This window comes from Eptesicus fuscus, chromosome 3 (assembly GCF_027574615.1).
Source record: "Eptesicus fuscus isolate TK198812 chromosome 3, DD_ASM_mEF_20220401, whole genome shotgun sequence".
Lineage (NCBI taxonomy): Eukaryota > Metazoa > Chordata > Mammalia > Chiroptera > Vespertilionidae > Eptesicus > Eptesicus fuscus.
In genome coordinates, this window is record NC_072475.1 from 5,475,899 (window position 1) to 5,546,734 (window position 70,836).

The 70,836-nt window shown below is 50.9% G+C and overlaps 1 protein-coding gene across 3 annotated transcripts; it reads left to right on the forward strand.

Annotated features, from left to right (window-relative positions):
- The first annotated feature begins 21,175 nt into the window (after nt 1-21,175).
- Nucleotides 21,176-56,697, forward strand: IGSF5 (immunoglobulin superfamily member 5). 3 transcript variants are annotated; one of them, XM_054710724.1, is made up of 9 exons: nt 21,176-21,408; nt 24,886-24,959; nt 30,038-30,355; nt 36,224-36,523; nt 46,388-46,528; nt 49,587-49,602; nt 50,880-50,962; nt 52,214-52,347; nt 56,255-56,697. In XM_054710724.1, exons 2-9 carry the CDS (start codon nt 24,902-24,904, stop codon nt 56,348-56,350), a joined length of 1,146 nt encoding a protein of 381 aa, XP_054566699.1. In that variant the 5' UTR covers nt 21,176-21,408; nt 24,886-24,901; the 3' UTR covers nt 56,351-56,697. The 3 variants fall into 3 exon arrangements, with proteins under 3 accessions (XP_054566699.1, XP_054566715.1, XP_054566709.1); XM_054710734.1 differs by lacking the exon at nt 21,176-21,408 and adding an exon at nt 24,481-24,533; XM_054710740.1 differs by lacking the exon at nt 46,388-46,528.
- The last annotated feature ends 14,139 nt before the right edge of the window (nt 56,698-70,836 follow it).

Here is a 70,836-nt window from a genome sequence, read left to right on the forward strand (position 1 = left end):
GTTCGGGTGAGACCATGTGTCCCTGGAACCGGGTGAGGCCTCCTGCACCTAGGCCCGGGTGAGCCCAAGTGGCCCTGGGTCTGGGAGAGGCCAAGCGTCCCTGGGTCCAGGTGAGACCATGTGTCCCTGGATCCGGGTGAGGCCTCGTGCACCTAGGCCCGGGTGAGCCCAAGTGGCCCTGGGTCGGGGAGAGGCCAAGCGTCCCTGGATCCGGGTGAGACCATGTGTCCCTGGATCCGGGTGAGGCCTCGTGCACCTAGGCCCGGGTGAGCCCAAGTGGCCCTGGGTCTGGGAGAGGCCAAGCGTCCCTGGGTCCGGGTGAGACCATGCGTCCCTGGATCCGGGTGAGGCCTCGTGCACCTAGGCCCGGGTGAGCCCAAGTGGCCCTGGGTCTGGGAGTGGCCAAACGTTCCTGGGTCTGGGTGGGACCATGCGTCCCTGGATCCGGGTGAGGCCTCGTGCACCTAGGCCCGGGTGAGCCCAAGTGGCCCTGGGTCTGGGAGAGGCCAAGCGTCCCTGGGTCCGGGTGAGACCATGTGTCCCTGGATCCGGGTGAGGCCTCGTGCACCTAGGCCCGGGTGAGCCCAAGTGGCCCTGGGTCTGGGAGAGGCCAAGCGTCCCTGGGTCCGGGTGAGACCATGTGTCCCTGGATCCGGGTGAGGCCTCGTGCACCTAGGCCCGGGTGAGCCCAAGTCGCCCTGGGTCTGGGAGAGGCCAAGCGTCCCTGGGTCCGGGTGAGACCATGTGTCCCTAGATCCGGGTGAGGCCTCGTGCACCTAGGCCCGGGTGAGCCCAAGTGGCCCTGGGTCTGGGAGTGGCCAAGCGTCCCTGGGTCTGGGTGAGACCATGCGTCCCTGGATCCGGGTGAGGCCTCGTGCACCTAGGCCCGGGTGAGCCCAAGTGGCCCTGGGTCGGGGAGAGGCCAAGCGTCCCTGGGTCCGGGTGAGACCATGTGTCCCTGGATCCGGATGAGGCCTCGTGCACCTAGGCCCGGGTGAGCCCAAGTGGCCCTGGGTCTGGGAGAGGCCAAACGTTCCTGGGTCTGGGTGATCCCATGTGTCCCTGGATCCGGGTGAGGCCTCGTGAACCTAGGCCCGGGTGAGGCCACGTGCCCCTGGGTCTGGGAGAGGCCAAGCGTCCCGGGGTCCGGGAGAGACCATGTGTCCCTGGATCCAGGTGAGGCCTTGTGAAACTACGCCCAGGTGAGGCCACGTGCCCCTGGGTCTGGGAGAGGCCAAGCGTCCCTGGGTACGGGTGAAGCCAGATCCTGGGTCCGGGTGAGGCCTTGCGCCCCTGGATCCATCCGGGTGAGGCTGGGTCCCAGGCCCGGGTGAGACTACGCGCCCCTTGGGTATGGGTGAGGCCACGTGCCCCTTAGTCCAGGTGACGCCGTGCCCCTGGGTTCGGCCGAGACCAAACCAGAGGGAGTCGGACCTCCATTACCACCATTTGTCCACCATCCAGAGCTGAGGGGTCAGTGCTGACATGTACACATAAGGAACTACTGGTCATCGAAATTGGGTCTCAAAAGAACTGTTGGTCCAGGGGGAAGCTCGCTACAGATTGATTCATTTGCCTGTCAGCATAACTATTATTGCTCATCTCACATTCAGTTCTTATTAGTATATATCTAGTGACATTTGATCTTGTTCATCTAGAGGAAATGATGAACAACATAGACTGAGGAACAAGAACAGAACCAGAAGTAAGGAGGCATCAATTGGACTATCGGGCCTCAGAGGGAGGATAGGGGAGGGTAGGGGGAGGGTGGGGGGAGGGGGAGAGTTCAACCAAAGGACCTGCATGCATGCATATAAGCCTATCCAACGGTTAAGTTCAACAGGGGATTGGGGCCTGCGTGGGGAGAGGGGTGGGATGGGAATGGGGGGATGAGGACAAATATGTGACACCTTGATCAATAAAGAAATTAAAAAAAAAAAAAAAAAAAGAAAAAAAAAATAAAGTCCTCTACTATGACTGTATTGCTGTCAATCTCTCCCTTAAACTCCTTCAGAAGTTTTCTTTATGTATTTAGGTGCTCCTATATTGGGTACATATATGTTTACCAGGGTTATATCCTCTTGTTGGATCAATCCCTTTAGTATTATGTAGTGACCTTCTGATGATGGCCTTCATTTTGAAGTCTATTTTGTCAGATATGAGTATTGCTACCCCAGCTTTTTGTTGTTTCCATTTGCATGGAAAATTTTCCCCATTCCTTCACTCTCTCCTGTGTGAGTCTTGTAGACAGCATATATTTGGGTCATGCTCTTTATTACTACTATATCATTCTTCATTTCTGACTGGTCAATTTTCATAATTTCTATATCTTTTCTCATGCTGTTGAGTATCCTGGAATAATGATACATTTCTTTATTTCATTTAGCTCTTCTTTTGGAGAATTCTCTTGTTCTTACATTTGAGGCTTGTTTTTTTTTTTTTTTTGTCCCCCTGTGTTGGCTGCCTGTTTGGGTTTGTTTCTACGTATTAGGTAGATCTGCTGTGACTCCCAGTCTTTTTGGAGGTTCTCTGGTGCAGGACAATGCTAGGTGCTGTTTGTGACTGGCCCTGAGCACCCCGTTCGAAGCCATCAGCAATCCACAGCTTGTGACTCGTCTGCTGGGGCTGGAGGCCTTTGGAAAGGACTGAGATGTGTATCAAGGTCTGCTTTTCCCAGTCCCAGGTCCAGAAGCAGATAAGGCAAAGACTCAAAGCCTCCAGAGATCCGCCTCTGCCTGCAGGCTGGTTGTTATTCTGAGCCTCTGAATGAGCCTCAGGCTGTAGACCACAGCAAGGCCTAGTCTCCGCAGGTGGGGAGGCCTAGTCTCCGCAGGTGGGGCGAGAGGTTTTCCAGAAGCTGCCTGGATGGTCAAGTTCTGCCCAAGAAAGAGTTCTGCAGTGTGGGGGAATGCCTCAGCACAGAATACTGAGCCCCGCCTTCTGAGCTCCAACCCCAGAGCCCTCAATCCTGGACTCTCCTCGCACAGCTCCAGTCCACTCTACCCTCCCTCTGCTGGAGCCCAAGGTGAGTGGCTGCACATGACATTTTGTGCGTTCGCCCTTTAAGAGAGTGCCCGCATTTCCAGCCATCTCTCCCTGGCAGACAGCAACCCTGCTGCTTTTCACAGCCAGCTGTTCTGTGGGCACCTTTCTTAGTTCTGGTGCTCTGGGCTGGGGAGCCCAGCTTGGGGTGTAGACCCCAGAGTTCTCAGTGGGAACCCCCCCCCAGCTGAAATCATCCCCCCAGAACTTCAGCTGCTGTCCGTGGGCGCCTGGCCAGCCCTCTTGCACCTTGGGACTTCCTACTAGTCTCTGTGCCGCCTCCACTTTCCGTCCTCGGTTATCAGGGTTCTCTCCAGCGAGTCTGCAGTTGATTATGTAGAATGGTTTTTCTATATTTTAGTTGTGACTCCAGTTTGGCCCTGGGAGAGTGTCAGTGTAGGTTCCACTTAATCGGCTGCCATTTTGGAACCCCACCGAGTCCTTTTTAAATAAATGCAAGTGATCATAAAAAGCCAAGCATCTGTCATTCTTCGTGGTCGATTATGGGATGCCCTTTTCTTAAGAGCAAGTAACAGGCAATCATATCCTTTCTCACCACTTCAATTCCACAAACTGCTGAGGTGCAACGTTCCAGTCTGGACAGAGACCCACAAGAGGAAACCACCCAGGGAATATGCTCCGAGGTAGGAAAATCTCAACTGCGGTTGACAAGTTGATGGAGGCTCAGTGTTCCCGGCCACACAGTGATAAGTGGTCCCACACAGTATTGTCTGTGGTCACAATATTTTCCCATTAAAGTTCCTCCTACTCCATCGGAATGAATATCTACCCATTTTCCCTTTGCTTCCTTTATGTTTGTAGCGATCACTAACTCTTCCCTCCTCATTCGACTGCTGGTCAGTTCTGTTTGTCACGTGGCCAAAGGTAGTGTGTCATTCTTCTGATGTAACTTCCAGTGGAGCCCCCTCTCCCGAGATCCTCAGGCCCTGGCCACCCGCCATGCTCGCTGCCCCACTGGCATTCTGGGTCTCATGCCTGGAATCAGTGTCTTCCTTCTGTTGGGTTTAGCCTCTTGTGTGGGCGGAGCACACCCTTCCGCATTTACAGAGAAAGGTGCACGAACGGTCAGATGTGTGATCTCTGGCTTGTGTGCTGTTGTTGCTTTGATATCTTCTTAGTTGGCCCACACTGGGGTTGATGGCTTGATTGGGTTTGGAAATGGCGTTGAGAATAGTTTTATTCCCAGTCCCTCTCTGGAAGCATACCCTGGGAACTGGGCAGAGTGGTTGGCCTTGCAGAGAAGCACTGGGGGTTAGGGATGGTATGGGGCTCCCTTGTTCACTATGCAACTTTTTGTGCTGTTTGATTTTTAAAAATTATGTGTAGACACTGTTTTGTAGAGTGATGTGGTACATACCTACAGTGGACTACTACTCAGCTATACGAAGATTGTCATTTGTGACAACATGGATGGATTTTGAGAGTATTAAGAGTATTGTGCTAAGTGAAATAAGTCAGATGGAAAAGGACAAGAACTGTATGATTTCACTCATATGTGCAACAAATGAGCAAACAAACGAAAAAACAAGCTCATCGATATAGACAACAGAATGATGGTTGCCAGAGGGTGGAAGATAAGAGGGTAAAAGGGGTCAAATATAAAGTGACAGAAGGGGACTAGACTTTGGGTGGTGAACACACAATAGTGTATACAGATGTCAGATTATAATGTTGTACACCCGAAACTTATATAACGCCATTTAACAATGTTACCCCAATACATTTAATACAAATTTAAAAAAAATTAAGACATTAGAAAACACGGTAAATACAAAGGACTTAAATTATCCCTCAATTTATCATGCATTACATTATATTTACCATTGTTTGAGCCATGTCAGCAATACATTCAGTGCAATGCAATGATTTTTAAGGGAGTTTTCTCTAGACTATGCCAATGTGTAAACCCAGATATAATGACCATAATTGCATGATATAATGTTATCTCAGATATTAAAAAAAAAAAACCTAATGAAGATTTGAAAATTTTAGGGAAAGGCTGTACAGCAAAAACAAATTTGGGCCACCACAGGTTGAATTACACTGGTTTCAGTCTTCCCACGTGGCTCAAAGCTGGCCTTAGTAACTACTTCCTTTGTTGTCTCTTTCATGCACCCAAACTATGAGGAGGAACTCCCTTCGCCAAGGAGATATTTAAAACTAGAACGTTAAAAAGGCTGGCCAAAATGTCCCCGTTAGTACACAGCAGAGCTCAGACGCAGATGCAGGACTAACTCCAAAGCCTGCTCTCTCACTCGGTGCGTCTGCCTTGGAGAAGCTCACGGTCTGAACCATCAGAGACCAGAGGGAGTGCAGCCACCTCAGGGTGATGCTGGCCTAGAACCAGGGAGGCATCCGGTGTCTCAGCAGATGGTGGCTCTGGTGGATGACACTTGACCCCCAGAATCTCCTACTTATTCAAGATGCTAAGACCCATGGGAATGAAATGCCACTCTGGGAGGCGGGAGGAGGGAATTCACCCCTGGTTAAAGTAGTTTTACCCAGATGTAACTGAGGTGACCCTAAATTATCAATGACTATTCTGCGAGGAGGGGTCAGGGAGAGCTTGAGATAGAAATGAAATTCAGACATAACAAACCAATAAAAATAAGGAACGATACCTCTGCAGCTCACCTAAGCTTTGTGGATTGAGACACTGGCGCTTTGAGGGCTCTAGCTAAATGCCAGGCTCTGTGCTGAATAATTTATACTGATTAGACCATTTAATAATAACAGCCGAATGGGTTGTCGACGATGATTGTTTTAGACGCGCTCAACTAGTAAATGGGGGAATCAGGTGTGTGGGGATTTCTAAGGTTCATTTCCCTTTATTTTGAATGACGAAGAAACAAAAAGTAGAGTCAGATACGCATCAAACTATTTTAGTTTATTCACTGGCTGCTGTGGTTGAGAGAATGTGTTTTGGGCCTGAGCCTGAACTTCCATCTTCATGCTCCTTCATCCATTACTTCTTCAAAGTCTAGCCTTCATCCACCTCTCCAAAGTCTAGACCTTGCCACAGGTTAGGATCCCCAGGAGATCCCTGAGATGGAGATTTCTGTGCAGGGGGTGACTGGGGGGGTGATAGGAAGCTGACTCATCTATGAACTAAACCTAGCCTTTTACCTCCTCTTGGGCAGATAATAAGGGGCAATTCTCACCCATGTGGCCACAGGAGTGAACTGAAGGAGAAATGCTGATATATTAGTAACAGAGGTCAATGACCTGAGAGTCTAGGCCACCTACTGGTGCAACTCACGTGTGCATTCTGGTCCTGTGGTGCCTCCTCGGCAGGTTCCACTTCTGTTGTAAGTTATTTGCTGATTGCTTGCCTGACCTTATGAGTTTACAGGTCTGGACAAGACCCAGGCCATGACGGGCGGTTACCGCTGGAGGGTCATGTGGTGTCCATGGTCAGCAACTCGGTCTCTATCAGGACCCAGGGCCAGACAAACACTGTATTTCAAGCAGTGTATATTTCTCGGCTGCTGTTGGCCTGCTCTTGCTCTAGAACCCCAGGGGTCGGCACTGGGCCTCTCCTGCTGGGGCTTGTCCCAGTGGCTCCTGGTGTAATTCCCACCGCAGATGTATGGAGGTCTACCAGCCAGTGCGGGCCAAGCAACCGGCCCACGGCCCCACAGCCTGGACCTACTGCAGCGCCCTTTCCTCTCTGGGCTTCACTGAGAGGTGGCACCTGCCGTGCCACACAGCAGATGTGGTGAGCAATGGTCCCAAGTTTGGAATGTGCTACCTCCAGAACCCTGAGTGGTCCCCCAGGCCTGTGCCTCCTTCTCAGAGGCAGGAGGCATAAGAGGCACTAATTCGTCAGACCGTTGGGCCCTTACAAATGTATTGATACCCTGGATCCCCATAGCTTTTGTCTCCCACCTTCTGAGCACATATGTCTTACAAAGACCTCCAACACACTTGCCACTTTTGTCCATTCACTCTGCTTAACGTGCCCTCTATAGAGCTAGTAGTCCACTGTGATGTTCTGAACAACATCCAGATGGTCCAGGTCTTCTCAGATTATATTATAACAGAGGGCGGGAGAACTAATACAGCCCTGGGAAGAGTATAAATAAATACCGTTATCCACCCCATCTATAATAATAAAAGCATAATATGCTAATTAGACCAGACGTCCTTCCGGATGACCTTCTGGATGAAGCTGGGGCTGTGAGGGAAGCCTGGGTTCCAGATGCTAGAGGGAAGCCGGTGCTGGCAGCCGGGGGAAGGAAGGCCTACTCTTGCACGAATTTCGTGCATCGGGCCTCTAGTTTATCAGAAGGATAAACTGCTTCTGATCCCCCTTCCTGATAAAGATGGACAACCATGCATCCATCAAACCAGCATGCCTCGTCTGTGCTAATCGGCTCTGGAAAAGAGACCGCATCTGCCGCAACAGCTGTATTTGGGGCTACGGCCTGGTTGAGTTTGCAGGAGTTCACCGTTCCCTTCCCAAACCACTATGAATTGGAAGGGGCCCCGTTAGTGAATGAAATGGGGGAGGTGATGGACTCTACCGCTCCCCTCAGTGGCCTTTAAAGGCCTGTCCTTTCTCCTAGGAAACGTGTTTTTTTGTAATTTATTGTCTAGACCGGAATTCAGTTTCATGTTTCACTTGGCCTTCCTTACTGTGATGGTTCTAGCCACAGGCCAAGGAACCCAGGTGTGATGGACCAGTGTCCTGGGCTGCCACACACAGAACCACAGCTGGGGCCTACCCAGCGGAAGTCTGTGGTCTCAGTCCTGGAGGCCGGAAGTCCATGATCAAGGTGTCAGGAGGGCTGGTTCCTCCTGAGGCTGTCAGGGAGAATCTGTCCCATCCACTCCCCCAGCTCCTGCTGGTTGCTGGCCGTCTCGGGGTTCCTTGGCTATAGAAGCATCACCCCATCTCTGCCTTCATCGTCACATGGCATTCTCCATGTGTGTCCCGGTGTCCAAATTTCTCTCTCTCTCTCTCTCTCTCTCTCTCTCTCTCTCTTAATAAGGACAACAGTCCTATTAAATTAGGGCCCATCCCAGTGACCCCATTCTAACTAATTCCATTTGCAGCACCCCATTGCCAAACAGGGTCACATTCTGAGACACTGGGGATTGGGACTTCAACACCGAATTTTGAAGGAAACACAATTCAACCGATACATGTGGGCTTTGTCATCCACCACGTCCGTCTGTTCCAGTTACGCCTGGAGGACAGGGACATGACCACGGGGAGAGTGTGGACCTGCTGGACCGGCGCCCCGCCTGCCTTTGTTATCAACCCGAGCCTGTCCTCGCTCCCACACGAGCACCTGATGGCGCTTGGATGCCTGGTCCTAACACCGGCAGGTGTCCCCTTTCCTCCCTGTGCAGCCACCCACTGAGTGGCTGGGCCTCCCGGTGGGGAAGGACCGGGAATAATTACCAGGCACATTTGCTGTCGTGTTGAGGTCCTTCCTCCTGAGAGCCCAGTGTCCCCTTCAGTCAATGGCTTCAGCCTGAGAACTGGCTCAGGTGCAGAAACTGGGCCTCCAGGGGGGACGGAGGGGGACAGAGCAACAGCAAAGTGCTGGGAGCAGAGGCCTCACCAACCCCCAGCTGGGGAGGTGGAGTGGCCCCTCAGGGGTGTCCTGAATTGAGGCCTGGGGTGGGGCCTTTGTCTCTCCTTGGGGGCATTGGTATGGCTGCCCTCGGGAGGGGAGCGAGGCAGCTCCCTTTGGCCGAGGGCCACTCCAGGGAACATGCTAAACTGCGAGTCACACAGGCAACACTCCTGGTGGCTGGGGGCCCCTGGGTGATCACTCCAGCCTCCACGGTGGGCCTCCTGGGAGAGGAGGCATGTGTACAGTGCAGCGCAGATCCCAACCAACCCCGGAAAGGAGCCCGCCCTGCCTGTGTCCTGACAGTCCCACAGCCCAGACCTACTTCCCAGGAAAGAGTTTAAGGTCCCAGGCCCAGCCCGAGCCCGAGCCCCGGTCCAGGTGCGCTTGCCCCAGAAGACAGGAATGTGCAGACCGCACAGATGTCCTGGGGCGAGGCCATCCCGAGAGTGTGCGTGAGGGGTCAGGGCCCCGCCGGGTGCCTCCCCCAGGGCTCTGCCTAGATCTCTGATCTCTCTGGATCAGCTGTGCTGGTGGGTTTGGTTATCCAGCATCCATCCTCCTCCCCCTCCTCACCTCCTCCTCCTCCTCCTCCTCCTCCTCCTCCTCCTCCTCCACCTCCTTCTCCTCCTCCTCCTCCTCCTCCTCCTCCTCCTCCTCCTCCTCCTTCTCCTCCTCCTCCTCCTCCTCCTCCTCCTCCTCGTCCTCCTCCTCCTCCTCCTCCTCCTCCTCCACCTCCTTCTCCTCCTCCTCCTCTTCCTCCTCCTCCTCCTTCTAAAATTCTTTATTGTTTAAATTCTTAAAAACAGAGACTCTCCTGGGAAAGTACTTCTCCGTGTGTGTGTGTGTGTGTGTGTGTGTGTGTGTGTGTGTGTGCGTGTGTGCGCGCGCGCGCGCCCAGGGAGTCAAGCTGTCTGCCATCCCTAGGCAGGGGCAGGCACACGACACACAGACGCTCCCTGAGACTTTAACCGTGAGGGGAATCGTCCACGGAGGGAAAAGGTGGCGGGGGCACGTTCATGCCACGGGTGGGGCCTGAGTCAAGGAGGAGAAGCCCTGCTGTGGAGACACCAGGGTCTGGTCCTGCTTCCAAGCCCAGTTCTCAGCTCCATTGTCCTTGGAGCTGCCCTGCACCCCCACATTTTGCTGGTGACCCAGGGGGAGGTGCTGTTTGCAGCCAAAGGACCTGACCTGGTCTGATGCGATGCAGCTGAGGTCTGGCCCCGAGCTGTGGGCTCCAACCAGGGCTCCGGGCACAGAACCTGAGCGAGCCAGCCGGTCCCTGAGCAGCACGTGGGCTGAGCGAGCCCCGTTCTGCGCTGCGTTGCTGTCCTGACCGCCCCGTGTTGCGTGTTCATTTAGGCTCCAGACCTGTGGTTGAGGACTTACTGCTGAGAGCGGGGTGGGTGGGGCGAGGCAAGCTTTCTGAAAAGGGACAGATTCAGATGGAGGAAGGAGTCCTTATGCCTAAATATTCCTTTCTTATGAAACTTCCTGTTTTGGTGATAAATCTAGATTTTCCTTTTCCTTTTTAAAAAAATCTTTATTGGATTTTCCTTTTTCTTATAAAGTCTGTGCTTTGGGAGTCAGTACCAGGGAGCATCGGTGTTGACCACGGACACTTAAAGTGGCTCTTCGTCTCCTTGCTGTTTCTCAGCCGCCCCTGGGACGTGATTGCGGATAATCCGGTAACGCTGGAGTCTTATTATGGCCACAACTTCATTTTGTACTAAACAATGCACACATTTGGCTAGCATGGCAAAGAGAAACATCAACTTGTTTTTCCACTTATTTATGCATTCCTTGGTTGATTCTTGTATGTGCCCCGGCTGGGGCTTGAACCCATAACCTTGCTTTATGAGGACAAAGCTCTAACCACCTGAGCAACCCGGCCAGGGTTTGTTAAGTTTCAACAAGCAAATAGGACGCCGTGTTTGAAATGCTTCTTTTCCTCTTCTGTTTTGCTGACGGACATTTTTTGAAGGGCTTTTTTATTTTTTTGGTGTGTCTTATTCAGGGAACTGAAAAATAAATGATTTAGTGTTTTTCTTGGTGCATTGGCCTGGAAAAATATTTTTGTCTTTGACCAGTTTGTTGCTTGGTGAATGCTATTTCCTGGACACAGGGTCTTAAAACCTCCTTTGAATGTGCTTTTTTCTTCACTAGAAGGGGAAAATAAAACCCTTTATTTTCATATTGAGGGTGGGATCAGCAAAAGCGGAGCTGGTAAAAATTTTAGCTTTTTATTCCAGCTGACCCCTTTTCCTCAAGAAGAGCATGTCATTCTCTCTTTTAAGACTTACAGTTGATGATTCCTGGTAAGGGCCTCTTTTTAAATGTAAACAATGATGTGCTTTTGTGTGTAACTGGGTTACATTATTCCAACTTCCATAAAGTTCTGTCTAAGCGGCTGGAGGTCCATATATTGACCTTTTTAATAAACTAGTCCATTCATGGATTCATTCATTCTCCATGGAGCGCTTACCTATGGGTGCTTTTGTTCTAGACACTAAAGATACATTGTAAGCAAATAAGAAAAGAGATCCCCGAACTTGTAGAGTATAAACAATGTTCTGGCTAATTTTAGCCTGAATTATGAAAGTAAAAAATAGTTTTATTCAAGAAGAAAATAAGGCTAAAGAATAATCACTCATAGATTTTATAATTAGTATGATCGTCTTTTTTGTGTGTTCCAGTTTTAGGGTGAACATTCATAGAATTACTGACTCATCCAATATCACATAATAAGATGGTGTGTGTGTGTGTGTGTGTGTGTGTGTGTGTGTGTGTGTGTGGACTGTGGGGAGGGAACCAACTTCATGTTATTAAAATAAAATTTTATGTGCAATTCTTACTCAGTTTATTGCCCTGCAGTGCCATCTGGTGGTCAATAAGAAGGAAACCATTTCAATTGTCACTCAGATAATTGGAATAGAAACGTTTCATCCATGTACCTGGGATGAAAATGTCATGTATTACCCAAACTTCAATAGTTTGGACGTAAAAAGGAAACCTATGAGGGACTTCCCAGGAGCAACAGGCATAAAGTTAGATTGTCAAAGAAAGGCAAACCTACACTCGATACAAGAGTAATAATTATACTGAGCATTTATATGATGCACCAGTGCTTTCCATGTTATTTCATAAAATCAACACAGTACACAAGTGAAAGGTACATGTGATTTATCCTCATTTTATTGGTGAAGACCTGGGGCATGAAAGTTTTCCAGGTAAACTATAGGGCGTTCGGTCAATTTCAGATAGTCAACACATATTTTTTCAGCACAGTAGGTCCTTGGGTTACGTCGGAGATCCGTTCCTACGGCGTGACTTAATGCGATTTTCTCCGTAAGTCGGAACCCACCTACATAAGCACCTACGTCACTCACATGGAGCACAGACACAGCAGTAATGACGTGAAACAGTGAAAACAATTTAAAAGAAAGATAACAATTCCTGACCTTTACTTGTGGTAAATAATAAAAAACATAAAGCACATATGTACATACGTCGAAATGACGGAACCTTTTTTTTATAAATAAATGGGAGATGGCGACGTAACCACGAAATGACGTACGTCGAGTCCCACGTAACCCGAGGACTGCCTGTCTGTCCCGAATATTCACATAAGCAATGAATAATTTGTAGCAGAAGTAGATCCCATGCGATATTTGAGACATTTTCATACCAGGTGGTCTGTTTTTGTTTGTTTCCTTCCCCCTCAGTCTGGCAACCCTCGCTCGGGAGGTGAGGTGCGATCACGTAGACAGTAAGGATGGAGCCGGCGTGGACAGCAGCTCTTGCTCAGAACGCAGCTCAGGCTCGCGCTGCAGGCTGAGCTTGGGGACCGGGGTCCCCTCCTGACGAGGCGCACCTTCGGGGGGGGGGGGGGGGCAGGAGCCGGGCTGTTGAACTGTGCTTCTGTTTTCCACGGTATCTGTGGCGTGGACTGTGCAGCGTGTGAAAGTGGGGACTGTCATTATGAACAGCACGTTTATGTCAAGTGAGTGAACCTCACAGAATTTTAGGGCAGAAAGTGCAGTTGGGCAAACAGGCAGAACAGAACCCAGGCCTGGAAGGTGCTGGAAGGTGCTGGAAGGGGCTGGAAAGTGCGGGAAGATTCTCCCATGGTAAAGCAGAAATGCCAGCCTGGAATCTGGGGTGCGGTGCAGTGGGTGTAACGCCTGGAGCGGCAACACGATGTGAGCCTGGGGAGCACCTGGGGACTCCTAAGGGGGCTCCATGCTCACCTCCCAACCGGCACCGAAACCGGGTGGCGCAGACGAGGGCGCACCCTGAGGCCCTCCGGCCAGGGCCCGGTGTCTGTGGCAGCCTGGCCTCGGCAGACTGGCAGCCGGTCTGAGGCTGTGAGCTGGGCCTGAGTTGGGCCCCCACTTCTAAGACCAAGTTTGGCCGGTTGCCCGCGTCAGAAATGCAGGGGGCGTGATTTTATCACAAAGGAGCAGTGCATTAGAAGGACGCTGGGTGACTCCCAGACGTCACGGACGGAGCTGGGGGCTCAGGCACAGCCAGAGCCCCACACCTGCCCCCCTCGCTGCCCCCCACGCCTCCCCGCCCCCCTGTGTGCTGCCCTTCTGTGCACATGCCACCAGGCCACGGCATGTCACGCCTCCAGCCCTGGACCAAGACTGACGTGTCCTTTGGGTCTCACGTCGGGGAATTCTCACCGGCCCCTCCCAGTCTGTGCCCACCTCTGGGCCAGCCCGCGGTGGCCTGACGAGCAAGGTGGTGAGAAGCAATGGCCGGTCCACAGCAGCCCAGGGCGGGGGGTGAGGGCGGCCCCCCCGGGGGGGGGGGGAGAGGTGCGGGGCCCCACCAATGCGCATGTCCCCTAGGGCCCGCCCTGTGGTTCTCACTGTGGCTTGTCAGCCGGCGGATGGAAGCCTCCTGTTGTGTGGCTTCCGACCGGCTTGTCTCCAGGGGCCTCTGACTCTGCAGGGGCCCGTGGGTGATGGCCCTTCACCTGGCTGGTCCCTGAGGAGGCCACAGGTTTCCCACGGGCCCCGCCTGGCCACTAGGTGGCGACAGACCTCGGAGGATGGGCTGGGTCATTCGGGTGTTCCATGCTCTGGGACATCAGAGCCCCGAGTCCCGCAGAGGGGACATCTGGGGGGACTGGAACGTCAGGCATGTCCCCAGGCAGGAATGCAGCAGACCCTTCAAGGCTGCAGGGGGGGGGGGGGGCTGCAGGAGCTGCCCGGAGGGGCTGGGGGGTGCAGGAAGCCTGCAGGGCTGGTGGGAGGGCGCTCCTTGGGGCTCTGCCGTATGGGGAGGTGGCAGCGTGGCTCCGAGGCCAAGACCCAGGCGGTCACTGTGGGGGAGGCGTCCTGGGGAAACGGTCTCCAAGGAAACCCTTTCTGGGTGAATTAATGATAACGTAGCTGTCTCCTCATTGAACATGAGCGGGGGGGGGGGGGGGGACCGGGGGTGGAGCCCTGATTCTGTGCCAGGCGCCGGTGTCATCCGGTGACAGCGCTGATGGTATCACTCAGACCAGAGGGCGAGGGCTGCGGAGCTGCCGGGAGCACATGGCGTTTCAGGGGCCAGAACTGGAACACAGTGCTCACCTGGACCGTGGGCTCCAGAGGGGGAGCTGGGGGGCAGCAGAAAGGCAGGCCTGGCTCCCGGTGCTGCGAGGCCACAGGATCCCTGCTGCTTTGTGGCTCTGTGTCCTTCTCTCTCCTCCCTTCTCCCCTTCCCCCCACCCTCCTCCTCCTCCTCTTCCTTCTAACTCCTGTGACGACCCCCCAGCTCCCAGGCTGTCACCTCCTCCTCAGGTGGCACCAGAGACTAACTAGAGTCCTGGGTTAAACCTAAGTCCGCGGGGAGTGGGCTCTGGTCAGCCATCTAGGTCCGGTCCCCGCTGCCAGCTGCCGTTCTGGGCAGAGGGCAGGCCACCAGGGTTAGAGATGGCGGCCAGGGACCAGAAAGGACGTGGACTTGGGATGCCCCTCTGGGGTGGAGAGTAGGTGGCATAAGGAGCGTGTGGTCCAGGAGATGCCTCCAAACGCGCATTCCGGAAGTTGGTGGCTCAAGCCCAGGCCCAGGTGAGCTCCTCCTTCTGGCCCCCTGACGCCTTTCCTCCAAAGGGAGCACGCTGCACAGAAGCACAGATGCCAGGAGGCAGGGGATCCTGGGAGTTCAGAGAGGTGAAGCCACTTGCCCGGGGACACGCAGCAGGCTTTTGGTTTCTCTTCTCTGCTCCTTGGAATTATCTCCCAGGCAAACTCCTTGCTCACGAATCCTTTGTTCCAGGCTCCTCCTCTTGAGAAACCCAGGCTCAGCAGCCACGGGGCAGATCTTAGCATCTCTGGTACAGGAGAGAAACCCAGTGGGCGGAGGTTAAGTAACACACCATTTGTGATGCCCGATCCACGTCCTTTCTCACTCCCTGGGACCCAGACTTTGCCCAGTAAATCTTGAATTCCCCTAATGGCATCTAGCTTTTATCTGTGAATCCGAATGTGATAGTTAGTGTTTGGTTTGGCTGCTATGGAGACCAAAACAACAGTGGCTTAGACAAAGGAGAAATTTATTTCCCTCCCCGAGAGCCTAGATGTGGGCTCCCCTCTTTGGAGAAGCTTCCAGGGCTCAATTGCTTCTGTCTTTCTCCTTGCTCTGCTGACTCTGGGTGTGCTTTACCCAGGACGAGCCATTCCCACCTCCACTCTCCAGCCGGCAGGAAGGTGGGGGAGGGGAGAAGAGAATACTGCTCTTTAAGGGCAGAATCTATTCATTTTGCCCCACAATTTGCCCCACGGCCATGCCTCGCTTCGGGGTTGTGGGGAGAGCCGGGAGATGCCGTCTGCATTGGTGCCCAGCTAAAGAGTAGGGTTCTGTGGCCACAGAAGATGGGAAAATGGATATTGGGGGACGCCAGCAGCTGTTCATGGGCACTGTTTGCACGGGGCACTGCATCAAGCTTTGCTGGGACTAGAAAGACAGACACGTGGTCGCCTCAGAATTCAGATGAGGGGGACCCCAATGGTAAAGTTTCATTCACAGGTAGAAGTCTCCAATGTGGTCCATGGAACAACTAGGGTACAGTAATGGGGGGGGGTGGATATCCCAGTATAGCCAGCCAGCAGGTTCTGGCCTGAAGAATCCACCAAATAAATACTTAAACGGAAGGGGGACGTGATGGTAATATGAAGCCAGCACAGGGCTTGAAATGCAGATCTCCATGGCTTGTGATAAAAAACCCAACAACCCACCGACTGACTGCAGTTTTGAAGGAGACGCGCCAGGCGAATGCAGGCGGAGTGGGCACACGAGAGACACTGAACCGGCAAAAGCTAACTGGGCAGCCGCGTTCTCAATGAGGGGGCGAGGCCGGCAAGCACCGGTGTCTTAGCGTCTGGGGCTGTGGAGCTAAGGACCACCCCGAGTGGCTTAGAGGGCACTGTCCCACAGTCCTGGGGCCAGCGGCAAGGCGTCAGGGTGTCGCAGGGCACGCGCCCTCTGAGGCCTGCGGGAGAGGGTGCGTCCTGCCTCGTCCAGCTCCTGGTGGCCCCAGGGGTCCCTGGTTGATGGCCTGATTTCAGTCTCTGCCTCCGCCTTCATGCGGCCTCCGCCGTGGTCTTTCCCCCTTGTCTTCCTCTATGTCTGTGGCTAGGTCCAAATTCCTCCTCTTTAAAACAAAATTTATTTTTATTGATGTCAGAGAGGAAGAGAGAGGGAGACAGAGATAGAAACATCAGTGATGAGAGAGAATCATTGATCGGCTGCCTTTTGCACGTCCCCCTACTGGGAATCGAGCCTGCAACCTGGGCATGACCCCTGACTGGGAATCGAACCGTGACCTCCTGGTTCATAGGTCGATGCTCAACCACTGAGCCACGCCGGCCGGGCTAAATTCCTCCTTTTTATAAGGCCGCCCGTCCTATTGGATTAGCGCCCACCCGAATGACAGCGTTTCAACCGGACTTCTCTGTGAAGACCTATCTCCAAACAAGGCCACACGCGGAGTCCTGAGGGGGTGGACCCCAGCATTCCTTTTTGGGGAGATACAGTTCAACCCAGAAGGGTTTGCTTGATGGATGTTCATCTCTGAAGTCAAAGCAAATTGCACTCGCATCCTAGAAACAAGCAAGGTGCCCTGCCAGGGCCGACACTGACATCCGCAGGCAGCCGAGCCCCGATTGCCAAAAAAGGGCCGAGCAGGCGCTCCTCGGCGCGCACCTGCGCTCCGTCAGGCCGGGTGACATGCCGACACAGTAAAAATAGACGAGAAGAAATTAGATGGTGATGTTCCAGCGGCACTTGATGCTTGTCTGTGCTTCGGAATTCATTGTCAGGAGACTTTTTATTGTCTTTTAAAATCCAAGTTCCCTTTCAGAGGGCGCCTTTACTTTGCTTTCTCTCCGGCCGTTCGTATGTGACCTGAATTAGGGTGTGAGCAGGACAGTAATGAAGTGAGGGCCGGGGCACCAACAGAGAGCCCCCACATTCAATGACGGCTTTCAAAAGCTTGGGCACATTTAAACGATATTTTTATTGATTTCAGAAAGGGAGAGGAAAGGGAGACGGAAAGAGAGAGAGAGAAATATCAATGATGAGAGAGAACCATTGATCGGCTGCCTCCTGCAAGCCCCCTACTGGGGATGGAGCCTGCAACCCAGGCATGTGCCCTGATTGGGAATCGAACTGTGACCTCCTGGTTCATGGGTCGACGCTCAACCCCTGAGCCAAGTCGGCTGGGCTTTGGCACATTTTGCAGCACACACCCCTCCCAGGCCTCTCGTCACCCAGAGGACAGCTGGCACCTGAGCCCCGAGGCCCCGGGCTGGGAGCCTGGTGTCTAGGACGCCTCTGTAAGCGCGGGTCAGCTCCTCCCACGCCTCATGTCCTCTCCTCACAGCCCAAACGAATCAGGGATGTGGTGGCTTTAAAACACGACCCCAAGTTCTTCGGCATTTCTCCACTGAGGGTCTGAGCCCCCGCTCCCTGAACCTGGACTCCGGGACTGCCTGGCCAATAGAACACAGTGCAGTGGCCGCAGGAAGGATTCTCAAATGACCACCAGTGACCCCCATCACTCCCCGACACGCTCAGTGTCGTGGAACCCGTGACGATGCTAGATTATGGGGCACACGGGAGACTTCCCAAGGGGGCCTCACCTAACCCCATGAGCCTTCCTACTCACGTCACCCCTAATGTGCCCACCCCCAACTGAGCTCAAACCCAGCTTCCTCAGGGGATCTGCCCCCACTGCACCCCTCCTTCAAAGATTTCTTCAGAGCCTTCACCACAACTCAAATTACAGAGTGAATATGCTTTATTTTAATTTGAACTTCGTGATTTTAAAGTAGGCTAAAAATATTAGATGAATATCTCTTTATGCTCAAACTTTGAAATAATGCAAATCTCCCAAATTCCAAAAAATAAAAAAAAACAAACCCCTCAGGATGGCACAGTCTGAGAGCTGCACTTCCCATGATTTAGGAATAGTGTGTCCACTGGCCTGGGTGGGCATCGCAGCAAGTGGTGGCCAGCAGTTTCCTGGCCCCGGAATTGGTGGGGGTAGGGGTGGGAGACCGCACCTTTGTTACGGAACTTCCGAGAGTGGATATCCTCATTATATGTGCATTGTTGATAGGACACCTGTAGGGGGTCAGAAGATGACACCCCAAAACGTGCCACTTTGGATTAAGGATTATTTTAAGATGAAGATAAATGAGAAACAACAGACATCAAAGGAACTCTGTTTTGTACCAGGAAGGGCAAAAGGATCGTAACCACTGGAGACTCTTAACAGAATCTACAGAACAAACCTTCCCCCCACAGCCTTATCTTCCATTCATCTCTCCGCGTACTCATTTCCCCACAGGTCGCCACCCCCAAAGCCCACGCTTCTTTTCCTTTGTCTTGCCACTTCTCTAAGGACTTATTATTTAAGATTATATATATTATAATTATATAAGCCCAAGTTCCAACCATCCCTTTGAGTTACTCCTCACTGATTTTCTCCCAGATGTGCGAGTGCCGCATCTGTGAATAACCTCTTGTTAACCTTTGGTTTTTGTCCTGTTACTCTTGTCTTTTGTCAATTTAATTCTCAGGGCCCAAGCCACAGCACTGAGGAGAGGAAAGGAGAGGAAAAGTTTATTTTTTCTTCCCAACACAGTCCTGGTAGTTATAACAAATGTTTGTGGAACCTCGAACTATATTCTTTGGTTGTTGTGCCAAGGCCAAGGCCAAGGCTGGGGATGGGGCTGGAAATCTTGGGAGAAAATCAGATGCAATACCGTGCCTCGAAGGCCAGTCCTTATGACCCCAAGTGCTGACTGATATTCTAAATCAGTGATGGCGAACCTATGACATGCGTGTCAGCACTGACATGCGTAGCCATTTCTGATGACACGCGGCTGCATGCCGAGGATGAAACATGTGCTGCTCCTGAGGATGAAACATTTGCGACTAGAGTCTTGGAGTTAGTTTTTTCCTCAAAGTGACACACTACCCGAGTTATGCTCAGTTTTTTGGCGAAGTTTGACACACCAAGCTCAAAAGGTTGCCCATCACTGTTCTAAATATTAGGACTGAAGCTGAGGAAATTTTTAAAAAGCACATCAAGGCAAAAAGGATTATACTGGCCTTAGATTTTTTTTTTATTCCTGTGGATCATTATTCTAAAGTTATTTGAGTTTAGTATTGTGCTAGGCCTGATGACCCTGATTCATAAGTGGCAAGGCTTGTGACTAAGATGCTATGACCCCGGTTAGATTTGTAAGATTATCAGACTAACTTATCGACTCCCTGAGCATCTGGTTTGCTCACCATTTTTCTGAACAGCTCCTAACATAGGGCTTCGTAGAAAGGGAAAAAAAATCTTTTCTCTATCCTCTTATGTCCAGTGGCTGGGGCTTGTGAATTAAAAAGTCAGATTAACTGGAGAAAAAGTTTATTTTGCATGCATATAGGACCAACAAACAAGTAATTGGCTCATTTAGTGGTTAAAGGTTTATATCCCTAATTTAGTAGGAAAAAGGGAAATGGGATGAAAAGAGGTTTCTTGAGGAAAGATAAATATATTTTTAGGAGCATGGACAGGAGGTAATAAAGTGGGAATGTTTGTCTAATGGGTACGCGTGGTCTTTCCGTCTTCAGGATCATAAACTCCCAGGAGAAGGGAGTTGGGTGGGTCTGTGCTCTCCCTCTGGGAGGAGATCCTGGGAGAAGAATAATTTATGGAAGCCCCAGTGCCCAAAATTGCTGCTCTGAGGCGTTGTTTTCCTTTCATCTGTTGGATCTCAAATGTCTTCAGCTTAAAATAATCTTTCTGCCAAAGTGACTATTTTGGGGTGCTATATTCGGATCTCCTTCCACCGGAAGAGGCAGCAGTTCCCACTTATTTACTTCAGGGTCTCATTCTAAATACATAATCCTCATTTCTGTTGGTACCTGTATCTGTGTAGATGCCCTTGACCCTGAGTCCCTCACAAGATTAAAATGTAATGGGGACCATCAAACATCAGAGGGAAGGTAGGGGAGGGTGGAGGTGAGGGGGAGAGATCAACCAAAGGACTTGTATGCATGTACATAAGCCTAACCAATGGACACAGACAACAGGGGGATGAGGGCATGAGTGGGGGATTGAAGGGGGTAATGGGGGAATAAGGACACATATGTAACACCATAATCAATAAAGAAATTAAAAAAAAAAAAAAGTAATGCGGGAGCCCAGCAGGCGTGGCTCAGGGTTGAGCATCCATCTATGGACCAGGAGGTCAGGGTTCGATTCCCTGTCAGGGCACATGCCTGGGTTGTGGGCTCCATCCCCAGCGTGGGGCATGCAGGAGGCAGCTGATCAATGATTCTCTCGCATTATTGATGTTTCTTTCTCTCTCTACCTCTTCTTTCCTCTCTGAAATCAAGAAAAAAATACTACAGAAATGTAATGGGAAGACAAGCCAGGTACTGAAAAAGAACCTCGTAAGAGCGGACAGTTCAATATGGGGCTGCTCACCGGGACTTAGGGCGATGGCTTTTTCCAGAAATTGTCACACCGCTCAGAACGGCCCAGTTCCTTTGTTTATACCTGAGGGGCTGGGCGTGGGGCCTGGGAGGCCCCAGCAAACTTCCTACATAACAGCTCGGAGCTGACATTCTCAGGAAGCTGATTCACTCCTCAAGGTGGCCACCGTCCAGGGCTCTGCACCCCAAGGACTCCCTTGTTTTTCTTTCACAAAGAACCCGTTCTTGTGCGTGTGGAGGTGCCGCCGGCAGGGAACCGGCTTCACCAGTCCCTGGCCTTGCCAGAGGCCACAGGGCGCAAGGTTGGCTGGGCTGCGTCCTGGGGCGGCAGGGCCTGGCAGCCTGCAGCCGGTGGCGGAGGACAGCGGGGGGGCCCGACGGTCTGGGCTCGGCAGGACTTGGAAAGGCCCCGAGGAGGAGCAGGCCCTGCAGGCCGAGCCAAGCCAGGTCCGTGCCGGCCCCAGGCCTTGGCATTCCTGGGCCGGACTTCCTGGGCTGCTGCTGGGGGCTGGCTAATGATTACCAGGAAACATGCTGGCACGCCCGCACCTTCGGGGAGCGAGGGCCCGCGGCTGGCGGAGGCTGCCTCTGCGTTCAGAGCCTGGCCTGTGACGTGACAGCCCTTTGGTGAGGAACTTCCTGCTCAGGGCCGAGCCCGGGTCAGGGTTCTCTGTGGCTGATTGAATTGTTCCTGTGTTTGTGCAGAGAGAGGACGGAGGCCAAGACGGCTGCGGGAGCCTGGAGAGACGATCTACCTGCGGCGGTAAGACGGCCCGGTGGGGTCCCGGACAGGTGCAGCGGGTCCGGCCCAGGTGCTGGGCTCTCCAGGCAGCAGGACGCCGGCTGTTCTCCCAGGGAAAGTGTTGGGCGATCCAAACCTGTCCTGGCTCCCACTCCCTCGGAGTTAAACATTGAGAGGGCGGCGGCTCTGAGGGTGAAGGAATTTGAGACGATGTCTAATCAAGAGGGCGTCCCTGCCCCAGCTCGCAGGGATGCTCTGAGAGCCAGCCGGGGCTGGGACCGGGGAGGTCAGGCTTCCGCGCCGGAAAATTACTGTGACTCCGGTGTGCCCAGACACACGTTCCCTGGCGTTTGATTAAGTGCCTGAGGAGAGGCCTGTGGGCAGGCGACGTGCAGTTCCGAGGCTGCCCTGAGTCTAACAGGCATGCGTGGTCTTTCCGGCTTCAGGATCATAAAAGGAATTTGGCTGTTCCAAGGGTTGTGACAACTTCTGGAAAAAAAGATCTGCCCAAATCCGGGTGCCTCGGCACCTCCCAGTGCGGGGCACCTCCCAGTGCGGGGCACGCAGAGCCGGGGGGACTGAGGGTCCAGGGGCATTGCTACCCTCTCATAGGCACAGTGGTTTGCATTTTGCTACCAGAGAGGGACGGTCTCCTTTGGATGTTCTGGTAACAAGCTCGGGCCGAGAGCCCGGGAATAGGCATTTGGGCGTGGGGCGGTTAAGGGACATGGTCAGATTCAGCAGTTTTCTTCCTGAGGGGGCTATCTGGGGGCGTCCGATGATTCAAGTGTTTTGGACTCCTTGGGGCTTTAAGGAATTGATTGGGGGTTAAATCCTGTCTATTGAATACAATCTAATAAGCTTTAAGACTTTCAAGAAGACTGAAAATTTTCCACTAAAAGTAGGTAGTTCAAGTCTTCCCCAATGAAATGCATGAGGACTTAAAATCCAGGGGCCCGTCAGACTACTCCTTAGAGGTAGTAACGTGCAAATGACCCGGCACAGGTCCTCAAGCACTTACGTGGCTTGTCTGGTTTCAGTTTGCACTTGAAATCAGCTTTATGACAGTTCCCTCCTGCACACACCCTTCCGACCAAACCCGCGTCTCACATCCCCCTCAAAGACCCTCGTCCGTGCTCTCCCGACCCTACACCACCGTCCTGGCTCTGCCCGGCTCCTCGGAAGTGGAGCCCCCGACAGAGAACCAGCGAGACGGCGTGTGGGCGGTGGCGGGGTGAGGCATTAATAAGCCGTCATCGTTCCTACTGGGCGGCCTGACCGCTTATCAGCGACGGAGGCGTTTCCCGGTGACCTTTAGCTGTGGCCCAGGCTTCCTGGGCGCGGGGCGCACTGCTCCTTTATTGCTCTCGGGAGACTGTGCCACCGTGTGGGCCCCGGGCTCAGTTTCTCCCTCTTCCTCTGCGGGGGTCCAGCATTCTAGACGATTGGTGGTGATGAACGTGTGGGGTTGTGCTCGCTGAACCTCGGAAGTAGGTGCTTTGATTGGGGATGTTGAGCCCGTCTCCAGGGCTGCGGTGTCGGTTCGCTGTGTGCACAGCTGCTGCCAGGCGCACAGTGTCAAGGGCTTTGCTGGGTCTAGTTCAGATCACGGCAAGGGGCGGGGCTCCACACGGGAAGCTCCCAGCCCAGACACTGAACCTCATGCTGGACACAGAGGTTATGGTCATGCACATGCTGACATCTGCTTCCCAGAGACGTCAGAAACAGGGGGCGGAAGCCCGTGTTCCTTCTCATGGGCTGTGACTACCCAGCACCACACTCACATGTAACATACGGACCCATGTTCCTTTTCATGTGCTGTGACTACCTAGCACTACACTCACATGTAACACATGGTCTCATGTTCCTTCTCATGGGCTGTGACTACCCAGCACCACACTCACATAAAACATACGAACCCATGTTCCTTCTCATGGACTGTGACTACCCAGCACCACACATACATATAGCATGTGGTCCCATGTTCCTTCTCATGGGCTGTGGCTACCTAGTACCACAGATATATGTACCATGCAGTCCCATGTTCCTTCTCATGTGCTGTGACTACCTAGCACTACACTCACATGTAACACATGGTCTCATGTTCCTTCTCATGGGCTGTGACTACACAGTACTACACGCGCTTGTGACACGTGGTCACGGCCTGAGTGTCACTGCGACCCCTCGCGCTGCTGCTGTTTCCCTCAGCGCCATGTGGGAGGCGTGTTCCCCGATGCCGTGTGGCTGCCTTCCCCGGTGCCCAGTTCAGGGCTTGTATTTCTGCTCGTGAGTCTGTCCCCTCGGCCTGTAAGAGAGGAAAGGGACCAGAGCCCTGGCCGGGGTGTCAGCACACTGCAAAAATCCCGCACGGGGCTCTGACGGAGCCGGCACCCCATGTCCTCCAGGGAGGTGTGGCTGCCCCCAGCACAGCTGTGAAATCGGGGTCACTGCTCCACATGGTGGTGGAGGAATGTGAGCCATAGAGGCCTTTCCTCGGGCTAAGGAGGAGTGGCTATGGTTTTATTATTTTGTAGACAGTTCATGACACGTTCGGGGGGTGATGTAGCCCTGCCTGCTTCCGTGAGACCCGGCAGTGCCGGTGACTGCCTTGGGCGGGCCCCTGTCCTGGGGAGAAGGGAAGAATGAGGAGAAAAAGATGCAGAGATGGAGGCTGAGCAAGAGGGTCGCCGAAGAGCAAAGGGTTGAAAGGGAGGGCCGAGAGGTGTACGTGGCGGGATCCCCGCGTGCTGCCAGAGGGGGGAAGACCTCACTCTGTCGCCTCTTGACTTCTGACTTCTCCCCTTTCACCCCTCCCCTGCCCCAGCCCCAGCCCCCTCGCTGCAGTTCCTCAAGTGTGCCAGTCACCAGCCACCCAGGGCCTTGGCACTGCTGCTTCTCTGCCTGGGAAGCTCGGGTGAGGGACCCTCATTGCGGGCCTCCCTGGGCGAAGTGACAGCCAGCCCACCCGCACTCCTCCCGCACACGCATTCCCTCTTCTGTTTCTCTCCACTCCTCTTGCTGCCTCCTCACAGGCTTCTGATCTGTTCTTCCTCCTGTCCCTGCTTTTCCTCTTGATCATGTAGACGTGTCTTACGCAGGAGTTTCCTTGCTCAGCGATCCAAGCGTCACGGTTGCAGCGAATTGCCGTAAGTCCAGGCTATCACACCGTGGACAGCAACTCAGTGGCAAGGGTATCCCAGGCACCCCGGAATGGATCCTGGGCTTGGGAGTAAGGTCAGGTGACACAGTGATTCTCGGACTTGAGCACATGCCAGAAACGCACGTTACTTAGACAGGCTGCGGGCTCAGCCCTGGCGTCGCCGGCCTAGCAGGAGTGGGATGGCCCAGCGTCTGGCTTTCTAACAAGGCCGTAGGTGAGGCTGGTCCACGGGCCACACCAGGAGTGTTGACCCCTCCGTCCTCGGACCCGGGGCTGGTCAGGCTCTGCGCAGCGCTGCCTGTTCCCGCTCCCGCTCACCTGCCTGCTTTCTCTCCCAGGTGAGGAGATGCCAACATGGACGGCAGCTGCAGAGGCGTCCTGGCCACGCTGGTCGTGGTGGCTGGCCTAGCAGGTAGGTCACGCGGGCGTGGCGGGATGTCCCGCGGCTTCCACTTGGAGTGGGGACCCAGGGAAGCCCGGCGCTGGCGGGTGTGGCTCCAGGGGTTGTTCCTAGGCCCCTCCCACCATGCCCCTTCCCTCTGGGGGGTGTCAGGGGGGCCCACTTTTTGCTGCACTGACTCAGCTCCGGGGCGGTGATGCAGGTGCAGCGGACCCCAGTTCTCTCCATCAGGGTTCGCGCCTCCTGGCCGTGTGCCCCCGGGACCTCTCCACAGCCATCGCTCCTGTTGAGATGTCTGTCCCTCTTGTGTTTCTGTCTGGACCTCTCCCAGGGTGTCGGTCGGCGTGCCTCGGGGTGTCCCCGGCCAGGGTCCCCGTCAGACTCTGCCTCGCAGAGCTGAGGTGTGCGGACCTCGGGGTCTCAGGGCAGCTGGGGCTGTCCCCCAGCTCTGCTGTGGCTCCGTTGGTGGACAGGCCGCCGCTCAGGTGTGCTGGTCTCGTTTCCGGCTGGGGTTTGCTCTCCTCGGGGGAGGCGTGCTGTGCTCCACATGCGGGGGTTTGAGGCCTCGCAGTGGAGAGTCTGCACGCGGGACCTGCGCAGTCACGAAGGCCCGGCTGGATGAGTCGCCACGAGCCGAACACCTCGGGTATCAGCACTGAGGCCAGGAGCCCTCCACCAAAGCGTCTTCCAGGCCCCTTCCCCGCCCCCCCCACCCCCCAAAGGGACCACTGTCCTGACGTCTCACTGCAGAGCATGTCCTGCTGGTTTTGGACTTTACCTACAGATGAACTCTATTTCAGATGGCTAGATAATGTTGTTTTTTTAAAAATTATATTTTTATTGAACTCAGAGAGGAAAGGGGAGGGAGAGAGAGGTAGAAACATCAATGATGAGAGAGAATCATGGATCGGCTGCCTCCTGCACACCCCACGCTAGGGATCGAGTTGGCAACCTGGGCCTGTGCCCTGACCGGGCATCAAACCGTGACCTCCTGGTTCAGAGGTCGGTGCTCAACCACTGAGCCACGCCGGCCGGGCTGGATAATGTCTTTTGTGTTTTTGTTTTTTTAAGACTCTGGCGGTGACAGCATGGGAAAAACAAAAAGGAGTGAACTAGAAGAGGGGCCGGGGGTGTGTGACATGCAGTGAGGACTGTTTTACATGTTGATTTGGGTTATTTTCATGTGATGTCGATGGGCGCCGGGCCGTGGTGTTGACATGTATTTGGGGAAAAATGTTCGAGAGCTCAGGCCTGTAGCGCGCAGTGCGGGTGTCTAGTAGGTGCTGATAACATGTGTTCGTGGCGCGGAGAGGAATGCCCCTCCCCACGGCCTGGAGCTTGGGGCTTGTGCAGCTGGCCAACCAGGCTCGGCACAGTTTAGGGACGTGGCTGCAATGAGGCCATTCGGCCCCGGCGGCAAACATTCTCTCCCAGAGGAACTCGGGTGCATAGTTCTCCCAGACACCTTTTCCTGAAGTTCTGTTTTGAAGGCAGGGGTGGCTGAGGCCTGGCGATGGCTTCCCAAGAGGGGAGAGGGTGCTGGGCTAATTCTAGAACTCCCTGAGGGGGGGTCCATAAGCAACAGACTGAGCCCCTCGGATACTTCTTCGGGGAAAGACATTTTTGTTTGCAGACGTGGCTTTGAGTAGCTGAGGGCTACCCCAGGGGCACCCCCAGCCTCTGCCAGCCTCTCCCCTACGGCGTCCCCAGCGTCACGAGGACCCGGCCACTTACTCACTCAGTGAATATTAACCGAGGGCCCATTGTGCCCCATTTGGTTGGCACTAGGATGCAGAGATGAGCAAAAGCAGGCAGAGGTGCCAACGAAGAGTTGAGAGCCACAGGGGAAACAGGCATTAATTGATAGAAAATTCAATATAAAATCACCCCTGTGATAATTGCTTCGCTCTGAAAGCCATTATAGAACCATGTAACCTAAATCGGGTGGTCTGGGAAGGCTCCCTGAGGAGGTGACAACCTGGCTGGGCACTGAGGAGTAAGGCTGGTATGCCAGGCTGGCCACTGCCTGTGCAAAGGGGCCAGAAAGAGTTGGTGAGGAAGAGGGCGGATATTGGGGCAAAAGGAAGTTGATGTGAGACTAGGTAGGGTCTTAGGATGTGGTGATGCTCAGGATTATCTGGTCTTCACCCTGAATGACGGACATCTTTAAACGAAGTCTGGGGTGGAGGGGTGGGGGGAAGGGGGTTCCTGAGCATGCTGGTGTGTTGAGATCCCTCTAATCACATGGAGAGCAGTTTGGGGGGTGGGGGTGGCACAGCAATGGTGCTGGCACTTCCTGTTGCCCTCAGCAGGAAGTGGAGACCCATCTGGCCCCCCTCCCCCCCACTTCTCAGCTTCCTTCCCACAGAAGGCGTTCGGACACCCACTCTCTCCTTTGGGCGCTGCCTCCACGGGGCAGGTCTCTTCTGCGCTCGCCCCACGTTGTTCCTCTTTCTTCACCTGACTTTGAAGTGCCTGCTTTTCTATTCATTTCCAACGTGACCTAAGAGGTGGGAGAAGGTGAGGGGTGCTGTGGGAGGAGCCAGAGGAGAGGAGAGGAGGGTGGAGGAGTCGAGAGAGCGAGGGGTGGGAGAGAGAGTGAGGGGTGGGAGAGAGAGTGAGGGGCGGGGGAGAGGGCGAGGGGCAGGCTGTAGACAAGCTTTGGGGAATCGGAGAGTGCAGGCATGAATAAGTATCTTGCATATGGGTAGGATAAGCCCCTCCGGGGGGAGGGGGAGACCTGGTGTTGGGTGACCACTTGTCGCTGGCTGTCGCTAGAGCACAGGAGGCCCCTGGGAGGGGGACTTGATGGTCCCCATGGCTCTGCCCCTCACTTGCCCTTTCGCTCTACACAGGGAAAGGGAGCAAAGGGGAGGGGAGCTGTGTGCGGAGGCAGGTGACTTTGATTAAAGGTCTTATTTATAGTTTGCTCATATTTGCTCTGGGTGGGACAGGGTCACGCACACCACCAGCTGATGGGGTGCAGGAGAGAGGAACGTGGCCCAGGACCCCACTCTTCCGGAAGGGCAGCTTCTGAGTCATGAGGAGGAGCTGGAGGGCGTTACCTGTGGTGGGAGCCCAGACGCGGCTGCCTGGCCAGGGCAACTCAGTGCTTAGGGCAGTGATGGCGAACCTATGACACGCGTGTCAGCACTGACATGCGTAGCCATTTCTGATGACACGCGGCCGCATACCGAGGATGAAACATTTGCTGCTCCTGAGGATGAAACATTTGCGACTAGAGTCTTGGAGTTAGTTTTTTCCTCAAAGTGACACACTACCCGAGTTATGCTCAGTTTTTTGGCGAAGTTGGACACACCAAGCTCAAAAGGTTGCCCATCACTGGCTTAGGGTTTGGCGCCTCCTGTTTAACTTAAAGGTCAAGTTCAAACTCAGAGGGTTCCCATTTGGTGCAGGTCCCTCCCCCCTCCCTCTCCCCCTCTCACCTCCCTAGCCGCAAAGCAAGCTAGGCAGCCTTGGGCCTTATTGGTCACACGTGCAGCCAGCAGGGCATTTAGACGGGCGTGGAGGGCACAGTGTGTGGACTGAAATGATCAGCCTCGCACCAGCCGGAGCGGATCCCACCCGAGCTGTTATTTAAGTCACTTTCTCTTGCCCTCCTGCCCGGAGGCACGGCAAAGAACAGGGAACAGTGGTCACGCTCACCCAGCACAGGAGCAGCCCTAGTTACCAGTACCGCTCACCTTCCCTCGGGTTGGCCTCTTTGGAGCCAGTGGCCCCCCCCTTGACCCTGGCTGCCGCTCCGCCCCGTCCTGCTGGCCTCGGACCCTGTCCGTGCAGTGGTTCATTGTCCGCCCTTAACCTGTTCCTGTGGTGCATCCCCGCAGTGCATTCTGGGAACGCAGGCGAAGTGTTGCTGTGTCAATGGGTGTCCAGCGGTGCGCTTTCTTCCCAGAAACCTTTAGGGCTGTCAGGAGGTTCTTTAGAACCCGCCTTCCAGCTGGTGGCGGAGGGCAGGGTGTTGGGAAAGGCGTGATGGAAGCAGCGCTACTTTAGTCTCTCATTTTCTTGGCTCATCTTGTCGGTCCACGTGACCCCTTCTTGCAGGTCATGTGACGGTGACCATCCACTGAGTGCCTGCGGGTCACGTGAAGGATTTACACGGATCGTCCTATTTGGTCCTTGACATAAGTCCCGGTGGCACTAGCGTCCCTGTTTTGCCGCCGAGGAGCGTGGGGCGTGGAGAAGTGGAGGTGACTTGTAGGGTGAGCCAGGAAGCTCATTCTGGAGTCCATGGTCCCACACTCTGGTTTTAAACTCAACTGGATGCGAGGAGACTTTCTGAGGGGCTGCCTGGGCGTTCTCATGAGGGCATCTAACTCCCTACACCTTTCTACCCATTATCCCTCTCTGTCTCGTCTAGTCCTCAGGAGGAGGGCGAGGCCCCAGGGACAGTGCCATCTTATTGATACTTCGAGATGAATTTCCCATGACAGTGTATGCACGACCCACATTTCACCTCTCCAGCTGTATTCCTTCCCTCGCAACCTTGGTCATCCTCCAGCCACAGGCACTGTCCTAAGTGCCCCATGTGGGTGGGGGTGGGGGGTGTCTCAGGGTGCAGGGGAAGGCATGGGTCATGATCACAGCATGCCAGGATCCCATCCTCTTTGTGAAGACGAGGTACTCCACTGTCCCCTCCCAGCCCTGGGAGAAGGTCCCCCTCATTTCACCAGGAGGAAAAATGCTCATTTCATAGCGGGGCTGAACAACTTCCGACAGCGACAGAGCCGGGCGAGTGGTGGCTGTCTGGGCCACGCTGGGGTCAGATACCTGAGGCCACATCCCGCAGGAAGAGGAGGAGGGGCACTGCTCCCTCACTGCCAACCCAGCTGGGGTGCTGAGGACTGTGGAGCGAGGAGAGGACCCTGGGGAGGAGGGACGGAGTGGCTTCCTGTCCACTGGAAGCTCCTGATCGTCTGGGGAGACCTGGTGTTGGGACCAGTAAGACCTGGGATCTGAGCCACAGGACAATCACACGGGGCTCACAACTTGTAGGCAGAAGGGCTAAACTCTACAGTTGATCTATATCGACTCATCACTCACTTGAAACACGGGGTGTCTTTTAGCCTTTGGATCCAGCTACCAAATCATAGAAGGACCCAGGAACGCCACGGTGCGGGCGGGCCAGGAGGCCCGCTTCAACTGCACCGTCTCGAAGGGCTGGAGCCTCATCATGTGGGCTCTGAACGGCACGGTGGTCCTGAGCGTCACGCCCATGGGGGTCATCATCACCAGCAACCGCTTCACCTCCGAGAACTACACGGAGGGCGACGACTTCACCTCCGAGATGATAATCCACGACGTGCAGCTCAGCGACGCGGGGCACATCAAGTGCAGCCTCCAGAACAGTGGCCGCGAGGGATCCGCTTTCCTTTCCGTCCAAGGTGCGCGTGCGTGCGGGGGACTCAAAGAGGCGCGTGGGGCGTTCCTTGGGCTCAGTGTCAGAGAAGTGGAAGGGACCTGCTGAAGTGCGGCCGTAGATGGTGACCTGTGGGGCACTGAGTACTTCGGTGGTGTGACACTGAGGGCTCTGAACCGATGAATGTGTTCTCATATTTGTCACTTCACTTCCCTCCCCTCTCCCTTCCTTTTTTTTTCTTTTGTTGTTGTTAATCCTCACTGAGGATATTTTTCCATTGGTTTTTAGAGGGAGTGGAAGGGAGAGGGAGAGACAGAGAGAAACATCGATGTGAGAGAGACACATTGGTTGGTTGCCTTCTGCATGGTATGTGCCCTTGACCAGAATCGAACCTGGGACTCTTCAATCTGTGGGCTGACGCTCTATCCTCTGAGCCAACCAGCTAGGCAACCCCCCCCCCCCCTTTTTTTTAATACATGGGTTAGTCATCAGTTAGTGTTACCCTGAGAATTCTTCTGATCTGAAGAGTGTTTGTTGTTGTGTTGTTTATTTCTCTCCTGCCTTCCTCACGGCCCCTCTTTCTGCTTTCTTCCTTTCTGTTTCTCTCCCTCTCTTCCTTTCATCTCTTCTTCCCGTTTCTATGATTAAGACTCTTAAAGACAGATTTTGTCACTTTCCATCTCATCCATGTTGGTACCTACTAGCTTTTCTGGAATTATATCCTGAAGGTCTTCTGGGGCCAGGCCGTCCCTTGTCTGTGAGGTAGAGCGAGGTGGCGATCATTGCCTGTCTCTAGTCTTACCCCCCTTTTTTCCCCCCCAAATATACTTTTATCGAATTTTTGCAGAGAGGAAGGGAGAGGGATAGAGAGTTAGAAACATCGATGAGAGAGAAACATCGACCAGCTAGCTGCTTCCTGCATACTCCCTACTGGGTATGTGCCCGCAACCAAGGTACATGCCCTTGACTGGAATCGAACCTGGGACCCTTGAGTCCACAGGCTCTATCCACTGAGCCAAACCAATTAAGGAGACTTTACTTCTCTTTGATACCTTTATCAATTTTGAATCATACTTAACTTTTTCCTTTTTCTAGTTTAATTCTCCCAATTTATTACCCTTCCTCACCCCTAGTGGTTTTTATAGATAAAGGTGTGTCAAGGGTATCTCTTTTATATCTTTTAGAGATAAACGAGTAAACAAAATTTATAATAATGGATAACTTAATTTTTTTAAGTGGTACTTCCATTGCCTCTTTAAAAAAATTTTTTTTATTGGTTTCAGAGAGAAGGGAGAGGGAGAGATAGAAACATCAATGATGAGAGAGAATCATTGATCAGCTGCCTCCTGCACACCCCCTACTGGGGATCGAGCCCACAACCTGGGCATGTGACCTTGACTGGAATCGAACCCAGGACCCTTCAGTCCACAGGCTGGTGCTCTATCCACTGAGCCAAATCGGCTAGGGTGATAACTTAATTTTTATTTTCAAAGTTAATTTTTAGGTACTGAAGATCATGCTACATAGTGAAAAAAAAAAGGATGGTTTACAAGGATTAAGGACATGTTTATCAGAGTTTAATCCCTTTGCATTTCTTAAAAATGCAATAATATACTCTTTCTAGATGCACTGGAGCCAGCAGAGTGTCCGCTTTCCATGGCAGCATTTTTTAACAACAGACCACATTGTGTCTTTGACATTTTTCTTATGTTTACTGGTATTTATTTGCTTGTCAGGGAGAAATTCCCAAAGATTTGGTCTGCATTTATGCTGCTATCAAATCAAATGGGGAACATTTGGTGCAGATACATGTCTACCTATTTCTACTTGCATTTTTAAATTTAGTCAAACTGTTGTCTCTTTATGTGTCTTCAATTCCATGTGGTTTAATTAGGGGCACACTGTTATTTTGTGATTTTTGTTGCATTTGTTGACTTAGTGAGGCTACTGGATTCCCGACCTCGTTTGTGTGGCCAGATTCTTATTACAGTACTTTGTGGTATAAGGTAAGAACACTGGAGAAGGAATCAAAGATACGGGTTCTGGTGTTTCTTTCATCAGTTACCCACCCTGGTGACCCCTGAATTGGCTCAATTTCTTCACCTTTAAAATTGGGACAAGACTCTGCCCACTTCGCAGGTTGACAGTGAGGATCAGAGGATGGAAAAACTGGGGACGGTCTGAAGACTCCAGAACCAGGGTAGGCTAGTGGTCAACAGTGCAGACTCAGGTGCCCCACTGCCGGGTTCAAGTTGCAGCTTTACTACCCGATAGCTGTGTGACCGTGGGCATGCCACTCGTGACCTGGTGCCCTAGTTTCCTCATCATAGGGATGTTGTAAGATCAGATGAGGATCGTCTATGTAAAGTCTTTAGAACAGCACCAGGCTCATTGCAATCTCCAGATAGTCATTTGCTATTACTTTTATTATTATTATTATTTTTTTTAATCCTCACCTGAGGATATTTTTTCCATTGAGTTTTAGGGAGAGTGGAATAGAGAGGGAAAGACAGAGAGAAAACATCGATGTGAGAGAAACACATTGATTGGTTGCCTCCTGCATAAGCTGACCAGGCCCCAGGCCCAGGGAGGAGCCTGCAACCAAGGCACGTGCCCTCAACCGGAATTGAACCCGGGACCCTCTGGCCACAGGCCAACGCTCTATCCACTGATCCATACTGGCTAGGGCCATCGCTATTATTTATTGCATCCCCAGTAGGAGCATGCCATTGGGTTAGGCATTTAAGGGGAACTCAGAGGTGAACAGACTAAGTAAGACACAGTCCGCTCTCTAGGCCCTTAGGAGAAGAGAGGCTCATGCAAGTGCATGAACCACAGTGGTGCACGCAGACGCTGGCAAGTGCATTGGCAGGGAGACAACTCACGTTCGAATTGGGAAGGAGGCGAGAGAATCGGTAGTCTTCAAGGAGGACTCCAGAGAGAAGGGGCCATTGGCGATGTGCCTCAAAGGTCTGGAGATGCAACATGGGGACAAGAGAGAGGAGGGAGCACTCCTGGATCAAGGAAACAGGACCAAGGCATGACCTATTACTACTGTGTGTTTGGCATATCCAATGCCTAAGTCTATGTGGATTTATAGCATCTCTTCTCAAAGCTGTACATCTATAAAGTGTCTTCAGGCATGCAGTTTTACAAGTTAATAATGACTGTAGCTTTTAGTTTGAAAATAAATAGAAGAATGCATGTCTTGGGAAGTTAAAGTCTTCCCCACGGACCCTGTAAAACAGAGGACCCCGTAGAACAGAACTGAACTTGATCCTTTGAGCCTGGTTCCACTGGTCTGAATGGTACTTTCTTCCCAGAGGGATAATGCTCTGTGAGAATAAGGTCTCTTTCAAGAATTTTGAAAAAAAGAGGAAGCATCCAATTTATCTTGAAAGTAAGTTATCTAAAGTTATCACTTTGTTCTCTTCAAGTATCAACAAGAAAAACAGAGAACTTATGTAACTCCATATTGAGTCATCCAAAGATCTATGTAAAATGTTCTATCACCTACTGTAAAGGGTTATGAAAGCCAATGGGAGAGTTGAGTCAGAAATATGCACAGAAAAAGCAAATGCTTCCTTCAGATTCTGCATTTCCCCGTCCACCCATTCATCACACACCACACTCTAGACCTCTTGTGTTTTGAGGGCCAATTTCTTCTGTTATTAAGTGAGCCAGTACCATTCCTCCCGGTTTCTGCCAGCCTAAACTTCTCCACTGAATGAAGCAATGAACAAGCCAAAAAGAACAAAGACAAACCCTTTGGCCTTGAGGGACCCATCGGGTGCTCTCTCACTGCTGCGTGTACAGTAGTCCTATCACTAGCAAAGGTGCTCTACTTGCTCCAAGGGACTATTCAGGAAAGAAGAGTCTAGAAATGGAGCATTTCTGAGTCCTCGGATGGAGCTTTCAGAGCAGATCCAGTTCAGTCTCGTCTGGGATCTCCTGGGTATCTCCCAGGCCCTTTGGGGTGGTCTGTGAAGTCACAACTGTTTTCAGAACAATACTAAGACATTCGGTGCCACGCCCACTCTTGCTCTCACGTGTGAACAAGGAGTTCTCCACTGCACACTGGGGAGGGTTGTGTAACTCAGTGGACCAGCCGTTTCCAAGGGACTGATGTGAAAGGGCAAAGAGAGCCGTTCAAAGGGCCAGACGGACAGTGGATTTTAACATCACTGACCATGAGGGCTTCTTTATATAGTTTCAGATTCCACAGCGCAGCCGACCTCCCAGAAGCCACTGCTTGTCAAGTTTGGGTGCAGTATCAGAGAATGCCCATGGTTATCTGGAAAGCCTAGGCATGCTCCTCACTGCTTCAGCATATCTCTGTGAAGTCAGATTTTCTTTGTAAAATGTAAACAAAGCAATCTATCACAACAGATGGGATACAGAGGAGATGAGAGTCCAGCCAGGGACTGAAGAGGCTGCATAAACATAAAACAGTATCACTCTTTTTGCTCATTTCTTTCCGTTTAGGATGTAGGCATTTTTATAAAAATACATTAATCTCTATTAACATGAGGGGTTATTATTATTATTTTTGAATATTGAAAAATAAACACAGCCCTGACTGGTTTGGCTCAGTGGATAGAGTGTTGGCCTGCGGACTGAAAGGTCCCAGGTTCAATTCCAGTCAAGGGCATGTACCTTGGTTGTGGGCACATCCCCAGTAGGGGCTGTGCAGGAGGCAGCTGATCGATGTTTCTCTCTCATTGATGTTTCTAACTCTCTATCTCTCTCCCTTCCTCTCTGTAAAAAATCAATAAAATATATTAAAAAAAAGAAAAAGAAACACATATTTAATTCTAATTTCCATCATGGTAAGTCTTGATAGATATAACCCATATAAACAAAGGCCTTTGGAGTGCTCAAGGATCTGTAAGAGAGTTTAAGGTATGGAAGCCATAAGGATTGGAAACCACTAATCTAGTCAAATCATCTCATTTGATGGGCAGAAAACAGCCTGGAAATCTCAGTGACTTGCGCGAGGCGATGCCAACGTTGTGGCAAAGTCAGGATTGTGGGCAGAGGTTTTGATTCTTAGTCCAGTGTTCTTTCCCTTATATTATGCGGCTGGGAGTTTCGACTACTTTAACTGGAATGTTTCATTGCATCTATGTTTCCGTAAGGCTGTCTCTATCTACCGGGCCGACCTCAGGTGATTTTGGTGACATTGGCACACACCAGGGTTGCCTTCAGATGGCTTATTTCTAGCATTGACACTGGCATATGGGAGTGGATCCTCCATAGAACTTTAAAAAATTTATCTGATAAAAATAAAGATAAAAATGTATCTGAGCAATATATTCTGATTGTGATTGAGGGTAGTTATTTCTTTAATTCTGTTGGATTTAATGTTGATTTAATGTTTAACTAGAAAAATATTTTAAGACCTATCATAGGAAGTTATGTTTAAAAATATGGACTGCCTCTCCCCCATCCCCTCAAAAAAAAAAAAAAAACAAAGAGAGAATCTGACTGATCATGATGTGTCCACCTTACAATGAAAAGAAGGTAAAGGTTATTTCCCTTTTTGCTTTGGCTCCCAGGCAGCTCAGGACAACTTTAGTGACTGTCTAGCCCCCATGGCAGCCACCTCTGTCCTCTCTTTTCCATATAATTTAGACTGCTCTGGACCCTGATTTTTATTCATGTCTCTGGAATTATGTTTCTGGGGAGCAATCTCACTTTCTTCTGTGGGTCTGGAAAGTCCAAGTAAAGACACAGATAGAAGCTGCATGAAGGTTTCCCACTACGGCCACGGCCACGGCCACTCTGGGTTCAGGGGTAGTACTTCTGCAATGTGATTGAAGAAAAACTGAAAGCAGACCTGGAACAGAGAGGCGTGGCCATTCCTTCAGAATGTTTCTCTTTTCTTCTTTAGTTGTGGGGAAATTGCTCGTTCCCACTGACAGTCTTGTAGTCATTGAGGATGAACCTTGTAATGTGACTTGCCGTGCGGTGGGCTGGATCCCGCTCCCGGAACTTTCCTGGGAGATCGGTGTCCCCGTGAGCGATTCAAGCTTTCACTCCGTTCTGGTGCCGGACGACCCTGCAAGTGTCCTGAGCATCCTGGCTCTGACGCCGAGAGGCAGTGGGAATCTGACTTGCGTGGCTGAAATGAAGGGGCTGCAGGCCCGCGATTCTCGCACAATAAACCTTACTGTGGCTCCGCCTCACTTGGGTAAGTGAAGACTCTTTGCTTTACGTAAAGCAGGTTATTATTGCATACTCATGTTTTATATGCCCTGCTGCCTAATTTCGATGTTTAGGGATCTTGATTTGAGGTAGGAATGGAGACAAATGACTTAGAGAGTGTCAGCTTCATGACCCTGCAGTGCTACTTGATTTAAAATCCCATCTTTCAAGTATCCACTTACAGATGAAACATCACTAAGGATCTCGACAATTAGTAGCATGAAACAGCATCAAGTTCAGAGATAAATACTTGAATTCCACGTTTTTCTCCAGTTTTTACCCTTTGTTCATGTGTGATCCTATCCCTGCGCCCGAATGAAGCAAGCTCTTCTAACATGCGAGGAGGATGCCCGGCGCTCTCAGATTCCTCCCAATCTTAGTGGGATTGTAAGGTTTCATTTTTTAAATATTTATTTTGGAAAGCATTACATAGGTCCCCCTTTTTCCCGATTCATCCCTTCTAGCCCCCACCTCAGGCCTTCACCACCCCATTGTCTGTGTCCACGGGTTATGCAAATATGCATACAAGTTCTTTAGTTCATCTCTTCCCTCCCCCCCCCCCCCCCCGCCTTCCCTCTGAGATTCCACACTATGGCTCTGGAATAGGTTATATTTTAAAAAGCTATAAACAAATGACATCTTGCCCTGGCTGTCTGTGACAGGTGGGGCTAGAGGCAGGTAAAGCTGGAAGAAATGAGGTCGCGGTAGGTACTCTACGTGAGAGGAAATGCCCGAAGCCATGGGGATAATTGCACGAGATATTTAAGGAGCGAGATGTATGGAACGGGTGAGTAAGTGAGTACGGGGAAGAAGAGAAGGAGGAGAATAGGGTGATACCAAGGGTTTCAGGCTTGGTAACTTGCAGACAGAAGACACAGAGGGGCACTGAAGTTTGGGAGAGAAGGTGTTGAGTGTTGGACAGAGAGAGTTCATGAGGGAGGGGGCCATCCAAGAAGAGATGCCTGGGAAGTAGTTGATTCTTTTTTTAAAAAAATATATTTTAATTGATTTTTTACAGAGAGGAAGGGAGAGGGATAGTCAGAAACATCGATGAGAGAGAACCATCCATCAGCTGCCTCCTGCACACCCCCTACTGGGGATGTGCCCGCAACCAAGGTACATGCCCTTGATCGGAATCGAACCCAGGACCCTTCAAGTCCACAGGCTGATGCTCTATCCACTGAGCCAAACCGGCTAGGGCAGTAGTTGATTCTTTAGGCCTTAGAGCCCAAGAGAAACATCGGGGCTGGACACGTACATCTGGAAATCTAGGTCACAAGAGAAGCAGTGAGAATGAGCGAAAATCGCCAACGCTGCTCTGTCTGTGGAGACAGACGTGAACACCCTCATTTTATACGAGATGAGAGAAAGGCAGGCCCAGAGAAGTGCTGGGCTGTACCAGGTCATCGGGTGGCCAGGGCTTTTCCTAGCATGAAAACTCCTTCCCGTAAGATCTGTCAAAGTTTAGAACAAAGCTATAGCCAAAGCAAGGTGATGGTGATGATGATAGCAATAACAACAATAATAAACAGCACCACATAGCGCTTACCGAGTAAGGACCTGCTTTAAACCTCTCACATATTAACCAGATTCACCGCACAACGACCCTCTGCGTGGAGGCTGCTATTCCTGTGGTAAAGGTGAGGAGACAGGGACACAGCGTTGCCTGGAGTTTGCCCACGTCCCTAGAGCTAGTAAAAGGTGGGAGGTGACCCTGCCAGTCTGCCTTCAGAATATGCTCCCCTGTCAACTCTGCCCGCCCCTGTGTGAGCAGCCACTCGGAGGTTGGAGGAGTAACCTGGGGCTGAGGAAACCAAGTGTAAGCGGGTGGCTTAACTAACAGCAGTGGATTGTCTCACAGTTCTAGAGTCTGGACGTCTGAAGTCAAGGTGTCAGCAGAGTTGGTTCCTTCAAAAAATATTTTTATTGGTTTCAGAGAGGAAGGGAGAGAGAGAATAGAAACATCAATGATGAGAGAGAATCATTGATCACTGCCTCCTGCACACCCCCTACTGGGGATCGAGCCTGAGATCTGGGCATGTGCCCTGACCTGGAATCAAACCTCGATCTCCTGGTTCATAGGTCGACGCTCAACCACTGAGCCACACCAGCTGGGCTGCGTTGGTTCCTTTTGAGGTCCGTGAGGGAGCATCTGTTCCAGGTCTCTCTCCTCGCTTCTCGTGGTTGCTGGCCATCCCTGGCATTCCTTGGCTTGTGGACGCGTCACTCTGATATCTGCCTTCGTCTTCACGTGGTATTCTCCCTGTGTGCTCGTCTGTGTCCAAATTTCCTTTCTTAAAAATAAGGGCACCAGTCATATCAGATTAGGGCCCATTCTATATCCAATCTGACCCCACCATAACTAAACTGTATCTTCTATACTCTCTTCCCAAATAAGGTCACATTCTGAAGTACTAGGAGTTAGTACTTTAACATGAATTTGGGGGGCGGGGGAGGAGACACAATTCAGCCTGTAAGAGATGGTGTCCCTGTGAGCTGTGAAAGGCCATTCAGAGCCCAGCTGTGGTCAGCACGAGTGGCACTGTGTCCTGCAGGGACTGACCCCAGTGCAATCCCACACAAGCTCGCCCTGACGTCAGGCCCTTGTCTCTGTCTCCAGCTCAGATGCCCCAGAGACCAGGCGGCCAACAGAAATGAAAGCATGAGCGAATACAGGTCAGGGAGAAGACGGAGCGGAGGGGCCGGACAGCACGCCCCGTCCGCAGGGAGCAGTGGTATCTGTGCCAGTTGGTGTTGCCAACAGGCCTGGGGACCAGGGCTGCCAGGTCTGTGACCGGATTCTGGTGCACCTCAGTGCATCTGAGAGTCAAGGACACGAAAATTGGCGTCCCTTTGATTTTTAAGTCAAGGTAAATTAATTTCAGCTTCTGAAATGGAAAGGAACTTAGGTTAGTTCCCAGCAAGACTCTATGAGAAGAGGAAGCTGGAATTCAGCTAGCTTGCTTCTCTCCCTCCAGCTTATTACTTTGAAAATTAAAAAACCCCAGAAAAGTTGCAAGAACAGGACGGTGAATACCTAGACACAACAAATGTTAACATTTTGTCACACTTGCTTCTTTCTCTCCGCTTTTCTTTCTTTTTCTTTTTTTTGCTGAGTGATTTGAGTTGTTGAAGACACTTTACCCCTAAATACCTCAGCATGTGGTTCATGAGAACACGGCCAGTGTATGTATCCCCAATGCAGGGGCAGACAGGAAATTGAACATTGATACAGGACTATTACACAATGTATGGTCCATATTCAAATTTACCCACTTGTCCTTTATAGCAATTCCCCCCAAACCAATATCCAGTCACAGGCCAAGCACTGACTGTCAGATATTCCTAAGTCTCCTTTCATCTTCAGCCGTTCACCCACCCTTTTTGTCTTTCCTGATATAAACATTTTTGAAAGGTAATTTTTGCAAGATGCCCTTCAATAGATTTGCCAGAGTTTTTCCCAGCTCACTTTGATTTAAGCTAGACATTTTTGCCAGGACATGGCTGAAGTTATATGGGCACATGAGGCCAATTTTCTCTCTCCTTGATAGTGAGTTTGATCCTTTGGCGAAGGTGGAGACCCTTCATTGTAAAGGTGCCTTTAGCCTTTATAATGAACACACAATGTGGGAGACTGTGTGGATTTCTTGTTTCTCAGTATTCTTTCACCCGATAGCTTTTCCGTTCACCGATAGGTCTCTGCCCGAAGCAGTTATTGGTTGGTGGTTGTGAAAGAGCGATTTCCTGGTTTCCTCATTTTTCCGTATTTACGAGTTGGCATTCCTCTGTGAAGAAAAGACTTCCCTGTCCTTTCCTTCCTTTTCCTAAAAGCAGTTTTAGTGTGGACTCATTTTTATTCATTACATTGTAATTTTGCTCCCAAATTATTTACTTTGACACTCAGCTTGGCTCTGGCGTCCTTCTGACACGTCCCGGTTGGTTTTTGAGCACTTGGCCCCGTAGGATGTTCAACTCCTACCGCCTTCCCCTGTCCTAGCCCAACCCTCCATGTCTCCGACCAGCCACCCCGACTTGCTTTAAGCTCTTTAAATATGATATAGAATGGCCCGGGCTTTGAATAGGCAGGTTGAAAACAAGTCCCATCAGCACCAAATGGAATGAAATCGACTGTGTCTAAACTACGCATCTTAAAAAAGGAATAATGCAGCCAGCAGCTCCTGTCTGATGGATGGTGCCCATGGACATGGATTAGGGCGCTGAGTTGCCTGCAAAGGTTTTCTGTGGGGGTGGGGGGGAGGGGAGGGCGAGGGCACTCAGCTCCCCCCATCGGCTTTCGTCCAGCGGAATCCTTCCTAGACCAGGACGAGGGAAGTGAGCAGCCTCAGTTAGAGCAGCTGGAGTCCCTTCTGCCTCACAGAGGGCCGCAGTGGGGGCCTCGCCATGAGTCTTACTTTATTGGGCTCGTTTGGAAAAGGGTAATTTGTTTCTAAATTATTCATCAGGTTCCAGAGCAGCTGGTGGCTGGCCGCATGGTGTGTGTTTTATGTAAGTTTTAGTGGCTGGGGGAGCTGGCGACAAGAAGGCTCCAGGAGCCCCCCACGTTCCCAGCCAGTCCAGAAGGGAGTTGGACCTGCATCAGCCCTGACCCCCATGTCCTAAAAATGCCAGGAATAAAAATGCCAGGAATTTGTGTTCATTTCCAGAGGGACGCCTGTGAAGACTGCCAGTGGCGGCTTAGGAAGCCTCCTTCTTCCAGGCAGAAAGTTGTAGGAAGCACGCATTGATTTTTCTAAAGGAAAGGGCTACTGCCAATGTTTTCCAAAAATCGATTTTCTCGATTCCAGAAGCAATACGAGCTCCCAGCACCGCAGACACGTGCAGCCGAAAGCCCTCCCGTGCCCGCCTGGAGAGCAGCCCCATCAGCCCGCCTGCCCGCCTGGGTGGCTGTCTCTTCCTTTAAAGCAGGCGTCCTCAAACTACGGCCCGCGGGCCACCTGCGGGTGTTTTTGCCGTTTTGTTTTTTTACTTCAAAATAAGATATGTGCAGTGTGCATAGGAAGTTGTTCATAGTTTTTTTTAAACTATAGTCCGGCCCTCCCACGGTCTGAGGGACAGTGAACTGGCCCCCTGTTTAAAAAGTTTGAGGACCCCTGCTCTAAAGTCTGGGCTGCGAGATGTTAGAACGAAGCGGTCTTTGCAGGACGCAGGAGCATCCTGTGGAATGGAGTGGCTCCTGTGACCACCTTAGCTTTGTGAACAGTGGCAATTCCAAAGGCAGAGGCGGGTGGCTGGAGGGTCAGGCCGAGTCGTGCGTAGCGCTGGCACTCCCTGGCTGTGTGACTGCGGACAAGTCCCTGACCTGTGGCTCAGTTGTCCTGCCTGTAACCCGAGCGGGAGGAGAACAGGGCCGACGCTCTCCCTGCTGCTGCCTGTCCGTCTCGGGGGGTGAGGGGGGAGGGAGGACTTCACCACAGAAGGACCCGCCCCGCAGGCTCTGATTTCATTGGTCTGCACGGAGCCTGGGAACTGGCATTTAACGAAAGCTCCCAAATGACTTTACTAGGCAGTCGGGGTGGGGGACCGCTGAGCTGGAAAATCTCCAAATGTAAAGCCGATGTTTAAAATGAACACACTGACAATGGACGGAAAGAAAGAGAAACATCCTCTATTGATAAATCAAACGTCGTGGCCCAGCTCGGGACCCGAGGCAGCCTGGGCTCAGAGCCAGCTGGCCTGCTCCCTCGCTCTGGGACTTTGGTCAGGTCACTTCCGTTTTCTCATCCGTGACACCGAGACGGTAAGACCTGCCTGAGGGCTGCTGTTGGTGTGAGGAGTAAGCGGGTTCAGCGCCCAGAGGGCAGTCCCTGCCTCAGAGCCACAGGACAGCAGGGAGGGGGTGTCATCATCGCTTTCACCGATGCAGATCCTCCGGGTCCCTCGGGGTCCGTTCTGGCCCGCAGGTGCTGCGGTGACATTTGTGTCCACCCAGTTGGTTTGGAGAAGCTGTGCGCGCCCTTTTGGAGCCTGAGCGTTTCTGGGAGAGCGTCTGGGAAGAGCTATTTCCTTTCCTCCACAGATGGGGAAGGACAGCCTCCCTCGGAGGCTGCTCACACCGCAAATTCAGCAGCGCAGCCCTGAGGAGCAGCAGCCGGGGGAGGGACGTGGGGAGGAAGGCAAGCCGTGTGAACGGGGAGATCATCTCCCTCAGCTGCGTTGGTGGGTCGCGCAGGGGGTCCTCACCCTCTCCAGGGGGCCCAGGCCGCCTCCCCTGAGCCATCACACCCACCCTTCACTAGAGGCCCTTGTCAGGGCGGCGTCCGCCCGGACACCCTGTTCCCTGTGAGACCCGGGCTGTGTCTTCCCCAGGAGGGGTAGTCCGTATTGGACATGCTGCGGGGCAGAACGGAGACACGCGAGTCCAGCCCCTGCTCTGAGTGCCCTTGACCGCTGTACCCAGTCTCTTTGTCCCATGCGATTCATCTGCAAGGCGAAGCGGCTGGATTAAGGATGAGCTCATTCCAAGATTCTGTGTTTTGGGGCCACCGTCACCATGTTTGATTTATCAACATAGGACTACTACTTATTTTTCTTTTAATCCACTGTCAGTGTATTCATTTGAAAATTAGCTTCCTACTAAGAATTCCATGCTGTGTAGGCATATGTGTATGCATACACTGAGTGGCCAGATTATGATGATCTTTGAACGCATAATAATCTGGCCACTCAGTGTATATCCTATATAATAAAAGGCTAATATGCAAATTGTCCCCTCGACCAGGAGTTCGACCAGCAGGCAGGCCGGCCAACCGCCCATGTCCCCTCCCCCTGGCCAGGCTGGCCGGACCTCACCCATGCACGAATTCATGCACCGGGCCTCTAATATATATATATATATCTATATATATATATAGATATACACATATATATATACATACATATACATACACACACACACACACACACACACACACACACTGAGTGGGCAGATTATTATGTGTTCAGAGATTATAATAATCTGGCCACTCAGTGTATATTTGTCAGATCTGATAAATTAAACATTATTATTAAAACATGAAGGGTTCTCCTGCGAAGCTCTCGTCCAGATGACACCTCCTCCCGGCACACACGCCACGCCCTTCTTTGGGCTCCACGGCGGCAGAGGGAGAGCGCCGGCCTCTGCTAGGTGTGCAGCCAGGGCTGGCTTACTCCCAAATGAGTGTGGTCACAAAATAGGGAGGGAAGGCAGGAGCCGTGGGCACCGCTGCCGCTCTAGTGACACTGGGGCTTTCAGGGGCGTGCAGGCATCACCTGGCTGAACCTGGTGGTTGAACGAAGGGACACGGGTGTGCGTGAGGTCACAATACCGCCCACTCCCTTCCGCGATTTGGTCACCAACCCCCGCCAGGTAGCCCTTCCCTTTCTTTGAACAGGTCCTCCCGGAGGGTGAGCCATCTCTGTGCTAGGTGGTGTCAGGACGAAGGTGACCGTGTCCAGGCCGGTGGGCAGCAGCTGGGCACGCTGACAGTTCTCTCCAGCGGGCGCGCTCGGTGAGGCAGCCGCGTGGTGACTGTTTCCAGTGTGAACTGGAAGCCTGTCTCTGGAATCTTAAGCCGGACCTTCATGTTTAACCTGAGCTGCCTCGCTTACCACGAAAGCTCCTCCTGTGGTCCAGCTGCAGCGTGTAAACAGTCTCCATCCGACGGCACGGAGGGTGACCACAGCTGTCTCGAACATGTGCACCATCCCCGAGTGTCCTCAGCATCTCACGAGCATCTCTTGAGTCTCTGAACAGCCTGGTGGGGGCAAGAGCTGTTACCAGAGGCCAAAGGGAGCTCAGAGGTCCCACTGACACGAGGCCCAGAGACCACCCTATGGGACCTTCATTGATTGATTGATTGATTTTTTAATTTTTAATTTTTTTATTGATTTCAGAGAGGAAGGGGGAGGGAGAGAGAGATCGAAACATCAATGATGAGAGAGAATCATTGATCGGCTGCCTCCTGCACGCCCCCCACTGGGGACCGAGCCCGCAACCTGAGCATGTGCCCCTGGCCAGAATCGAATCCGGGACCCCCCAATCCATAGGCCGACGCTCTATCCACTGAGCCAAACCAGCTAGGGCTGATTTATTTTAAAAAAATATATTTTATTGATTTCAGGGAGGAAGGGAGAGGGAGAGAGGGAGAGAAACATCAGTGATGAGAGAGAATTAGTAATGAGCTGCCTCCTGCACACTCCCCGCTGGGGATCGAGCCTGAAACCCAGGCATGTGCCCTGACCGGGAATTGAACTGTGACCTCCTGGTTCATAGGTCGATGCTCAACCACTGAACAACACTGGCCGGGCGAAGCTTCATTTATTTAAAAGCAAACCTTATCTTCCTTCCTCGGAAGTCTGTTGCTTTAACATTTTCTAATGACTAGGAGCTAATGAGATGGCATGCATTTACACTGAGATAGCCCTAGGCACGCAGGGTGGACGGCAGCCTTCACTGACCCGCAGCTCACACTTAAACAGAGGAAGCGCAGTGTAGTCTGACTGCACTGGGTTCCCATAGGGAAGCGGTCCAGGCTCTTTGGCTCATCAGTGCAGTTCCCACAGCGCGGCGCCAGGGGGCGCTGTCAACAGGCCTTTCCAGGATGGAGGCCATTGTTCTGGATCTGTGGCACCCGAGCCCATACAATGTGGCCAGTGGGACTGAGGCGCTGAGCATTGAATTGTGTATAATTTTACTTAATTTAAATGTGAATGTAGGTAGCCGCAGGATGTGTGTTGGAGAGCTCTAAGGCGTGGCTGTAGCAAATCAAGTTGGCTTTTCTTCTCTCCTTCCTTCTCTTTCCACCCCCTTTCATTTCCTGCCCGCCCTGCCGCCCCCAACCTTTCTCCCCCCACTCCACAGGGCTGCCCCTAGCCTTTCTCTCCCCACTCCACAGGGCTGCCCCCAGCCTTTCTCCCCCCACTCCACAGGGCTGCCCCCAGCCTTTCTCCCCCCACTCCACAGGGCTGCCCCTAGCCTTTCCCTCCCCCATCCAGGAGGACTGGACAAAACAGGAGGGCAGAAAGGACCAAGGAAGTTGGCCCCGAAAAGCCGTGGGAAGAGCAGTTGCTACGTGGGAAGTGAATTCGTGGGTGGGGACTGGGTGGCCCTGGAGTGAAGGCTTGGCACCGAGTTCCTTCCCGAGTGACCCTCCCTCAATCGTCCTCGTTTCCTGTGGACGCTGAGCTCTCGGCAGGTGGGGACATGGAAGCGAGAGCCAAGGGTCCGTCTCCGGTCTTGTCCAGCAGTAGCTGCTCACCAAGCCTTTATTTTTAATATTTCTTAAAATTTTTATTGATTCCAGAGAGGAAGGGAGAGGGAGAGAGAGAGAGAGAAACATCAATGATGAGAGAGAATCATGGATCGGCTGCCTCCTGCACACCCCTCACTGGGGACCGAGGCCACAACCCGAGCATGTGCCCTGACCGGGAATCGAACCGTGACCTCCTGGTTCATAGGTCGACGCTCAACCACTGAGCCACGCCGGCTGGGCTCACTGAATATCTCTTGACTAAATAAAGGCGGTCGGAGCAGGAGGATCGTTATTCCAATCGGGTGCTGTTGCCTGGCGCAGTCTCACCTAAGTCCCAGGCGCGGGAGGGGCGCTCAGTGTTACTAAGCAGGTGTCCACCGGCGGCAACAGGATTGTAACGGAAGATGCTGTCAAGGGTTGGTACCCGCACTCGGAAGGGAAGTGGGCCGTGGCACCTCGCTGCAGCGGGCCGATGGCTCTAACAGTACCGGGAACGTAATCTAACCTATAGGGTGGCAGAACCAGGGGTGTCACGCCCCAGACAGGGGCCAGCATCACTAAAATGTGTTTTGCTTTTTTTTTCTCTTTCGACCTTACAGGCAGTGTTGATAAACTGGGCGCCTCACTGCCTACCTGGGCCATAGTCCTGCTCGCAGTGTCTTTCTCATTGCTTTTCATCCTGATCATTGTTCTGATTGTAATCTTCTGCTGCTGTTGTGTCTCTCGGAGAGAGAAAACAGGTAACTTTTTGTTCCTATGGATTTGTATATATTTTAAACTTTTGGTACCTACAGTTGAAGTTCACGAGCTCCTCAGCTTTTCCTCAAAGTACACTGGCTTTCGCAGCCCGTGAAAGGAACCGTGTGAAATTGGCAGCGGGGGACGCACGTTCTTAAGGAAGGAAGCCATTCCTTGGGGGCCGGGTGCAGGGGGACAGTCTCCCCACATTTAAAGACACTGACTGATTTGTGTGCTTATCTGCAAGGACGTAAGGCTACTGTGCTGTGTCATTTAGGTGCCATGTTTTTTTTTTTTTTTTTTTCTTTCTAGAATAATACCTACCTATCCCAGCACTGACTAATCCTAAAGTGTTTTCTGTTTTGTAGAATTCCAAGTCTTCCTTTGTAGGTGAATGTTGACATAGTGGTAGAAAGAAAAATCAAAGGCCCTCTGTTAACCGAAATAGCACAAATCAAATTAATAAACATCATTACACATTTCTTCCGAATGGGGTCTTTGGAGCTACCCCCAGTTCCATGGAAGCAGTGGTCTCGTTTGGGGGTCAGGCTCCACACTGGGGTGGGCTTGTGACGTCAGAAATCAGTCTTTGGCATGTGGACGGCTCAGGACTTTGCAAGTGCTGATGGGTCTCCATGCTTATCTTTGTCTCTAAAAACCTTCACCTACTTTTATTTGAGTATTTTCTACAATAAAGTCATTTTTCTTTCTTTCTTTTTAACATATTTTTTATTGTCGATAGTATTACAGATATTTCCACTTCCCCCTCCTCCCCCGGCCCCTCCCCCACACCCCCAGGTTTTCAGGACCCTATTGCCCACGTCCATGGGTTACGCATATACATCTCTTCTCGTTCCCCAACCCCACATCGAGGAAGTCATTTTTCTTAAAATGGGAATTTTAAAGTTAGGCTCCATGTTGGTTTAATTGCGTTTTAATTTTATGAACACGGACTGCCATTGGATGAGGGCTTTGTGGGTGAGTGCCCGGCACCGTGATACGCCATAAAGAGTGTGGCCTAGCCTTAGCCTCACGGTCTAGCCTTGCTCTTGCCTGGAGCTGGTTTGTGATTGGGCCAGTGATTTTGTGATATAACTTTATTCCCGAGGAAACAAAGTGAGAATTCCTGAACTCCAGTTGGCCCAGTTTTGATGGGAGCTTGTCTATACCTGGGAGTCACAGAAGGACAACTCCAGTAAAATTGACGGGAATTTAAATGGAAACTCCTGGGTGACTTGCCCTTTAATTCAGACCTGACCAGGATTATTCAGTGCTGGGGGACGACTCCCCACCAGCCGTTGTGGCAGAGTCGCAGAACGTCCTGGTTGCTTCGATCCTGCTTCCTACGGGCTTTTGTCTGCTCCCCGCCACCCTAGGAAGAAGGTTTGGGGTGCCGGTGGCCCCCGGGAGCATATGCAGAACCACAATTCTCTGGCTCTTAGCTTCCTCATTTGCAAAATGGGAATAAGTCTTAACCTATAGGGTAGTTGTGAGAATCAAAGAAACGAATGTATTATACATTTCTGTGATTCACCCTAGAATTTATCTTTTATTTAACTCTGAGATGATAAACCCGTGTAAGAGTGAGAGGTTTTTATCCCCCTGTGAGGGGCAGGCCTGTGACAACCTTCTTACAAGGCCCGCCCCCGATGGGAGTAACTCACAGTGGACACGACCCCTCACCTTGATGTGAATGTAAGGGATCCAGCCGAGTCCTGGACTTGCCCGTGACAATGATTTCTGTGCTTGCAAATAGTAAACATCACATTTTCTTGAAAGTATTTCTGATGTCCTGCCTGGCTGGTGCCTGGAGAACTCTCACTTCTGACTGGTTACCTGGGGGCTGACTGAGGATGGCTGCGGACCCCACTCCGCTGGCCTGGAGGCTGTGGGTCACAGCTGCAAGCAGAGGGGCTCAGTGCCTGGTGCCCATGGGACGCCAGCGATGTGCCCTCATTACCAGACCACCTCTCTCCTTCAGTACGATTGCTTCTGAGGTTCAGTGTGGGTGTGAATCAGCAGGTGTTGTGAGAACTGAAAATAAGTGAGAACATCATCTAAACAATAAGGAAAATGGATGCTTTTTAGATCTAAAGTGTCATGAATGGAAGGTGGAAGCAGGGAAGCAGAGCTGTGGAGGACACGGGCCTTAGAGACAGACAGTGGGGGCTGGTGTGTGGCCCTGTCACTCCCCATTTTCAAGTTCTCGATTTTCTCCCGCCCAAGAGCCCATTGAGTAAACACATTAGCAATTTAAACAGCCTTTGGGTGGGGGGTGCGAACACAACTGTATGAATTGATACCATTGATACATATTAATTGAAAGCATATCTTAGAGCAGGCGTCCTCAAACTACGGCCCACGGGCCACATGCGGGTGTTTTTTTTTGTTTTTTTACTTCAAAATAAGATATGTGCAGTGTGCATAGGAATTTGTTCATAGTTTTTTTTAAACTATAGTCCGGCCCTCCAACGGTCTGAGGGACAGTGAACTGGCCCCCTGTTTAAAAAGTTTGAGGACCCCTGTCTTCGAGTTACAAAAATACTAGTATAGTGCTTAAGCAGTCTAACTCCTCTGTTAAAAATACGGTAATGCTAATATAGTGGTGTCTAGTCTGTTAAAAATATGATTGCATTAACGCCTGCCTCTTGCGTTGTTGTGACGATTAAGTGAGACAATGCCTTGCACAGGCTGGCAGGGTGCGGCACCCAGGGGGTCCTGAATGAATGGCGGCAGGTGTGGAATGCGGGGCACCCCTGCAGGGCAGTGCTGTCTTTATAATCTTGCTAGCCAACTGCAGTATTCACTAAGCACTTAGTAGGTGCCTGCCATATTTCAGGCATTCAGGGGTTATTAATGTTTATGATAGTGAGGAATGAGTTCTTTCCTTATGCGTAGAAGCCATTTGATCATTCTGGGTAGGGGAACCTAAGACCTACTGGGTCACTATTCAGTCACGTGTTAAAATTCAGGGGAGTCTATAAAAAGTGATGAGACTTTATTTTCAGAATTACTGTCCTGATTTTGCTAATGTAATTTCATGTTTTGTTTTGTTTTCAGAATCCAGTTCTCTAAGGTACGTTGGAAATCACATCTACTTTCTTAAAAGCAAATGAAAAACAACCAAACAGCAACACCACACACACACACACACACACACACACACACACACACACACACACACCCCGTAACTGAAGGGTTTTAGGACTATGCTACTCAAAATTAGGTACTGAAAACAGACAACTCTGACAAGCCCCTATGCCACCGCAGACTCCAATGGCGACGTGAAGGGTGGGATGCACCAGGTGGCGTGCGGTCGGCTTTTCCTGGCTCTCTCAGGAAATTGGAGGGTTTCTGCTCGGTGTCTGGCATTTGCAACTCTTTCCACAAGAGGACACTGTGCACCGTGACTGTTGTCCCTCCTGCTTTGAGTCAAGGCTGGGGACTCAGGACACTGCAAGGATGTTGGACAGCCAGGCTGCGGTCTTGCTGGGATTCCTGGGCCGGGGTGGGTTAGGGCACATGGAACTGGCCAGGCAGACAATCGCAGGAGGTTCCCTGCTGTATGTTGGAGAGGGCAGGGACTGGAACATTCCTGCCATTCCTGCAGCTGTCCGGAGTAGCTGCGAGCACTTTTAAGGCAGCCGTCCTGTGGGACTCCATGGCAGAGCTGTACTGCTGCTGGTTTCACTGGTCCCCTGTGGGTGGGCACCTGGGCTGTTCGCAGTTCTTGCTACTGTAATTAGCTCATGAATGAACATTCTTTCAAGCAAATCTTTGCATGTATCCTAGACTATTTCCCTATAATAATTTCTGACTGGCCAAGCATGAGTATTTACAAAGCTTTGGATTTCTATTGCCCAACTTCCTGTCCCTAGGAAGTGACACCGATTTCTGCTTTATTTTAGAGGCTGCCCTTTTATTCTAGAGGTTGCATGCTTTTTCTATAAAGGGTCAGAGAGTAAGTGCTTTTGCTTATGTGGGCCGCATGCTCTCTGTCACAGCTACTCAACTCTGCTGTTGTAACATGAAAGCAGCCGTAGACAGTATGTAAGCAAACGGGTGTTCTGTGTTTCAATAAAACTTTATTTATAAACACAGGTAGTGGGCCGGACTTGGCCTGAGGGTGTGTAGCTTGCCAACCTGCTTTATTTGGTCACTGGTTTCTGAGGGTTGAGAACTGACTTGGGAGTGGAGTCCATAGACCCCATATGGTGGCTGTGAGTGTCCATCCTGAGGCTCATCACCCTCCCCCCTGCCCCCCACGAGCCAGCAAGAATGCTCTGGGCGGAGCAGTGTGAACTAAACATCCATCGCTGACTAACGTATGCTTTTTAAATGGTCTAATTCTAGGAAATCTGCAGATGTGGAGACAAACCAAGAAACCTTTGAGCCAAAGTTAAAAAATGGAAATGAGAACTATGGCTACAGTGCAGGTGAGCCGAGAACCATGCGAGAGGGCGGGGAGGATGTCCACAGAGGCACCCCGATTTTGAAGTCTTTTTGAGCATCTTGATGTCTTACCTTGAGAGGATACACTCCCAGTGGGGCGACTTCCCGAATAGCACGGTCACTAATAAGAGGCGGGCGTAGGATTTGAACCCAGATCCGTTTATAAGGCAGACAAACTTCTCCTTAGCAGTTGGAGAGGAAGGCCTGGTCTTAAAAAGTTGTCTGGCAAAATAAATTCCACAGAAAGATTTTAAGTTCATCAAGTGTTACTGAGAGCTCTCCCCAATTCCCCTCCCCTTCCCCCCCCCCCCCCCCCCCCCGACTAAAATTAGGACTTAATTCTCAGCAGCCCCATTCTTTTCTTTTTGCTGAGGCTGCCTCCCATGGACATTCCAGATGGCCTGCTTTGGACGTTAAAGACCTCCACAAAGCATTGACCGTGTCCTTTGATAATCTGACCTCAGCTTCTTGCAGCATTTCCTGTGGGCGAATATTTATTCATCAGTATTTTGCACCACGAATCTAGTAGCTTGACCAGGATCATGGCCCCGACCAACCCTCTTGCTTCGCTCCCCCATCTGCCCTGTGTTTGTTTATTTTCCTCGGTCAGCAGTTAAGGCTGTGGATTCACCTGGTCCCTGGATGACATGAGTATGTCGAGAAAGGAATTGATTTCCAGCCTGTTTGCCATATTTTTGTTTCCTTAGAAAACTTAAGTTCTGAAAGGATGTGACCTTCAGGGAACTTTAAAAACAGTCTGTGGCCCTAGCCGGTTTGGCTCAGGGAATAGAGCATCAGCCTGCGGACTGAAGGGTCCCGGGTTTGATTCCAGTCAAGGGCACATACCTCAGTTGCAGGCTTGATCCCCAGCCCAGGTCGGGGTGTGTCTCTCACAGCGATGTTTCTCTGTCTCTCCCCCTCCCTCCCACTCTCTATAGAAATTCAATGGAAAAATGTCCTCAGGTGAGGGTTAACAAACAAACAAACAAACAAACTAACAGCCTGTGTCTGGGTAAGGATTATTTGTGCCAGAGGTGCTGTATGAAACACAATTGCATTTCTCTATAAATCGGAATTGTTAGCCTGTGCAGCTTGGCTTTGTCGCGTGTCACTCTAAAGTAAGGGACTTTTTAAAAACGCCGTGGGACGCGGGACAAATTTTTAAAAATCGGGACTGTCCCGCCCAAAGCGGGACGATCTGGTCACCTTACTCTAAAGCCATCCTTCCGTTGCAGAGTCGGCATCTCCCCCTGCAAAGTCCCCCGGCTCCAGCCTTCCCACACAGCCGCAGCCGAGCAGCAGGCCGCAGCCGAGCAGCAGGCCGCAGCCAAGCAGCAGGCCGCCGCCGAGCAGCAGGCCGCCGCAGCAGGTACGCAGACCTTTCCGCCTTTTTTCCCATTTAAAAATTCTTACCTTGTGGTTTTAGGTCAGGGTGGGGAACCTTTCTCCTGCCAAGGGCCATTTGGATATTTATGACATCATTTGAGGACCACACAAAACTATCAACTTAAAAATGAGCCTGCTACATTTGGTCAAACATTTAATTAACTCACCCCTACTGCCTTGTCAGGGCCAGACCCAATGATTTCTTGGGCTTTCTGTGGCCTGTTTTAGGTGGACGATGTGAGAACGTGGCCTTTGCTCACCTCTGGGTCCACTACCATCCTGGAGGGAACGGGGCCAGGACATGTGGCCTTGCTTGTCCCCTGTAGTGGGTTTTGGGGGGAAAGACCAGAAGTTTAAGCGGGGCTTGTAGATCTTGAGGTGTCTGTTGGACATCCCCCGAGAGATGTTGTGTGTGCAGCGGGGTGCCCAGCCTGGACTCCCTGGGAGAGGCACGCGTGTCGATGTTGCTGGTCTGAGGGGTTTCCGTCCTTCCGAAGGACGTTCACGTAAAGAAATCGGTCACTTTGGGATGGTGGGAACACAGTATGTTAATTTTCTGACACAGAGCCAGCGTCGGTTGGCACCCATGAATGACAGTTTGTGTGCAGAAAATACAGCTCTTTTTATCCAAAATCATGTTAGGCAGAACAGAAGTCACAGAACCATTTCTGACCCGGAGAAATACGACCTTAAACGAGAAGTGCATTTTTACAACCGTGCGATGGTGTCCCCAGTAACGGCCGTTCTCCCCTCTTGGCTGCTGGGAAAGCCGGCCTCACAGACGGGTTCCCGCCGGCGCCACATCCGGGGTGCTGGCCTGTTCTCTGGAGTCGCTGCCTTGCAGCCCCATCGCTCGCTCGGCATAGATGTGCATTGCATCCCCGCGGCTCCGGCTCCGGCTGTGAGAGTCCTCCCTGGAGTGGGGATGCAGCTCAGGCCATACATCTCTCCGGGGCAGGGCTGTGCCTCGCAGGCCTTCGGCAAGCGGAGCTCTGATGGGTGCTCACCGCCTATCAGGAGGGCCCAGGCGATGCTTTAGCGGCAGCGACGGCAGTCAGGCGGGAAGACGTGCGTGAGGCCTGCGGCACAGAGGAGACAGGCTACCTGGCAGATCGTGAGCTCAGGCCACTTCCTCAGACCCGTGTCAGGAAGATGGAGAGGTGCCAGGCTCCCCATCAAGGCTGCTCTCTGGATGGTTTAATCTGGTGCTGGGAGGGATGGCTGCGGAGGTGCGGGGGTCCCTTATCAGAGGGCCGGCCTCTTGACTCAGAGGTGGCCGGGGAGGGGGCGTCATCGCCAGGCTGTGAAGAATGTCGCCTGTCAACCCCCACGCCTGGACCTGAGTGGGGGCCGTGGGGTGATGAAGGGGGTCCCTCCCACCCAGCGCCAAGCACGGTCACCCCAGAACGTGTTCAAGCCCACCATTACTTCGTGGCTTTTCCGTAGTTACCTTTGGTCCCATGTCTTTCCACTCGACCAGCCAGCGTGCGGGGGCTTGGGTGGGGGCTGGGAGGCGGGGAGGAGATTCAGAAGAGGGTCCAATCGGAGGGTCCCCTCTGAAATATAGATGAGGACGAGGGGGAACCCTAGATGCCTGTGGAAACAGGAATGGAGAGTGACGTTTCGGAACTCTGGATGCCGCTTAAGCTTCAAGTGTTGTTTTGAAGACACACAGGGAGAGAAATTCAAGAAGTTTCAGCTACTTGGACATGTGACCAGCTAAATAATCTATCGGCGGAAACAACAGTGGCCACCGTGCTGGCCCCGAGGGCTGGGAACAGCCCCGTGTTTCCTGAAGTGCTGGCGAGGCTTGTGCTGGGGGAGCCGTGCGTGGCGGCCCAGAGCTCTGGGTCCTGGAGGAACAGACAGGGTGCAAGGAAGGGGGGCTGGTTTGCCCGGCTGGAAACTTCCGAAGGCTGTTTAAACAGCTGGGTTTTCCTGCTTAGAGTCGGGCACTCGGGACAAGCGGCTCTGAAGAGGCCCATGTTTGATCGCTAACCAGAGGCTGCCTTTGCCGGATGGGCCCCGGCACTGTGAGCAGGTGCCCTCTGGGGAACTTGGACTTGAGACGTACCAGGGGCTGTGTTTCTCCTGAGGCACGTACAGGAAAGGGCCAGGCCTAGGGGCATGCCAGCTCCCTCTGTGCCCTGGGCCCAAGGAGGACATGGGCCGTGTTTCAGAGGGGCCTGAGGCACACTGCGCTCAGTGTGCGTGAAAGAAACAGGATCTCAGGCGGTAGAGAGCCCGGATCATGCGTTCACTGGTAGGGAGGTTTAGAAGGAAAAACAGAGACAGGTGTTCAAAACTGACACATGCCCACCACCACACTTCCCTCCCCGGTTATTCCCATTCGGACCGAGCCTACAGTGATAACACGGTTGTTATCTTCCACACGCCGGTTTCTGGCGGTGAACAGCAAGCAGCCCACCCAGGTGTAACCTCCCGCCAGGCACATGAGGACGAAACGAGTGAAGACAATTAGAAATCCGCACTAAAAATGACAGCTGACGGGAAGGCAAGCGCCTTTTATTTTTATCCCAAGTCACGGGGCTTGGAAATGGGTTTCATCTTGATGAATATTTAATACAAACAATCCTTCCCCCACCCCACCCCCGTCCCCCCGTCTTTCCAGGCATCAGTTCACTGTCGGTTTATTTTTCTGGTTATTTTAGGCAACGCTGTGTCTTTCTCTGCTGCGCCTGTCAGTTTGGGGGGTGAGAGTATGAAAACCTGAAACCTGTTAGCCCCTCTCCTATGGAGATCGGCATAAATAAACTCCTGGCGCGTGTGGACAGCCTGCGTCTGCGCAGCGGGCAGGGAAAACCGAGGCCAGACCATGAGAGTGGAGTCCCCGGCCCAGCCGCACAGACGCACCGATCTGACAGCGCTTCGCTAAGGGGTCCCTCCGCTCTGGGTGCCGTGGGATTGGGGGGCAGTAAATTAAGCCCGGGAGCCGGAGTGATTCTATCCTGGAGACCGACTGCCGTTCCGTCGCCACGTAAATCATGCCTGGGGCCCGGCTCCATTATTGACGACGCTGGGTGCAGCCACGGCACCTGGAGTCGGAGCTGGCATTCTCAGCGCCGGCAGGAAGGCAGGTAGCATGCATTTTAATGGGGCGACACCCTCAGACAGGCCGTGGCCCCTCGAGGAATGAGTGGGTGGCTTGGGATTGCACTTCAGAAGGAGAGGGGCAGTGACATCTGGATGGAGCCAGATGGGTGGTAATGTGGAGCTGGTCCTTCAGTTTTGCCCCGTCCTTCCGAGGGACTGTGTGTCTTTAAGGTTATAAATATTGTATATTGTTATACAAAAGCTATAATTTCCACAGGAAAATCGGAAGACACAGCGGTGCATCTTTGCAGGAATTTGCCTTCATACGAACCAATGTTGATTTTTTGACTTGGGTTGCTCTTTAGGTCCTGAACTTGGGAAACTTCTAGAGTGTGTTTTTGAAAATACTTAAGTAGCCCTAGCTGGTCTGGCTCAGTGGGTAGAGCATCGGCCTGTGAGCCAAAGGGTCCCGGGTTCCATTCCGGTCAAGAGCATGTACCTCGGTTGCAGGCTCCTCCCCAGCTCGGGCCCTGGTCAGGGTGCGTACAGGAGGCAACCAATCGATGTGTTCTTCTCACATCGATGTTTCTCTCTGTCTTGCCCTCTCTCTCCCACTCTCTCTAAAAGATCAATGGGAAAATATCTCCGGGTAAGGGTTAACCAAAAACAAAAAAACCCAAAAAGAAGAAAATACTTAAGTAAAGGAAGGCCCTGTGTTCACATTTGGGTTCCTCGCTGCACCCTCATTTTCTCTGACCTGGCGAGTGGGGCCTCCCGCTGCAGTGCGCCTGCACAGGATCTCCGCCTCTTTAACCAGCCTTTCCCCTCTGTTGCAGGAACCCGATCTCCATCAGCAGGCCCCAACGAGTCGCCCACACGTCTCCTTTTACACGGTCGGCCCCAGGGTGACCAGGAACGTGACCTTAGTGTAGCGAGGGTGCTGCACTTGGCTGATGACCGGCACCACGACCGGGTCAGCATGCTCTCCCGAGGCCCAGCCCGCCGGCGTTACCTGGAAGCAGTGGCGTTGGAGTCATTGAAATGGATGTTTCCGTGAGAGAAGGAACCGTTGTTCCCAACTTCCCACGTAGAAGTTCACTTTTCATGTGTTTCAAGATTTCAGTGGCTTCTGTAAAGTTACTAAGCCAAAGCTGCAAACTGATAGGATGATGCTTCTCAGCACTGCACACTCCTGGTCCAACGAGTCTATAGCCTGCCATGACTTTAAACAAGTTTTTATTACCTTCCATCATATAAAGTTTCTATGTTTGTCTGTGTACTCCGTGGGCGTTATTGCATAGGATCGGTGAAAAGAAGCGGATAAAAGTGAGGGTCTGTCAGACATCTAACATTGCCCCGACAGCCAGAACTCGGGTTACAAATAAGATCACGTTCTCAAGCAGATGAGGCCCTGGTGAAGTATCTCATTGGGCATTTACAGGGAGACGTTCATGTTTATCTGCCCCCTTATCAGCTGCTCTCACGTCCTCAGATGACTCAGATGTGGATGATGCGTTGTAGGCGGTGTAGGTCACATACCACACACACTGTGATGAAGCTGGAAATGGGTAATGTGTTCCTTGTTTTGCTTTGTTTTGTTTTGTTTTGTTTTGTTTTGTTAGTCCTCACCAGAGGGTATTTTTTTCCCATTGATTTTTAGGCCGAGTGGAAGGGAGGGGGAGAAACAGAGAGAGAGGAACATCGATGTGACAGAGACACATCGATTGGTAGCTTCCCGCATGCGCCCCAGCCAGGGTTGGGGATCGATCCTGCAACCGAGGTACATGCCCCTGGCCAGAATCAAACCTGCGACCCTTCAGTCCCAGGGCTGACACGCTATCCACTGAGCTATACTGGCCAGGGCAGGGGAATGTGTTCTTTAGTAAATAAAGGAGAAAACCCAAAGAAGCTAGCATTACCTCTCTTAGCTTCACTATTCAGGTGGTAGTTTACAGAATCACAGTGTTCAGGAATCAAGCACTTTTTTTAAAAATTGAAAGCAGTTCTTTAACATCATCAAATAGTAATTTAGTACTAGACTTTCTGTCATCGTCTTGTTATTTTTTTTTTATAGTTAGCTCTTTGTTTGTTTGTTTGTTTTTGGTTTAGGACCTAATCTGGGTTCATACATTGTATTTGATTACATTATCTCTTAAGTCTCCTTTATTTTATTTTACAATTACAGTTGGTATATAATATGATATTAGTTTCAGGTGTACAAGATAGTAGTTCAACACTTACATACCTTATGAAGTGATCACCCCAAAGTGAGCACCATCTGGCACCACACTTATTACAGTATTATAATATGTTGTATTTCACACCCTTGTGACTATTTCTATACCTGGCAAGTTCACCTTCCTTAAACCCTTTCACCTTTTTCTCCCATCCCCAGGAATCAAGCATTTTCCAAGAAGCAAAACAGATGTTTGTAAAAACAAAATCACATCTTCTTGGTAGTCTTGGCCTATTATGCATTTGCCCCATTTAAAGTGAATATACATGTTGTTACTAAGAATAAAAGATGGAAATTGCCGCCTTTTCCAAATACGTGGTTTCCATGTAGGTCTTCTCAGGGCCTTTATATTTCACTGAGAGGTGGGGCTGCTGTTGGAACTCTGCACTAGTTGGTGCAGGGTTCCATAATGTTTGTAATTGACAGCTGCTCTGAGCACCCCTCATGCCCTACCATGCTATTGCCAAATAGAATTTGACTTTCAAAATGTGTGAAGATTTCAGTGAATTCCTTCAAGTTACTAAGTCATCCTGTTAATGTTTCTTATTGCTCAACACTCCTGCTTGCTGGCCCATTAAGTCTATATATAAGCTGATTTAGAAAATATTTTATGATCTTAAATCCCATTAGGGTCCTCCCATGCACCCCCTCCTATGAATCAGGAGTTAATGCAAGGGGTATTTGCTGGCACATAGGGCTTTGGGAGGTACCCTGCCCATTCTGATTGGTTGGTGCCCATACAATGTCTATTCTGATTGGTTGGTGCCCATACAATGTCTATTCTGGTTGGTTGGTGTCCACACACTATCTTTTCTGATTGCATGGTGTTCATACCTTACTGGTTGTCAAATAGTTTGAATATAAGCATGGTTCAAAGGATCCTGAAAAAAAAAATGCCATCTCTTCTAAGACTATATGCCTAAAGTGAGGGGGCTGGCTGCCTATTTTTGTTGGAGTAGAACTGAAATGCAAAATTTTAAAAACACATTCCCATTTTGCTTTTCCACGGGGCCATTTTACGGGGAAAATTGCCAATGCACCTGCTTGTAAAACAAGACTCTTGTTTATTACACTAATTCTTTACTCCCTGGCAGCGTGATTCTGTCTCCCACCACCGTCCTTGAATGCATACAAATCAAGGAGAAAGATGAGAAGGCTCAGGAACCCTGTGGGCTGAGCTGTTCATTGTGTGATCTTCACATTCTTCACTTAATAATTTTCTCTCCTTCAACCACCACAGAACTCAGATTCCAGGACAAGGCAGACATCATGTCCCTTGCGCCTTTTGTAACCTTTACAGAATCTAACATTCTGTAGGTATTCAGGAAGTATTGGTATTAAATAGGTCAAAAATTGAGAAAGACAGTATATTGAATTATCACAAATATTTGCCATCTGCAGGTTCTAAGTATTGTATTTCTGTGGTTATTTTAGGAGTTGGGGAGGGGTTGCATGTAGAATATAATTGAACTTCAAATTCTGAATTGGGGAGTACAATGCCAGATGATTTTCGTAGAAATTTCTCCAAGTTAGTATGTGCTTATTGAGTCACTCCCAAAATGTTTTCACGTTGATCAGACTGTGGGAGGTTTACCCGTGTCAGCAATGAACAGGTTTTATAGCAGCTTATTCCAGGAGCAAGTTTCTCAAGTTTTCATTTCACAAGAGGTAGATAAGTTATTTGAATAAAATTATCAAGAGCTGCAGTATCCAATAGCATGTGGCTTTTCATAGTTAAAGTATTTGAAGTTAAATAAAATGCAAGATTCACTTCCTCAGTTGTACTGGCCACAAGTCAAGTGTTTAATAGCCACATTGGCTATCGGCTACTGTATTGGACCGTGCAGATTACAGCTTCCATAGCTGCGGACAGTTCTATTGACCGTGCTGACCAAGAGCCGGCTACTTGACAATGACCTTCATGTGTCCAGGACCGGCTTTTACACAAACACGCCATCCGTGCTTTCTCTTGGTGTTACGTCTGTGCATTTGCCAGTTTCTATTTAGGATCCTGCAAATCCCAAGGCAGCTCCCAACTGAAAATGGGGTTTTGCTGATGTGGAAAATTCAACTCTCACTTCTGTAATGCAGAGAGCTGACACGGGCTCAGGGGCACGGGGTGAGCGGAGTCAGTCCCTCCCAAGGTCATGGCTAAGGGTGTTTCTCAGAAAGATAGCTATGGCTCACCGATGATGAATGGCAGATGAGGCTGCTGTTATTTATTTATTTTTAAAATATTTTTTATTGATTTCAGAGAGAAAGAGAGAGGGAGAATGATTGATCGGCTGCCTCCTGCATGCCCCCTACTGGGGATCGAGCCTGAAACCAGGTCAATGTGCCCTGACCGGGAATCACACCGTGACCTCCTGGTTCATAGGTCGACTCTCAACCACTGAGCCATACCAGCTGGGTGAGGCTGTTGTTACTTAAACAAACATCCCTCAAAACCCTTTGTCATGAAATCCTAGCTTGGTAGACCACACCTGCCCATCCTCCTTGGGGTCTTGGACCTGGTTACTCTGCCAGATTCCGAGCCTGCCCTGCACGCTCAGGGATCTCCCATAGTTTACCTAGAGGAGGACTTCGTGGCAATGTCAATACAGCGAAGATAATTGGAGATCTTGAATAAAATCACTTCCTTTGTTCTGTGTGGCCCTGACCTTGGAAAACCATTGGGGCATTGAAGTGCGGTTGCCAGTTTCTAGGAGTTGGATGACCTACAAGGTGAATGGATGCTGCAGAACATGCAGGAGGCTCTGGGTCAGTGTGCAATCTGCCACCAAAGTGCTTGTGATGTCCGTGGGGAAACACTCCATCCTGCATGAAGAGGGAGGTAGACATCTCTGTGGAACAGCGAAGGACAAGAAGACTTCAGAGACCAGAGAAATGAGGCAAGACAGTAAGGAAGGAGGGTGCTGGGGGCAGGAGTAATAGACAGGATAGGGTGGATGGGTGGTCCAGCAGGCCTAGGCAGGACCCGTGGGCCTGAGGAGCTGTTACCATCCACCAACTGATGGGCGGGGAGAGGGGCTAGACTTGTATGGAGAGGGTTGCCGACAGCTACAGGGCCTTGGGTGGAGGGACACAGTCAAGCCCTGGAAACCTGGCAGGGAGGGAGTTGGAGTGACACAGACTCTGGCCTCCCAGCCCAGCCCCCAGCCCCTCCTCATGCCTCCCATTCACCATGCCCACCCAGAGCCAGAGGCCAGGTTGCCCATATGGATGGAGGAGGGTGGAGCATGGATGTGGAGGGAGGGGCAGGCAGGAGATGCCCTGCTAGGAGGAGCTGGCAAAGTTTAGGAAACAGAAATCGAGGGGTGAAGACGGTTGTACAGTCCCGAAGAGATGGTTTGCCTAACAGCGTTCCACTTTTTCTCTCCTTAGGGATGAATCCATTTCCCTGGGATGCTAGCTGGAGAAAAGGCTGCATTGAATCTGAGTTGGTCATGACTTCGATGACACATGAGTAGAACAAAGGGATTGGATGGTGGACCCCTAAAATCCCTTCTGGCACTTACCTTTGTTGAGATGTTCACACACACACACACACACACACGCACACACGCACACGCGCGCACACACCCCTGCCTGCTCATCTGAGATGGCCCAGCTGTTCGGCTGAGGCAGCCCCGGGAGGGAGCGCGCTCCTCTGCAGGCGGTAAATATTTAATTCTCACCCAGCACAGACTGTGAATCATGCCAGGGCTACGGCCTCAGGGGTGGGGGTGGAACTCACCAAACTCCTGAAGCTCCAACTCCCACCCCTCAGCCCGACCTGGACAAATGCAGAGATGGAGGGGCAGGCTGGGTCCTGAGCTGCCAGCCACCCCGCAATTGTCTTTCCCCTTTGGTTGGGTGCGTGGTGTTATTTCTAAACATGCAAGGAGTTCTGAGCCCTCAGCTGGTGGAAGGCTGGTGAGAATTATTGCCCCCCTGGCTGCGGGCTGAGACACTGCTGCCCACCCTCATGATCGTACCAGGTGAACCAAGCAGATCATCTAGAAGATTCCAGTAAACCTGTGGGGGGGAAGTGGAGCTCGGAATGAATTGATCGAGTTTCTTTTCAGAAACCTGAAGAATGTATGATATTTCATAGGGTAACACTTTGGGAACAACTGGTAATATGATGCTTTAATTTCATGGCTAATAAAGTCTGAGGCAGTTCAAATAATAGCAAATCATCACCTAAATCAAAAACTAATTTAGAAAATTACAGCTGATTTAGCTTTCATTTTTTCCCCTCAAAAAGTGCAAATTGGACTGGATTCGGTGAAATGGAGGCAAGCCGAAGGCTGGGATTGTGGCGGTAGCAGGCGGTGGGAGAATTCGCCCATGCCTCTGTGTCCTCACAGTTGCAGGGTGTGTGTGTGTGTGTGTGTGCATGTGTGTGTGTGTGCATGTATGTGCATTTGGTGTGTATGTGTGCACGTGTGTGTGTGTGTGTGTGTGTGTGTGTGTGTGTAAAGAACAAGGGGAGGGAGAGACACTTGTTTCGTGTCTACCACAGGGGTCAGCAAACAGTAGCCCATGAGAGCCCAATCCAGCCTGCTGCCTGGTTTTATGTGGCCCACGAGCTAAGAATGGTTCTCCCATTTCTAAGTGGCTGGAATACAATCAAAAGAAGCATGTTTTATGACGTGAAAATGTTATGAAATTCAGACTTCAGGGTCCACAAGTGAAGTTTTATTGGAACCCAGCTGAGAGTGACATCTTGCTTGTGGCAACGTTCCTGCCACACAACAGAGCCGAGCGGCTGAGACAGAGGCTGCGTGACCCTCAGCGCCTGAACCGCGTACTCGCTGGCCCTTTCCCGAAGAAGCGTGGCGACTCCTCCTCTCCTTTCCATCACCCGTAGTGCATGGGGTGGCGTTTTTGTCTTGAGATGGAGCTATAGAGGTGAGTGATGCTGTCTATGAATTTCATTTCAGAATAGTAAGATGGGCAGAGAGAAATGGTTGTTACTCTAATCAGTGTTGCATCTGAAAGGGTCAGAGACTTGAGTCTACCTGCCTGTGAATGTCCCTTTAGCTTTAGAATACCCCTGCATTCCCCCAGTCCTCAGTCACATTTCATTTCTTAAAGGGGTTTGGCCAAGGGAAGAGAGGGATCGGAAATTATCATGCTTAGGTATCCGTTACTTCTCTTTCCACCTGTTGGCCCTCTTAACCGGATGTTTGTGTATTTCCTGAAAACCTTTGAGCAGTGGAGGACGATCAGCGGCCTCAGAGCTCCCTGGTCATCAGGGGGCTGTGCTGGCCACCGTCTTGTTTGCAAAAGGCGTTTTTGCTGGTGCTGAGTTTGATGCAGCACTCAAAACTGGACATGGGTCCACTTGGGCCTGGGATGTAGGAAGCGAGAAAGAATGTCACTCGGACTTTCATGAGAAAAAGCTAGAGAAACCACCAAATCAATAGCTTTTCCTGAACCCATCAGTCAGAGAGCTAAGCTCATGGGCAATCAAGTAGGAGAGACCCCCCCACCCCCCAGAAAAGGTGGGACATAAGCATTGTGGCAGGACAGGAGGTCACCTCTGCCATAAAAGTGTGGCAAAGAAGTCAGCTAGAATTTTAACTAATTGTCACAGGCCTGGAAATTGACACTCGCTCACACATTCTCTTCTATGGACCTCTATGTGGGGTACAAATTAGGATCCGTCAGACATCTTGTCAAATTCAGTGGACACTGTGCTTTCTTCAGCGTGCCCTATCCGTTGGTGGCATTTGATACAACTGGTCACTTCCTCCTGCAATCCTTCCTTGGGATTCCATGAAGCTCCATCCTCCCCCTCCTACTCCACTACCTTCTCTTTCTTTTTTTTTTTCTTTTTGTCTTTTAAAAAAATTCTCCTCTTCTTATGATGTCTAAATGTCAGTTCATTCTGGACAGAGGTTTTGATTCTCTTCTCTGTCTACAGTCTCCCTGAGCGGTTTCACATTTTCACTCATGGCTTTAAAAACCAGGCTTACGCTGACGGTTTCATGCTTTTATATTCACCCTTGACCTCCCTCCTAAACTCCAGACTTGTTATCCAATTCCCTTAGCATCTTATTTGGATGTTGACTAGACACCTCAAATCTACATATCAATCCTAGGCTTCTCCCCAAACCCACTGCTTGCCAGGTCAGTACATTATCTTGTTGGCAATATCCTTCAAATACATCTGGAGGCCACCTATCGTCACCACCTCTGTGGTTGGCAGAAAAATGCCTCCCTCCTCAAAGGTGTCCACGATCGAATCTCCAGAAACATGTCCCTTTACCTGGCTACAGGGCCTGTGCAGATTTGGTTAAGGTTACAGATTCTAGATCATGTAGGGGACCCAATCTAATAATGAGCTCTTTGTGGAAGAGGAAGGCAGAAAGACAGACCAGAGAGATGACGTGAGAAGAACTCCCACTATTGCTCGCTTTGAGGGTGAAGAAGAGCGGTCAGGGGCCAAGGAATGTGCACCTGCAGAAGCTGGAAACAGCCCTCATGTCACCGCCTACAAGAAAACCGGGATGCTGTCCTGCAGCCACAGGGAAGTGAATCCCAACAGTTAAAATGAACAGGAAGTAGGTTCTTCCTGAGGGCCTCCAGAGAGACCTGTAGGCCTGCCCAAACCTTAGTTTTGACATCACCAGATGGTTCTGGGTTTCTGACCTGCAGACTGGAAACTAATAAATGACTGTTGTTTTAAGGCTCTGAGTTTGTGCTAACATTTCACGGCAGCAATGGAAACGGAGATGCCCTCCATGGCTAGCACCCTGTCAAAGGCGCCATCCTCTCTGACCGGCAATGGTCTCCTAATTGCATCTACTCCAAAAAAAAACCCAAGTAACATTTTATAATAACAATCAGATCATGCCATTCTCCTGCCCTGAAGCCTCTAAAAGCTTCTCAACCCATTAAAAAAAAAAATCCAGTTCCTTTATTGTGGCCCACAGTCTCTGCATGACGTTCATGTAACTATGAATTCTCCCCTGCTCCTCTCTCATGTTGCTCCAACCACAATGGTCTTCTTGCAATTTCTAGAGCGTGCCAGGCTCATCCCGACCTTGGAGCTTGTATCCTTGCTGTACCCTTTCCCTGGAATCCTGGCTCTTTCCCCAGATACTTACTGGGTTTCTCCCTCGTTTCGTTCACATCAGTGCTAACATGGCACCTCCAGGGGCAGGACCTCCATGATGGCTGTATTTGTAATCATTCCATTTCCCACACTTGGCACCTCTGTTCCTTCACTGCTGTCTTATTCTTGACTGCATTTATTAGTATTTGAAATGAATACTATAGACACATTCCTTTGCCAGTTTATTGTCTGTCTCTGCCACTTCATGAGGACCCTAAAGCTTGTCTTGCGTGTTGCTGTTTGGTGGTTGCTGGCTGGAACAGCCCCTGGTATATGACAGCGGTTCAATATCATTTTGTTGAATGAGTGAGGAAAGGGCAGAATGTGGTGAGAGTATCTAAGTCTACAATTCAACGAACCCATCTCTTCCACACCTCAGGTGCTTGGAGAGGGGAATGGAGAGAGATGTTCTCAATTTTCTATGTGATTAATTCTTTATCAGACAGATACACACATCAGTGGGTTCCTGGGGTGAAGGGTCTCTGTGGGGCCATGGGAGGCGGTGATGCTGGATTGGGCTGACACCTGAAACACATCCCAGTGCAGCAGAACTAGAGTTCAAGGGGGAGCATCTGATGGGGATGGTCAGCTGCCACCACAGGGCTCAGAGGGGCCAGAGGTCATGGCATCTTGCCTGCTCCCTTGGTTTTCTGCTGAACCCACAGAGTTTTTGGGTATCATGATGGCTGAAGAAGGTGTTTCCTCCTCCCACTTACAGAATGGGCTGGTATCACGCTGCCACAGCCTGCAGGTTAGGTCACCAAGCACGACCTTCCAATTAAGAGCTTGCATCTCTCATTTCTCCTGACATCGCTGAACTGCCGGGACATCAGGGCATGTGATGTTTAAAAGCTACTTAGGGAAGGTGGGGGAGGGAGGGTGGGTCAACAAAGATCTTGTACGCATACGAAGTGGACTAGAGGAGGTCAATGGGGGAAAAGGGAGACATATGTAATACTTTCAATAATAAAGATTTAAAAATTAAAAAATAAAGAAAGAGCTCCTCCCTTTGAACAAAAAGGGAAGCTACTATTCACAGAACAACTCCTTCATCTGGAAAAGATATTCCAGCCTGTCTGTCCTTCAGTCTACACACCCAAGAAAACCCTCCATCTGACCATCCCCCTGCCTCCCACTAGCTCCAGGACCCAGCGGGCACAGCAGGACTCAAGCCTCCATCACCTCCTGTGTCTACACCATGAGTTTTCTTGTAGTTTTTACCAAACTTCTTTTAATATGACTTAAAATAGAAATTTACATTTATTTATTTATTTATTTATTTATTTATTTATTTATTTATTTATTTAAAAAAATGGTTAATCTGTCCTGGTCATGATCCCCTGCTGGCCCCCTCTTCCTGATGGAGTGCACGCTGACTTTGGTATTTCTACCTGTAGCAATCTACAGCGTGGGTGTCATGTGGAGCCGCACACGAGACATGCCTTGTGATGATAATGCTGCGTCATAGCATTTACCGGAGCTTACTATGTGCCAGGCCCCTGCTAAGAGCCGCCCTTTGTATGCACAGCGCCCCCCTCCCCTGTTCTCTTTTCAGCTCAGTCCAGCTCTGTCCCCGACACAGCAGGGAAGTGGCTGGTGCCAAGGGCACTGATGACCGCCAGCCACCTCGCCAAGGTCCGGGAGCGCCACACGGACTCTCTCATTGGTCCTCTAGGCAGCGTTGACCGAGTAGAGTAGACCACTTCCTTCTTCAGAAGCACTTTTTTTCTTTGACTTCCATGTCGCTTCATTCTCTTGATTTCCCTCCTCCCTCAAACGGCCTTCTCCGTTACTTGTTTTTACCAGGTCATGTGCTGAAGAACACACGGTGCTGGGCCTTCTCTCCTTCTGTTTACATTTTCTCCTTGGGTGCTTTGTTCTGCTCCCATGTCTTTAAATAGCATCGGGATGATGATGACTTGCAAATTTATCATCATGCCTGATTTTTTCCAGGAGCTCCAACTTCCTGGATACAACTGCCCCCTTGACATCTCTGCTTAAAGGTCCATGAGGCTTCTCAAAGCAAAGAGTCCCCAAAGTTAAAGTGCCCCACTATAAAATGAAAAAAAAAAAAAAAAGAGATCTTTGATTTGTGTCTCTCCGTCATTACCACATCTACATGCATTCAGAAGTCCTGCCTGGTCTGTGTACACATGATACTTCCCACGCCCAGCCACGTGGCTCACCCCACAGCTCTCATCTTGGCACAAGCCCTCACCTCTCAGCTAGAGAAAGACCCTTTTCACTGGTCTTCTCACTTCCATTCTAGCTCTAGCCCAAACAGCAAGGAGTCTCCACCGATGTAAACCAGAGAATATTTATTCCTTTTCTAAGGCTATCCAGTGGCTTCTCATTATCCTTAAGGAGAAAATATCCTCCAATCTCCCCTCCTGCGGTTCTCCACGCAGGGAGCAGACCCCGTGGGGAAAGAGGCAGAGACTGGAGTGATGCAGCCACAAGCCAAGGGGCCTGAGGGCTGCCAGGACCAGCAGGAGCTGGGAGAGAAAAGGAAGGCGCCCCTGTGAGAACCTGCAGAGGGAGCGTGGCCTGCCGGCACCTTGATGTCTCTGATTTTTACGAACTGGTTTGTGGTGGTAATTAGTTATGGCAGCCCCAGGAAACGAACACAGTGTATCAATAGGAGTAAAATGTTCAATAGAAGTGAAACTTCCCACAATCACTTTTTGTTTTTGTTGGAACAGCTTCTTTATATCTTAAAAAGTTGTGTCTAGCCCTAACTGGTTTTGCTCAGTGGATAGAGCGTCGGCCTGCGGACTGAAGGGTCCCAGGTTCAGTTCCGGTCAAGGGCATGTACCTTGGTTGCGGGCACATCCCCAGTGGGAGGTGTGCAGGAGGCAGCTGATCGATGTTTCTCTCCCATCGATGTTTCTAACTCTCTATCCCTCTCCCATCCTCTCTGTAAAAAAATCAATAAAAAAAATATATATATATAAAAATATATATATATATATATATATATATATATAAAGTGGTGTCTAGCAATCTTTATGAAGACAGTGCATTCACATGGTTCTCAACTAAAGAACGAAACAGGGGATGTGTCATAAGACCCCCCTCTCTCATCCCTTCCCGCACGCCTCACCTCAGCTTCACAGGCAACAATGCGGTCGGTTTCCTGTGTTCTCCCAGGAGAAGTCTGTGCACATACACGCAATTCAAGGACAGGCTCCTCCCAGGTTTGAAGCAAACCGGCGCATACAGTGCACTCTGCTTGGCACCTTGCTTTTTCACTCAATTATTTATCTTGGGAAAATTCCCATGTGAGTACACAGAGACTAGCTTGATTCACTTTTATGGCTGCAGAATTTTCCATCCCGCGCTTGGAACGATCATCTGTTTCGCTGGTGCTCTCACGGCGTCCACTATTTCACTGTGACAAACAGGGCTGCCGCAGACAGCCTTCGACATGGGTCATGTCATGTGTTTGTGGTGAAACATGGAGGACACTTCCCCAGAGGCGAAATAGCATCATCCTAAGGGCATGCGGTTTTTCTTCTTAACCATATCTTTATTTTATCGTGGCAATATACACGTAGCATAAAATGTAGCATCCTCATAATTTTTAAGTGGCATGAAGTACCTTCACATCGTTATGCAACCATCACCACCATCCGTCTCCAGAACATTTTCATCTTCCCAAACTGAAACTCTGTCCCCATTAAACTAACTCTCCCTCTCCCCCACCGCCTGGCAGCCACCACCCTGCTTTCTGTCTCCACGAATCTGGCCACTCGGCGTAGCTCATAGGCGTGGAATCATGCATAATATTGTCTTTGTGTGTCTGGCGCACTTCACTTAGCTCTTCTAGGTTGTTATGTTGGAACACAGGTCAGAATTTCCTTCCTTTATGAAGGCTGAAAGATATTGCATTGTATGTATACACCATGTTTTTATCCATGCATTCATGAATGGCCATTTGGGTTGTTTCTACCCTTTGGTTCTTGTGAACATGGGTGTACATATATGTGTCAAGTTCCTGCTTTCAGTTCCTGTGTATATCCTCAGAAGTGGAATTGCTGGGTCATGTGGTAATTCTATGTTTAATATATTGAGGCGCCCCCATACTGTTTCCACAGAAGCTGCACCATTTTACATTCCCACCAACAGTGCACAAGGGCTCCAATTCTTCTGCCTCATCAGCAATACTGTATTTCTTGTTACTTTCTGTGTTTTAAAATAATAGCCTTAATGGGTGTGCAGTGCTATCTCATTGTGATTTTGATTTGCGTATCCCCAATGTTTGGTCATGTGTTCATGTGCTTATTGGCCATTTGGATATCTTCTTTGGAGAAATATCTATCCAAGTTCTTTGCTCATTTTTAAATTGGGTTCTTTGTTGTTATTGTTGTTTTTGACTCATTGCTCTTTATATTTTTGAACATCACAGAATTTTGTATTATTTTTGATATATATATGTATAACAGGCAGTGGTTATAATATTACTACCTTTTTGCATAACATCAAACAGAAATATTTTTTTCTTCCCAACTCAGAGATGTCTTGCCTCAGTTTTTCAGCTATTCAGAAATACGAGGTGTTGGCCATTTTTCCAATATCCAGATAATGCTATTGTTGAGCCACATTTCCATTTTTTTTGGTGTAAGATTTTCAGTTCGTTTATTGAATTAACATTTAATAAGAATCTGTTATGTAGCAGGCACTATTCTGGGGTTAATGAAGCAAAAATGAGTTTGAAATTGTCCCTGTCTTTGCAGTACTTGCAGATGAATAAATGAATGATTGTAACGGAACATGGAAGGACTGTATGCCATGGTGGCGGGGCTGACACAGGGAATCTTTTTGGCATAACTTAAATCAGGAATGCCTTGGGCTCTGTTGCATGTGTTGGAAAACGTAGAGGAATGTTACTCTACCAGATAATAATAAATTAGAACCAGAGCTAAGGCCACTTGCAATGTCTCCATCCCAGAGTCATTGCCTCCCACAGACTCTACAAAATGGTACTGGAAGTGCCGCATGAACTCACCAAGCGGACACCTGGAATGGGAGCTAATCACTCTAATTAAATTGCCCAATATTGTGCGAAGGCAGGGTCAGAACATGCTCTCCCGACCTTCTTCATGCCAGCCCTGGAGTGATGACTGTGTCCTAGGGCTGGACTGAAAAAATATGGCATGTGGCACCCATGGCCGACTCACTAAGTAATGGTGGCTTTCCCCCACTTAGCCCAGTCGTGGCTTCTCAACCCACAGCTACTAGTCATAGGTGCTGGTGTTGGAAATTAAAGTCATTTGTTATTTGATTGTTGAGGACCCCTGTGCATAGGAAATTTAGGGGTCTCTATTCTGCTTTTCTTCTTAAGTTGACCATTTCTCCCTTTTCCCCATGTTGTGTTTTAATAACGAAAGCAGCAATGTACTTGCCCCAAGAAGAAATGGTTGTCACAGGCTTTGGTTTGGTTGATGCGTTCACATTTGTTTGGGTCCCGCTTGTCTTTGTCTCCCCAGCTCCAGCCACAGCGCTTGGAGCCTGACGGGGCTCAGAGAACATTAGCTGGTGAATGACTGGATTTACAGGAAGCCAGAGTCTCAAGCCGACCCACTTGGTTACATAAAAGTCCAGCTGGACGGTAGGCCAATTACCAAGTCACCAATGCCGGGCCAAAGGAAGTCCCAGACAGGGTTACCACTTGGGAGCCATTCGTGTGCTTATTCATTCAGCACATGCTTGTCTTGGGTACTTAGGGGCAGACGAGGACATGGTCCCCAGCCCCATGGAACTGACAGTCTAGTTGAGGAGACATACTCAGACAAATAACACACACCTATCAACTGATAAACACTAGGAGAGAAAGAATGAAAAGGACTCAGTTGAAATTGGGTTTAGGACTGGCTGGTTGTGAGGTGGGGTGGAGTTTTACACCCAGTTGGTCACCTTGCACACGTCCTGACACACGTCCCCAGTAGGAAGGACCAAGGAGCTCGGGGATCAGCTGCTCTGGGCGTGAGAGGCTCCGGGTTCTGGGAGCGAACGGCTCTCCCTCGTGAGGATGCCGTCTGTCACCTAACACGCTCCATGGGCAGAAACAGTGG

What these genes read in the sequence shown, in the direction of transcription:
- IGSF5 (XM_054710724.1), top strand. Translation starts at nt 24,902, where the DNA reads ATGGACGGCAGCTGCAGAGGCGTCCTGGCCACGCTGGTCGTGGTGGCT. An exon ending in CGCTTTCCTTTCCGTCCAAG is followed by an intron (nt 30,356 to 36,223) that starts GTGCGCGTGCGT and finishes TTTCTTCTTTAG; the next exon opens with TTGTGGGGAAATTGCTCGTT. An exon ending in GAACTATGGCTACAGTGCAG is followed by an intron (nt 50,963 to 52,213) that starts GTGAGCCGAGAA and finishes CTTCCGTTGCAG; the next exon opens with AGTCGGCATCTCCCCCTGCA.